The 72,089-nt window shown below is 39.9% G+C and overlaps 2 protein-coding genes, 1 long non-coding RNA gene and 1 pseudogene across 12 annotated transcripts in view; 2 read left to right on the plus strand and 2 right to left on the minus strand.

Annotated features, from left to right (window-relative positions):
• The window catches only part of LOC109062230, a 1,587-nt gene extending 1,289 nt beyond the window's left edge, over positions 1-298 (plus strand). For all 3 annotated transcript variants that reach the window (XR_006157050.1, XR_006157049.1, XR_006157048.1), the window contains one exon: positions 1-298. This exon is cut by the window's left edge and continues 104 nt beyond it. This is a non-coding gene — a long non-coding RNA (uncharacterized LOC109062230).
• A 1,027-nt stretch (positions 299-1,325) lies between these two features.
• LOC109101246 lies at positions 1,326-4,936 on the minus strand (annotated as a pseudogene).
• Positions 4,916-6,031, minus strand: LOC109086124. Its single transcript, XM_042743609.1, has one exon. The coding sequence runs from the start codon at positions 5,744-5,746 to the stop codon at positions 4,916-4,918; it is 831 nt and encodes a 276-aa protein (XP_042599543.1). The 5' UTR covers positions 5,747-6,031.
• A 752-nt stretch (positions 6,032-6,783) lies between these two features.
• On the plus strand, positions 6,784-20,039 carry LOC109055225 (galaxin-like). 8 transcript variants are annotated; one of them, XM_042743832.1, is made up of 12 exons: positions 6,784-6,850; positions 6,954-6,998; positions 12,184-12,211; positions 12,378-12,475; positions 12,599-12,733; positions 12,885-13,058; positions 13,245-13,290; positions 14,479-14,498; positions 14,728-14,813; positions 16,053-16,273; positions 18,523-18,881; positions 18,998-20,039. In XM_042743832.1, exons 1-12 carry the CDS (start codon positions 6,826-6,828, stop codon positions 19,273-19,275), a joined length of 1,515 nt encoding a protein of 504 aa, XP_042599766.1. In that variant the 5' UTR covers positions 6,784-6,825; the 3' UTR covers positions 19,276-20,039. The 8 variants fall into 8 exon arrangements, with proteins under 8 accessions (XP_042599766.1, XP_042599773.1, XP_042599767.1 ...); XM_042743833.1 differs by having other exon boundaries at positions 6,790-6,850; positions 12,381-12,475; XM_042743839.1 differs by lacking the exon at positions 12,885-13,058.
• Positions 20,040-72,089: the final 52,050 nt, after the last annotated feature.

A 72,089-nucleotide genomic window follows, 5' to 3' on the forward strand; every position in this document is an offset into this window, starting at 1 on the left:
CATTTTGGCGCCAGGGATCCCTTGCAGAGAAGATTTTTCAAAGACACCCTCAGAATTACAACAGATTTTAAGGCTTAAAATTATTGTGGGTGGGAGTATAATGAACATAATATGATTGTTTTATTTTATTATTATTATTTATTTTTAAATAGTTCCCATTTTTTAATAATACATTTGTTTAATAATACAGCACAATATAGGGCTAAGTTGCACCAGGTCAGGAAAAAACACATAAGTTGCATCCGTGTATAAGACACATTTTACTATTAATTTCAGAAATAATTTAAATACTGATAAATAAAGCAAACGTTAAGAAACTTAAAAACTATGAACACTGTAAAGATTTTATTTCCCCCCACTTCAAATCATTTAAATTGAATACTATTCAAAACAGAATAAAAATAAAAATATTTAGGCCTATGTATAAAATAAAAAAAATTCTAGTGCCATTATTTACAAGCAGTATATCTTTTGTTAATTAAAATGAACTTGCTATCTCAGTTTCTGTGAACCTCATTCTGAAATGTAGAAAAAACACAGTGGTACAGACAATACCACTGTGCACAGACAGGCTTGTCACACAGACATGAGAACTATACTTATAGAAACCTGTAAGTGCCCGCTTTTATGTGTTTACGTTTTGCTTAGAATAATTCAGCACATCTCAGAAGATTAAAAAAAAAAGACCAGTAGTCTGGAAAATATGGTATAAATTATTTTGTTGACCCCTTTGCTTTGGTCCTGAACCCCAGATTGGAAACCCTTTTTTTTATTATTATTGTGCATGCAGATAATATTTGGACACATGAACACTTGACTATTGCGTGAATAAAGAATACCATCTTTAAGAATTTTATGCTAATTGCAGTTTAAATAAAAATGAAAAAGCTTAAAAAGTTAAACTCCAATAGGTGAAAATGTGTGGACCCAACTAAACTAAATTGTTTGTTGTTAATTGTTATCCACTGTATAATGAGTGACATTTCTTTTATTTCATGGTTTTTGTGTGAACACACTGTTTCTTTAAGTTTATTTACAAGTACAAAAAGAAATTGCATTGAAATAAACATGATATTTAATTGAATGCAGCCTAAGAGTGTTTATTTTGTTCAGAAACAGTATAAATGACGCCTAAATGAGACTTTATAAGACGTTGAAAATACGTCCAGAAATGACCACATCTGAAGTCAATTTTAACCTTCTAGAGACGTCCTGTAGATGTCGATATTGGACGTCCAAAAGACGTCGAAAAAAGACGTCATAAAAACTTTAATTCTGGCGCTTCAGGGGACGTCATTTCAACGTCCGACAAAGACGTCCAAATGTAGTATCCTGTGTACTCATATAAGGAAGACGGACAGCGAGGTAGCGCTTAGCCAAAAAGCTTTACTTCATGCTGGCATGATCAAACACAGAGCATAACAGGCTGGCAGATTCTTCTTCAGCTAGCTCTACACATCCCGTTTTAACTACTGCACTGCTATTGCCACCTAGGGGAAAATTCTAATATAACAGCGAAATCCTTCCCCATATACTACATTCTCCCCCCCTTAAGCTTTTACAACATACAGTACACTTCTTGAAAAAAACTTTTTTTTTTTTTTTTTTTTTTTTTTTAACACTCATAGTCCTTTAAATAACGAGGCTTGGATACAGGTCTCGACGACCTTCGTACCACGGCAGTCGAGGATTGTGACTGCATTGGAGTACCTGGAGTTTGAATATCCAGCCCTGATGTTTTGGCCTGTTCTAAAACAGGCCTTGCCACACCCTCAGTGTCTGCTTCTGGAACCAAACAGCTTTCCTCCAGAATGGAACTCTCTGGTGCTGCAAAAGCTGCAGCTGCCGATTCAGACAACGGCTGGTTCCCTAGTTCCATAGGTTCCATAATCTCTGGTTCTGCCAAATCCTTGTCTTCCGAACTTGCCAATATCTGGTCAACGTGCCTGCGTACAATGTTACCGTCTCCTAGCATGACCTTGTAGGAGACAGGACCTGTGATCTTGGCAATGAACCCAGGAATCCACTTAGGTCCATGACTAAAATTCTTCGTGATCACGGCGTCTCCCTCCTGGAAACTCCTCCCTAAACCTTGCTTGTCATGCTGTTTCTTTTGAATGCACTGCTTCCGTTCCACCTTCCTTCTGCGGTCCGGATGAATTAGGTCTAAGGTCGATCTCAACTTCCTGCCTTGTAACATTTCAGCAGGCGACAGCCCAGTAGTGGACTGTGGTGTAATGCGGTAACTAAACAGCACTCTTGACACTTTAGTGATCAGGCTTCCGGCACCCGCCTTCTTCATCATTGACTTAAATGTCTGGACTGCGCGCTCAGCACAACCATTGGAGGAAGCATGATAAGGAGCAGAAGTAATGTGTTCAATTCCATTTTTCTGCATAAACTCTCTGAATTCGGCACTCACAAAACATGACCCGTTATCGGACACAATTGTTTCTGGAATTCCTTGATTGCTAAAACTCTTCCGGAGACACTCAATCGTAATGGCTGAAGTTGAGGTTGTTACAGGATAAACATCCATCCATTTGGAATGAGCGTCCATTAGGATCAAAAACAGGTGTCCCATGAATGGTCCCGCATAATCAATGTGTAACCTTTGCCATGGTTTGCTCGGCCACTCCCAAGGATGAAGTGGTGCTGGAGCTGGTGAATTACGGTGTTCTTGGCATACAACACATCTTTTAACTACAGCTTCGATGTCGGCATCTAACTTGGGCCACCAGAAATAGCTTCGCGCTAATGCCTTCATTCTAGTGATGCCGATGTGACCGTGATGGAGTTGCTGTATCAAGGCATCCCGGCCTGGTGGCGGCACCACTATGCGTGAACCCCACAGTACACACCCATCCTGCACACTCAGCTCTGTTTTCCTAACAGCATATGGTTGAAAAGCTGTGTCCCAGTCTTGAGGCGGCCAACCATGTTGGACAAGCTGCGCCACTCTGGACAACACAGGATCTCGGCCGGTCCATCTACTCATTGCAGCTGCCGAGACGAGGGTCACATTCTCCATCATCAGCACTCGTTCCTCCTGTCCTCTCTTGACAGCCTGTTGAGGAAGAGGGAGTCGACTCAACGCATCAGCATTGCTATGATGTTTCCCCGGCTTGTAAACCATCTCATACTCATACGCTCTCAAGGTTACTGCCCACCTCTGTATACGAGGGGAAGCCATTTGAGGCACAGCCTTCATCTCATTGAAGAGAGACAGTAATGGTTTATGATCAGTGCAAATGACAAACCTTCGTCCATATAAATATTTATGAAACCGCTGAATGCCAAATATCACCGCCAGACCTTCTTTGTCCAGTTGGGAGTAATTCGCTTCAGCTGGCGTTAGTGTCCTCGACATAAAACTGATCGGTCTCTCCTGGCCATTGGGCATGCGATGCGACAACACCACGCCCACTCCATAAGGAGAAGCATCGCAGGACAGGATCAGATCTTTTTGACTGTCATAATGCACTAACACATCCGATGACTGCATAAGTCGCTTAGACTCCTCAAAAGCATTCTCTTGCTCTGCCTCCCATTTCCAAGTGGTTCCCTTCCTTAACAGTTCATGTAAAGGTGCCAACAAAGTTGACAGGTGTGGCAGGAACCTGTTGTAATAGTTCAGCAGACCCAGGTACGCTCTCAGTTCTGTGACATTGGTCGGTGCTGGTGCTTCTTGTATAGCCCGGACCTTATGTGGCAAAGGATGAAGTCCAGAAGCATCCACTTTATAACCCAGGAACTCTGCTTCCTGCTCCAGGAACACACATTTTTTTACGCTTTAGGCGAAGACCAGCTTCCTGCAGCCGCGTTAATACCTGATTCAGTGTTGTAAGGTGACCTTGGTCACTCTGGCCTGTCAGCAAAATGTCGTCCAAATAGACAGCCACGTTCGGGATGCCGCCCACCAGACTCTCCATCAATCGTTGGAATATGGCTGGACTGGAGGAAACCCCAAAGGGCAACCGATTCACTTGGAACAAACCCTGGTGTGTATTAATGGTGACATATGGCTTGGATGTCTCATCCAGTAATACTTGCTGATACGCATGGCTCAGGTCCAGCTTACTGAACTTTTCACCGCTTGACATCTTCTCAAACAAGTCCTCCAATCTCGGTATTGGATACTGCTCGAGCTTCGATACCTGGTTTACAGTGAGTTTGTAGTCTCCACAAATGCGCACAGAATTATCAGCTTTTAACACCGGCACAATCGGGGCTGCCCACTCTGAGAATTTCACGGGCTCAATAATTCCCTGGTTCATGAGTCTCTCTAACTCCATTTCCACCTTCTTCCTCATCGCATAGGGCACAGGCCTGGGTTTATAAAACTTAGGAGTCACGCCTTCTTTAACATAAATTTTCGCTGGTGGGCCTCTCCAGGTACCTAGTTCCTCCTTGAAAACCTCTTCATGCTGCCTTAGCACATCCTGCAATGTCAATTCTGGCTGCTCCATCTTATTGATATGAACACAGTTCATTCCCAGCTCCTTTATCCAGGCCCGGCCTAACAGATTTGGTCCTGACCCTGCTACAACCACTACTGGTAGCTGTTTAACTTGGCCTTTGTACTTTACGATAACCTCTGCTGCTCCTAGTGTTGGTACTTTTTCGCCCGTGTAGGTTTTCAAAGTCATTGAGCAGTCCTGCAATTCTCGTGCACCCCCTGCAGTCCATAACTTGGCATACTCAGCCTTTGACAAAATCGTCACACTACAACCAGTATCCACTTCAAATTCCACAATGTTCTTATTTATGTTAAGCTCTGCAGTAATGGGGTCTACTTTCGTTAACTTTGGCTCTGTTAGATTATACATCGTAAATACATCTTCATCACTAGTGACATTCTCTGGAAATTCCCTTATATGATGTGCCCATTGCTTTTTATCATTTCTGAAATTTCCTACAGACTGCTTGTTTTTTCCTCCCCCTTAACACTCTGGTCTGCAAAAGGCGAGGACTTGCACACTCTCTTCAAATGTCCCCTTTTCCCACAAGCATGGCACTTTTCATTAATAAAACGACAGTCTCTTGCCAAATGTCCACCCCCACACCTGTAACAGGTCAACGGGGTTACCTTCCCTGGCCCTCTCTGGTTTAACTCCACATTATGCACTGACATTTGTGATGCAGTTGTGCTCACGGTGCCCTCCAATGTTTTCAGTTGCAAATCACGCACATCCCTACTTGCTGTCTCCATGGCCAACGCCACTTTCAAAGCTTTTTCAAATGTGAGCTCAGACTCCGCCAACAATCTCCTCTGCATGCGATCATCCGCTATGCCACACACGATCCTGTCACGTAGCATCTCCTTCAATTTATCGCCGTAGTTGCAATGTTGAGCGAGCTCTCGTAGCACTGCCACATACTCTGTCACCGTTTCATTCGCTGCTCTAGTCCTGGAATTAAACTTAAATCTTTGGACTATTTCACTGGGCTTCGGGTTATAATGTAACTGCAGCAGATCAGTCAAATCCTCATATGACTTTTCCCCAGGCTTGTTCGGGCTCAATAAGTTCCTCATTAAACTGTATGTCCGACTACCCACAGAACTTAACAATATTGCCCTCTTTTTTTCTTCATCCCCGATCCCATTGGCAACGAAAAAATGTCCCAACACTTCGACATATTCCTCCCATGTTTGGGTCTGACTGTCAAAAGCAGTAAGTGTTCCTACCATTGCCATAGCCATCTTGACGTCTTGATTAACGTTAGCTTCCTCGTCATCCGACATCCGCCTAGTTCCAGCGTACTTGCACTCTCCAACTTCCTATTGCTCTTTCTCTTCTGAGCTCACCCACATCCCATCCTCGTCGCCAAATGTAGTATCCTGTGTACTCATATAAGGAAGACGGACAGCGAGGTAGCGCTTAGCCAAAAAGCTTTACTTCATGCTGGCATGATCAAACACAGAGCATAAAAGGCTGGCAGATTCTTCTTCAGCTAGCTCTACACATCCCGTTTTAACTACTGCACTGCTATTGCCACCTAGGGGAAAATTCTAATATAACAGCGAAAACCTTCCCCATATACTACACCATAAATTCTTGATAAGATAGGTCTTAAAAACTTTCATTCTGGCGCTTCAGGGGACGTCATTTCAACGTCCGACAAAGACGTTGAAAAGACGTCGATTGGACGTACTTTTGCTCAGTGGGACCTGTCAACTTCGCACAGGGTATCGCACCCCCATTGCGACAGCCCTGATCATGACAATGCTCAACACCATTGGATCAGAGCCATGTCAATGGTTTGGCAATGTAAAGTTTTTTTTTTTTTTTTTTTTTTTTTTAACTTGCCAATAAAGGAGGAGAGACCACAGACCAGAGCTCTGTTCATGATATGCAAACACTCAGTTGTGTTGAAATATAGTTATCATGGTATTATTATCATTACCTTGATATTTATTTCATCACTAATATTTATTATGACTATAAGTGTTACAATATATTAGTCATGCATATTTGGTGTGCATGTTGGAGTGCTTGGCTGCATACCAGCAAAAAACTTACAGTATAACAGTAAAAACATTCCACAGATCATTACAATGTGTGATGATATGGATCTCAGTGACTGTGCAATTCATTAATAACCCATGCAATGATGCTGGTATAGCAAAACATCAGCTAGGAAAATATGAATTCTGTTATCATGTCCATACTTGTTACTTCCTTTATGTGATTTTGGGCATCACAATATGTGGTCCTTCCTTACTTACTATGATGCAGCCTGAGGGGTGGAGCAAAAGTTTATTTTGGGGTGAATAAATTCTCTTCCTTGGGATATTCAAGCTTTACTGGACAAGGATACACAATGGAGATCTACACATCAGTTGCATGTATGACAGCACATTTTTAAAGTTTTGGGTTACCTCTGTTGTAGATTTATGTATTTATTTTGTAAGTTATATTTTAGAACTTATATTGTATTTTTTATTGCAGATGTAGTTACAGTCTTGTGCAGTGTTGCAACATCCTCTGCAAAGGGTAAGGAAACACAAAAATTATACTTTTATTATACTTTTATATACATTTACCTTTACTAGTTTTATTTAGTGTCAGCTACTATTGTCATTTAAAAGAGTGGCCATTGAAACAAAAATATTAATTAGTCTAATAGATATCAGTGGTGTTATTCAACTTTTCAAAATATTTTTCCAAAATTGTTATTAACTAATTGTTGTAGAGGTACAAAAGAGTAGACAAACAAACTCTGTTTATGCGCGCGGTTTTAATATTTTATTTTATTTTGATTTATTATTTATTTTATCTATTTTTTTTCCTTTGGAGGCGGAGACCGAGCTTGCTCTTGAGCCATGAACGCTGTATAACAGTATCAGTTAGTGAGACGGAAGACGTAGCTGCAGATGGAGCGCGCTCAGAGTAGCCCAAACAGTTAAAAAGTGTTGCGTTATCTGAAACTTAAACAATTACAGAAAGGCACTGAACAAGGAACTAAAAGAGCACAGAACTTTTACACACCCACCCAAATTGGATACCACTTTGACTGGACGGCGAGGGACAGTATTTTGATGACCGTGGTAGTGTACCGTTTGATTCGTCTTAATTTGGGATTTAGAGAGTTGCTATTACATGCTACGCATTAATACTATTACGCACCAGTATGTCGCGCGCCGATGAAGAAAAAAAACTGTATGCTTCTTTATGTTACATTGTGTCTACACCGGGCGTGAGCGACGCGACAGTATCATTGATAGCGTGGAAGCGGCGCGGAACGACGACAGACGAATCCCCGACAGTAAACTGAAACCTTCTCTTTCGTGTAGGCTAATGCGCTACTTCTGACAAGAAGAACAAGTAGATTTGCAGTGGTCGTTTGGTGGTAGTTTATGGGTTCCATTTTGGTTTGTGTTTTTTTTTTTTATGTTATTTTTTTTGTTTTATTTTATTTTTTTTTTTCTGTTTTGTTGAATGTGATGCTGAGCAGAGTCTATGAGTTAGGCTAAATAGGGCCCATTGGAGGACTGCATATTGCTTTTATTTCTAACAAATGCAGTGCAGAAAAGTTTAATAACAAAACTGCCTTAACCCCAATAAAAACTACAAAAGAGGAGAAACGTGAGTGGAATTGGATTCATGACGTGTGGCGAGGTCTTTTTTCGTGCTTTGGCAATTTTTGCAGGGATAGTGGACGATGATAGTGGTTTTTTTGTGTATAGTTTTTTTGTATTTGAAATCAAGTACTATCAGTATGTTTTCAGTAAAGCCCCGAATGTTTTTATTACCACCATGCATCAATGAGTTTTCATGCCCAATAAAGTCATTTATATTAGAATTTAATTAAATAAATAAATAAATATCTCTCGACTCTCACGTCTACAGTGTCTGTCAATTTACGCGTTGTCATTCACACCCGACAAAAACCGCCCACTGAGTCTAGTGCTTCTGACTGACATGTAAACTGGCCAACCATCGATGAGCGTCTGTACGATCCAGCCAATGATATGAGATCTTTTGGAGCCAGGCGGTTTGTTGGCGTGTAGTATTTTACTAGATCAATTTATTTGAAAATTAAAATGGATATTTGAAAATTCTTCATAAGAATAGCCAACACTTGAACGCCAAGAAACAACAGCTTCAGGTATCTGTAACTTTTAATCATAGTATTATATTTCTTTTTCGGTTTTAAATTGTGTCTGATTTAACGTTACATTTTGAACATCTAACACTTAACGGTTGCGCAGCACAGTCTTTAGGACACACACACACAGAGCGGTTATAATGTTTGTTTAGCACGGTCGTGTCAGGGCAACAATTCAATAAACAAGATAATAAAAAAGACATATTTCGCAAAGGAAATGGTTCCAAACAAAGCATGTTGTTGTGCTCTGCAGCAACACACAGCGGTGTTTACTGAATAAATTTGCTTGAATAAATGATTCACTGACCCATTCATAAAAACAGTTGCTTACTTTTTTCTGAATGAATCATCTGTTTCGAACGAATCCATCGATTAAATGACTGACCGACTCACTCATTAAGGCAGTGGCTTACCGCCACCTAGTGGCAAAGTACCATTCAAATTTTTTTCATAATTTCATATTTTTTGTATTCCAAGATGCATTTCAGTGGCTTGAGTATTCCGTATCCAGAAATTCTGCATTCTGCTTTTCTTGTCGTCTCTTTGGCAAGCATCATATCCGAAACAGCAAAGACACATTAACAAGTGCAAGTTTCTCCAACTGGAAAAGAGCTTTAGAATCATTCATAGAGCATGAACAAAGTAGCCTTCATAAGGCTTCCATGACATGCTGGAAGAGCTACAAAACAGCTGATAAACACATGGAAGATATGAATGATGCACAGACTTCAGTAGAGGGTGAGGTTTATCTGCCAGACTGAATAACTTGAATCTGTTTACTGTAATGCATAAACACAGAGATAAAGTCCTTTGACCGGTATATCTTTGTAGAGTAAGAGTATGTCAGTGCACTGCTTAATGTTTGCTTCTTATCCCTGTTCTACCAGGACGAGTGTAGCCAGTCAGGCTTGATTGGAAAAGAAAAGAAAACTGAGAGACAGAGACAAAAAAAAAGCGAGATAGAGACACAACATCAGCATATGTGTCAGGATACAAGGGATAAACTTTAAATAAAATGTTTTAAATTTGTTTTTGTATATTTTAAACAAGGTAAATCTTTCTGATTTATTAAAATAAAAAGTCACATACATGGATTTTTCTGGGCTAAGCCCCGGATCTCCACTCACCCTAGAACCGCCCCTGGTGTTTAATATAGTGGACGATGTTAGTGGTACGTTAGTGGACGATGCTTTTTATTTCAGAAACATAAAGAGTGTAATAGCATCAGCAGTGGTGGTCAGTAACAGAGTAGCTTTACTTTACATAAGATCGTACTGTTTACTTCACTACATTTCATAAAACATATCGTTACTCCTTATAATAGGCTATATCACGTGCTCCGACACGCAGAAGCGGTGTCTGATTCAAGAACGAACTGATTCTTTTCAATGAACCTTTTAAATACTGTTAGCTTATGCTAACTGTCTAACTAACAAGCTTGCTGGTGATAAGTTGGGGTAATTTTTAGATATAAAGTCTAAATATTTTTATTCAACCACCTCCTAGATAGATTACATCTGGGGGAAAAAGAAAGGATGTGATGTTCAGAACATGGTAACTACAGTAATTATCAAAGTGGGAAGTGATGCCCTCTGGGGGCATTTGGCCAGGGGTGTTTTTTGTTGTTGTTGTTTTTTACACCACAGACAAGGTTTGAGAAGAAAAAAATCATTATGAAAATATAATTATATTTTCCTTAAAATGTTCTTCCTAACTAAAGGCCTTATTCTCATGTCATATATAACTGTGCTTCACAGTGAACATTACTACATCATTCTCATCAACTTAGTCCATATCAACAACAAAAATATATCTTGACTTCATATAGTGGTTATTTTGGGAAAATCCCAGGCATTTTGGGCAGTATAGGATTATAAAAAATATGTGACAATATAACAGGGCTCTAGAGTGCTACCAATTACCAGTGCTACCAGCCGTTCAAGGAACGTCTCCCTGTGGTTCAACAACAGACACTAGAGCCCTGCATTTCAGCCTGAGCCCGACGGACCCCGAGTTATTTACACCCTTAGAGCCGAGCTTCGGGATAATTTTCACGACATAGTTCAGACGCGGCCCGGGCCTCCCGCCTGTTTTAGACTTCTCCTTACTTTTATATTTTAGACATCCATCAATTAGTGATGAAAAAGAAAATTGCCGGGCTGGTGGAAACAACACAAGACCATGCTACCACGACTGTCAAGAGCGGCTGGATGGTGTTTAGTGTCCCGCAGCAGCAGCGCAGCTGAACAGTTCTGCGTTCAAATACACGCAATAGGCTCAAGTTTGCCACAAAGCACCAGCAAAAGTAATTATAATAAATGTGACAGGGGGAAATAGTAAGGAGATACTTGAATTATTTAAACTAGTGTTTTCTGAATCTGTGTCGCAAGGATTACGTTGCTGATCCTGACTCGCCATCTCCTCAGACGCGCCTTTAGAGAGAAGTGCATCTTTACAGATTATAATGAAAGAGTTTTTGTTTTCAATTTGTTTTCTTTCATGAAGTAATCATTTAAAGCTTTCTATAGAAATATTTATTGTGTCTGTGAGGTATGTGTTCACTGAGTTTCGGTTCATTTTTGTACTCCTGTTAAAGACGAGACGCAGAAAGCGCATCGTGTTTGTTTTCTTTATTTTATAAAAGCACAACTTTTTTTTGAGTGCACACAAATAAAAGACCCTTTGCAGTTACGAATGATGTATTACTCTTACCTTTGTGTGCAAAAATGATGGCGTATCAACTGAAAAAAATGCAAGTGATCATGCTGACATCTCCATGTCCTGAAGCGTCTCCGCACAAACTATTGGATATAGCGCACATTAAGCTGGGTCCAACGTTTAAACATTGTTATATGCTTGAACTTATATTTAAAAAACAAAAATTGCACCAAACGTTTTTCTAAATTAACTTAATATAAAAACAAAAATGAAATATAATCACTTTGCTATTACATACAAAACTGAACTATTTTAATAGCTGAAACAGTAGTATAAGCTGTTTAGCTGTTCATATCAGACACTAGAGCATCCCTTCATTCAGACACAGTGAAAGATCTGATAAGAATTAGTGTAGAGGTGCCAAGTCTGGAATATTTTTGAGAGAGAGTGTGGCCAGCTGGTTTAGCCAAGGCCAAAGATCAAGAAGGCAAAAACTACAGGAGTTGGCCATCCGAGAGGCATGTGACTGCAATGGAGGATAGTCCATAAGACATTGAGCCATGAGATGTTCAGTTTGAAGCCCTTAAAACACTTAATTTAGATTTTCTTTTTATTTCATTTATCTTGAGATGTTTTAAGTTTAAATTTCAGCTCAGTGAAGCACTTTAAGCACCAACACTTTTTCAGTAAGTTACCTTTCTTGTAGAATTGTGCTTCAAATGAAGAACTTTATGTTTTTGTCAGATATTGTGAAAAGTGGGTGTTACATACCAGAATGGAGCCAGATATCAAAGTGGAGGGCTCATGTTGACTTTAATCTTTATAGCATTTAGAGTCGTCTTACCCACAGGAGACTAGTTATCACTTTTAGAACCACTACCACTCAATTTTCATAATCTCTTTGTTCCTCAGAAAGTGTCCATCGTGCCAGAGAGAGCCAGTGAGTGACCTTACACAGAGCCTTAACTCTGAGCCTCTAAACACAGTTGCATAAGATATTTTTTTCATTCATTATTACATATGTTTTTTCATAGATTACTTAAATGTAAATTAACAGAATGTGTTGGTAAGTGTAAAATAGGAGTGATATGTATTGTTTATGTCAGCAGCAACGCAGGTTTCAATGGACAGATGGAAGGCAGCCATCATCTGCACTGGTGTGGAAATGTGTCTTACAAGGTCTCAGGAAGTTCCTGCTGTAATGGTAGGAGAGACTCCAGCAGCTGTCACTTTGTGGTTGCTGAGAGTAAAGGATGTAATTCATAATGAGTTTATGACATATACAAACTCTGAACACTGTTTTAGATTGTATATTAATATGTTGCAGGTAATATAACTCTGGGATTAAGCCAGCTGGTGGCTGACTGCTGTGGTTCTGTAGCTTACAATCCACTTAATGAGATTTGCTGTAATGGCAGTATTCTGACTCGAAGCAGCACTTACGCGAAATGCTGTGGCAAAGGTAGCCGATCCACTTTATACACCTTGATGACATTTTTCAGATTTGACACATTTTTGCATGCTTAAGAAATTTTGATGAGATTGGTTGATCTTCAGACAGTTAGCTCAAGGTTGACGTTTTATAATGAGTTTTCTCTTACACTCATTTACAGACATGTACTTGACAACGACTCATGTGTGTTGTGGTAAAAACAACATATTTCAATGGAAGGAAAATCATTCTTGTTGTGGCGAGAAAACATATGACGAGACAATCCACTGCTGCTGTAGTAACCCTACACCAGTAGTAAAGCATAAAAATGAAACTTGCTGTCTAAAAGCAAAAGGTGTGTGTGTGTGTGTGTGTATACAGCACTTACAGTGATTATTATATAAATAATTAAAGAAATATGGTGAAACAGTGATAAACAGTGGAGCAAAGACATCATGTACTGTAAACTTTAATGTTTTTAGTTTAAGTAATACATCTACCATTTCTTCTAGTAGATCATAATCTGAATCTTATTCCACAGATCATGATAAAAAAACAGAACACCAGCCAGGCTCTCCTCCAACTCGGTGAGTCACACAGACAGACAAAAATACTTCCCAGAGACAACATAATTATATACAGTATATACGTTATATACAGTGGCATCATTGCACAGACCTCCAGAGGGGCAGTGGACAAGCGACCTTACAAGGGCACAATCGCGTATATATATTTAGTCCCACATTTTTTCTGAATTTAATCAGGATTAATCCTACCTAATATTAATTTTTTACATTGCAATTACTTCACATTCAATCTTCAAATTAATGTAGAAACAACATAAAAACAGTATATTTTTAATATTTGTATAATGGAATCTTTTTTTATGACTGAAGGCAAGTATCACTGATACCAGTACTACTGATCAAGTCAAGTCAAGCTTTATTGTCATTCCTCTATATGTGTGGACATAGAGTGGAATGAAATGTTGTGTCTCGCAGGACCACGGTGCTACATAAATAAACATAAATATAAACATACAACACTAGACGTAAAAACAATTTTTAGACCTTCATAGCTAACTTTCTGAAATGGTAATCTAACTATACATATACTTTAAATAGTTTACTATACATACGCATAACCTAAGACAGACTATACAAGTACTTTACATAATAACTGTACATTTTATCGTGCAAAAGAGGTATTTAAGGTTAAGAAGCAAGTAGTGCAATATGATTTGAGGTGCATTCACAAGTAAACATTTGTGTTATCTTATTAAGTCCTTGTAACATGGAGTGTTTATAAGAAAGTGTCTGGTGCATATAGAGAGGAAAGAGTGTGTTTCTACAGGTGGTTTGTCCAGCCCACTCACCTGTGTGTATCACACTCAGAATTGCACAATGTTTTCCTTAAAACATGGAGTGTTTATAAGAAAGTGTCTGGTGCATATAGAGAGGAAAGGGTGTGTTTCTACAGGTGGTTTGGCCAGCTCACTCACCTGTGTGTTTCACACTCAAAATTGCACAATGTTTTCCTTAAAACATGGAGTGTTTATAAGAAAGTGTCTGGTGCATATAGAGAGGAAAGAGTGTGTTTTTCTACAAGTGGTTTGTCCAGCCTGCTCACCTGTGTGTAGGGTCAGCAGCATGAAGAGCAGCTATATATAGTATATATACTGTATATTCTTACAATGAAGGTCTATTATACACTACTAATATAATTTTGTGTGTGATTTTGTTTGTTTGGTTCTATGTGTGACTGGAAATCTCAAGCCCTCTGCCCATATTATCAGGTAAAGCATTTGCCATCCTCATTGTATACTAAAGTTTGTACATATCTGTCTTTTGATTGAACAGTCATCTAGTTAGTCCCTAGATATTCTTTGATAGTCTCTTTAGTTCATGCCTAACTTAACATTTTTTCAGGTGTCCATCATAAATAATTCATGTCTTCATTGGAAATTATGGTCATTTTATGGTTATTGTAGTAAAAATCTCACACTCTTACTCATTCTCCTCTAGACTTGATTTGTGGATCAGAAACCTACAATCCCCATAAACAAATGTGTTGCTCAGGGAATCTGTATAAGGCATCAGCACTTACTAAGGTATTGGATATTTCTCTGAACACTATTATTTTCAGTAAAATGTGCTTGTTAAAGTGGTGGTTGATTGTGTAATGTTGCTGTTTGAGCATAAACAATATCTGCAAAGTTACGACGCTGAAAGTTTAATGCAAGCGGAGATATTGTCTTTTAAAATTATGTCAGTTTAATGCCTACAAAAACGTCTCGTAGGGACTCCAACAAGCTACTTCCAGGGTTTGTGATGTCACCAACCCAGAAATTTACAAAAACCCCACCCCTGGGAACATGCAACAAAGTGGGTGAGGCCATGTGCTGCTTTAGAGAAGAGGAAGAGTTGTTGCCATGCAATCTAAACTAGGGGTGCTCTTAAAAAAATCTATTCATATATGAATCGCGATTCTGTCTTCTAACGATTGTAATGGATTCACAAGTTTCAAAATCAATGTTCTAAAGCATCGGTGCTTAATCCTGTTTCTCGCGTCCCCCTGCTCTGCATCTCTCTCTCTCTCTCTCTCTCTCTCTCTCTCTCTCTCTCTCTCTCATTCAGATCATTAGCTCATCAGCTCCTTCAAAGAACTGTGTTCCAGTTATACACTTTATGTGTATAGACAGACAGATATTTTTCATATAGCTACGAGAAGCATTAAACATGTACGCGCACGCGGTTGCAATGGTAGGGAGCAATACTTGCTGGCAAACACTTTCTGTTAAAAAATATACAATTACTTTACAAAAATGCTACAACGCAGTCATGTATTCTTCCTTTTTTTCAACTTTAATCAGGATAAAACCATATATTAGAAGCTAAAAGCAGTAGCACAGGTTCTACACAATCCTCTTCACTAATATTGTTGCGGTCTATATTCTATCGGGCTCAAATTTATAAGCAATATTTTATAAGCAACACAAACTAAGCAGTTTAGCGAATCACAACACACTGGGCCAGCTAACCAATCTGAGCCCATTGCGTATTTCTGAGGGAGGGGCTTCATAAAACCAGGAAATCATTAGTTTGTTTATAGGAGAAGGGACAGAGAGGTGTAGAATAAAGGTAAATTATGTGAAAAAATAATGTGTTTTTTAAAAAACAAAGCCTTAACACATGTTAGACTGCACCCCATAAATACAATCAAGCCTAGTAAAAAACAGTCAACCACCCCTTTAAGTATTTGGAGAAATGAGAGTATACTGTTTTCAAATACTCATACATACATTATACATACATTATTGTACAGTACTATGTATACCTGTGTCCTTCAGTGCTGTGGCGGAGATGCTTACACTCTGTCAGATGACAATGTGCTGTGCTGTAATGGAATCCTTCATCTCAATGTGCCTGAGCAGTCCGAGTGTGTTGGAGGTGTTATATATACTCCAGCAAACACTACTTGCCAAATGTCGACCCGTCCTCGTCTTGGAGAGCACTGCTGTGGAGGACAAACCTTCAATCCTCGCACGCATATTTGCTGTAATGGTCACAGGTAGGCCCACAGATTACAAAGATTTAAAAGTGCACTTAGTACTTTTTTGCTCATGTTTTAAATAATTTTATTATATTTTGATTCATTTTGCAATCATCCAAACCTTGACCCTTGATCTTAAAGGGGTCATTGGATGCCCATTTTCCACAAGTTGATATGATTTTTTAGGGTCTTAATGAAAAGTCAACTTGGAACCCACGTTTTCCCATGGTCATCAAACCGCGACCCACAATTATGTAGGCCTATATATTGTCGTCATTTGTAAGTCGCTTTGGATAAATGCGTCTGCTTAATGACTAAATGTGTGTATCTTTTGAAAAACAAAAACAAAGCAAATTTATTTCATAAAAATTAAGTCAAGACTGTTAAGAATATGACTAATACTGAATAAACAACCTATAAGGTAAGGCTATTAGCAGTCCCAACTAGTTTTTGTTAATAAAGTTAAGTTGGTATGAGCCACCACCGTCATTCAAACATATACAAAATGAGACAAAGTGAAAATAAAATGGTATTTTGGGGTTATGGAAAGAACAGTTACTATGGTGAATATACAATACTAACATGAACTGTTAATGAAATGTGGAAACTGCTACTGAATAGAATGAATATCATACCTTCATGCAAATCCTTCCCAGCTAACACACGCAGTACCAGTTATGAGATTTATCAGTACTGTACTTTTATTTCACACGTTGTATGCTCGTAGTTTCTGCACTTTAGTGAAGTGATTTACAGCAAGGCGCCACGTTCGCACGTGATATAGAAGAGTGCGCGCTACGAACACAGTATAACATCTGACAGGACAGGATAGTTTGCTTTTCTGAGGTGAAAGCTGTTTTTATTTAATAACAAGTTACGAAAATAATAATAGAATACAGAAGTGTCAACAGCTTCATGCATGTCTTTTAAAATAAAAGTCTCGTATCAGAAAAACATTTAGAATTACATTTTTTGTTGTTGATGTCATTTGTTTGGCCGTACACTCCGCGACCCACTCAGAACACTCTCACGACCCAAACACTAGTCTATAACATACTTTGGTTTTGATTTTTCTTTGTTGTTGTAAAGCTAGAGCATTTTTTTCATGTCAGCTTTTACCTAACAGCTTTTTTCAGAGCATGCTGTTTTCTTGCATGCTGCTTTAAATGCAAGTGAGCTCTGCTCACCCCGCCCCTCTCTTCTGAGCCGCTCTCTGAGAGACGGTAAACTTTAGTCGCATTCATTATGAAATTTGCTTATTAACACGTTATTAGGAAAGGCGATTTGCAAAGATTCATTAAAAAACCTTATACTCACTTCTTCTGTAGGTGAGGCTGGATCACGAATGATTTGCGCAAACATAAATGCATTTAGGTAGATCGGGGGTGCATTCTCTTAAAAAAAAAACATAATCCACTGCATCTTCAGCGGCTCAGATTTCAGGAGTAAATGACGACTGCTATGTTCATTATTACATCGAACAACAAAACACCTCAATTGCTTAGGAGACATTCTTGTCCACATCTGCTCTGGCGTCGAAACAATGGTGGACTAAAGACAGCTTACTCAGGGCAGATCTAAGGTTAGACACCAATCCAGTCTGTGGTGAAATGCTACTGTCAATCAACAATGTTGGGAGCGGCCTTGGTCTGTGTGAACGGCTTGATTTCAAAAGGGGTAATGATTTCAGTAGATTAAAAAAAAAACACTGGGTGGATTTTTATCATTATAGGGTGGTTGTGTACACACACTGCCAACACACATTTCAGTTCAAACTACTTGTAAAAACACATCCACCAAACAGGGGCGATCTGCCTTATGTAGAATAACATATTTCTCACAAGTATGGATAATTTTTTGTGGGAATAACTTTTTATAGTGACTTTCTCTGCATGTTCCTGCTCAAATAGGTTTCAGGTCAGGAAACAAATAGCAGTACTTTTGTGAATCTCTGATAATCCGCAAAACCATTAAAAAATTTTACATTATTGTTTGGCCTGTAACCTGATTTAATTCTGCCAACGCTGTCTTGACAAACGAGGCTTTGTCTGAAACTGGATATTCAAGTCTAACTGATACATGCAGAGACAGCATAAGAATGTATTTACTGCCACTACATTTCTCAAAGAAAACATATTCATATAGCACAGCTCTAGAACAGTCTCTCAGTCATCCAGGCCACCCAATAAACCCTCAATAATTTTAAAAACACTTGAATAACTTTTCTTTCAATGTTTTTTTTTGTTGTTGTTGTTTGTTCTGTTTAGCCACAACAAGATGAATGGCCATTTCTGCTGTGGTTCAGAAGTCTATGACCACCACAACCAGTTCTTGAAATGCTGCTCAGGTCATCTCTACAACCTAACCCATTTAAGTGGAAAAGCAGAGTGCTGTGGAAACCTATTGCTGCAAAATAATAAAAAAATTTGCTGTTCCTCCTCAACCAATTCCATAATGTATGAGACCAAACCAAACCACCATTGCTGTGGGCATTACTACTACAACACGTCCTTGTGGAGCTGCTGTGCTGAACGTCTCAAACCAACACCAAAGCCTAACAGCCTTCGTGCAGAATACAGACTTAAACCACTAAGGGACCTGATCCCTGAAATGTGCAATAAAACAGGTGATGTTTTTGAATATTTATTTCTTTGTTTTTAAAAAAAGAAAAAAGAAAACATGAAATGCTAAACATTTTTTGGAAGTAGACTAAATGATCTCTTTTTATGTGTGTGTTTCTAGTGTTCTTTGGCAAAGTGGAGAGTGTGGCACTTGAAAATGATATGCGTCATGTGTTGTTGAAAGTTGTGTGGCAAGTCAACATGAAATCAGAAAAGGTCATCAAAGACCCTTGGCTTCATGTGTCCCTGGATCACTGCAGCTTTCCTGCCACAGACAATGGCAAAACCTACCTTTGGGAGAAAAACCACAATGGGAAGCCCGTGCTTCTCTCTCAACCTGTTGACCTAACAGCTGACATTTACATGTTATATTATGTATGTTACCAAAAGAAGGGATAGAAATATGGATTGAGGTCTATTTCCCATCATTTCAAAGCATGCAGATTGTCATAAGATTTCTGATCATTTTTATCCATCATTAATGATAAATTACAATAGAGACAAGTCTCTGTTACTATACACAGCATTACGGGATCACATGTTGTGCATCTGTGCTTTTTACCTTATTGGATATTTTTATTTCATCTCAATAATGGATTGATCCTGTTGGGAGTGATGCATTACTCTCATTTATTCAATGAGGTAATTTTAAGCTTTGTTAATGTGAAAAATGGAAATAGAATAAAAAAGAAAACATTCTTTTTTTAAAATTGAGTTCGCTTAAAGAGTTCTTTTTTATCTAAAATGCTAGGCAGTGTTTATTTTATATATTTTAAGTTGCACTGCATGACATGCATGAAAAGAAGCATGCTTTTGTAATTGTACTGTATTTTATCAGTCTCGGGTCTATTCCAATTCTGTTCAGTTTTTAACAATTTGACGGGTTCAGGGGCCTTCATGTACTAAGTTCAGTGGTGCTATATATATATATAGACAATCAAAAATCACTGTGTTATCTATCTAATACATGTAGTGACTTGGTAGTTTTCAACTTCTCCAAACTCCTATATACGGTTCAATTTCTATGTCTCAGCTATATGCAACTGTGAATACACCTTTCAGGTTAAATGTTGTGTGAAAATTTACTCATTCAAGCTGTATTATGGTATTGCAGAATTATTATTATTATTTTTTTTTTAAATAAAAAAAGTTAAGAAGCACAAGACTGCAGTATACATATTTGTTTTTAAAAAGAGGTGCCTTAAAAATATAATTTTATAGTCCTAAGGTTATAGTACTCAATAGGCCCTAAATACCAACCTGATGAACAGTCTGTTCTTAGCTGGTTTATGAAATATGTTATACTTTTACTTAGTATGGCCAATATTAATAACATTTACAGTTCATTGGAAATGTATACACTAAATATTTATTTAAATCTAACAAATATATTGTCAGAAAAATGTGTGACATTGTACAATGTTTAGTACTGTATATTTGTAGCAGAAAATATTTAAATAACGTTAAAAAATTAGTGTTGTAGTCGAGACTACCTAATCGGAGACCAAGACCAATGTTTGTTGAGACTCAGACAAGACCAAGGCAGGGTGAGACCAAGTAAAGACCAAGACCAGACCAGCACTGCTCAAATTCATCTAAAAGATCCACATTTACTGCTTAAAAAAAAAAAAAAAAAAATGTTATGAAGTGATGTCAGGAGAATAATGATCATCCAGTTGATTTAGTAAAAAAATAATTAATTTTTGTAATGGAATATATGGTGCTTTTTTATTTGTAATTATATCATTAAAGTTTTTGCAACAATATCTTGAATTTTGTGGGTATCTGTATTAATTTTTGGTGACATTTTTGACACAATTACACATTCATTTTTGACCTGGCATAACAATACTAGGGTGCCTCAACAAACTTTCAAGGAGGCTTCAGGATAACTTAAAATGATTGAAAAAAATTGAAAAAAAAAAATCAAGATATTGCTTAGGATTTGGTATTAATTTTATGATGAGTATACATCTTTCTAGTCATGCTAAGCTCTAAAACATTTTGGGTTATTGGAGGGGTCCTTCAAATAATTTTGTGGACAATAAGAGAGGCTTGATGTAAAATATTTTAAAATCCACTGGTATAATACAATTATTTATTACTGTTATTTACTGTACAACACTATAAATGCTTGCATTTATGATTATGCATATTATGCTTTAAAAAATGTTTTTTTTTTCCTGCTTTTCTTGGACCTCATTTTCTTTGCTGCTTTCAGTGACTTATATTTACCTCTTTACCTTGCTAAATTGACTATACCTGTTTAAACAAAATATCTGTGAAAGATTCACTGTTGATAACATTTCTTTGTATGTATCAGAGGTGAGGTCACTGAGGCTGACGTCTGAGGCTGAGACTAGTCAGCTTCCGGTTCTGGGGTCCTGTGAATCAAACACTAACACAGCTAAATAGAAGAACAGCACTTTGTCAGGAAAGATATAAACATTTTACAGTTATTCACCTTCTGGAAACCCTATATATTTATTTAGACGCCACAATAGAGTTCATACCCAGATAGCAAAATTGCTGTGGCCCAGATCTGGCATGCACTTGACACTTTCATTTGGCCCACATATGGTAGGAATGATGGCACTTGGGCGGTCCGCTCCTGTTTACCAGATCTGGGCCACAAGGAAGCCATAGCAATGCTGCATGTAAGCCATGAACAAAACCAATGAAGCAGAACTGGCCCACATCTGGACAACAGTTAGTTTTAATTCTGGCTCAGATCCAACACCTTGCTCTGGCCCACATAGCACGTGGAATGATGGCACTTGGGTGGCCCGCTCCTGTTTACCAGATCTGGGCCACAAGGAAGCCATAGCAATGCTGCATGTAAGCCATGAACAAAACCAATGAAGCAGAACTGGCCCACATCTGGGCCACAGTTAGTTTTAATTCTGGCCCAGATCCAGCACCTTGCTCTGGCCCACATACCACGTGGAATGATGGCACTTGGGTGGCCCGCTCCTGTTTACCAGATCTGGGCCACAAGGAAGCCATAGCAATGCCGCATGTCAGCCGAGAACAAAACAAATAAAGTAGGACTGGCCCAAATCTGGGCCACAGTTATTTTGAATTCTGGCCCAGATCCAGTAACTTGCTCTGGCCCACATACCATCAGGAATGATGGCACTTGGGCGGCCCGCTCCTGTTTACCAGATCTGGGCCTTAGGGAAGTCATAGCAATGCTGCATGTCAGCCGAGAACAAAACAAATAAAGTAAGACTGGCCCAAATCTGGGCAACCATTTATTTTAATTCTGGCTCAGATCCAACACCTTGCTCTGGTCCACATCCCACGTGGAATGATGGCACTTGGGTGGCCCGCTCCTGTTTACCAGATCTGGGCCACAAGGAAGCCATAGCAATGCCGCATGTCAGCCGAGAACAAAACAAATAAAGTAGGACTGGCCCAAATCTGGGCCACAGTTATTTTGAATTCTGGCCCATCTGGGCCACATTGCTCTGGCCCACATACCACCAGGAATGATGGCACTTGGGCGGCCCGCTCCTGTTTACCAGATCTGGGCCACAGGGAAGTCATAGCAATGCTGCATGTCAGCCGAGAACAAAACAAATAAAGACTGGCCCAAATCTGGGCAACAGTTCATTTTAATTCTGGCCCAGATCCAACACCTTGCTCTGGCCCACATACCATGTGGAATGATGGCAACTGGGTGGCCAGCTCCTGTTTGCCACATTTGGGTCTCAAAGAAGCCATAGCAATGCCACATGTAACAAACCACATAAACCACACATGACCCTAATGTGGGCCACACATGATTTTTTTTTTTTTAATGCAAAACCTCTTTCCCACATTCCTCATGTGGCCCACTGCAGCATGGAACGATGGCACTTTGACAATGCACTCCTGTTTACCAGTTCTGGTCCACTAAGAATGAAACAAATTAACTGTAACTGTGTATGTGTATGGCGTGTGTGTGCATGCTGTGCCATTAAAACTTTGGAAACTCAGTGACAGAATATCAATGACACTAAGTGAGTTCTGCATCAACATTTTTCAACATACAGTCAAGAGAAATGTAAAAATGGCCTACCTAAATATTAAGTTACAACAGATGATCCAAACACATTTCTGAAAAAATTGCATTTATTAATATTGCCAATGAAAAACCCATTGCATGATTACATTTCCAAAACTGGGAAGCAATCTAAACATGGAAAAAAAAACAGTACAATAAACAAACACAAAATATGTGTATAGAAAATATTGTAGAAACGAAATAAAAACAAAACATGTTTCCCGTAGCTATGAATAGGTTAGCTCATCCAAAAAACAAACTTCTCTGACATTGTAGAAGTGAACACTGCAGAACCTTGGCAACAGGAACAATCCAAACTTATAGGATTTATTGACCTCCTTGACTGGGCCCATCAGCATCATGGCAATCTTGCAGGCCTTTAAAGGACACACAAATGAAAAAAACTGTTGACTCAGTAAGAATTTAGAAGCCAAATTAAACAAAATTCCCTAAACAAAATAAAATTACAGGGAAAAATAAAAACACAAAACAAAAAAGATAGGCATTGTACTTATTTTTTGTTATTGTTACAGGTAAAATATGTATCTTTTTACACGATCTAGCAAGGGTGGCACGATCTGAAAATAAACACGAACATGCATTTAAGAAAGATCTTGACTAAGGGGAACCTAGAGCCTATGTCTTTTGGTCTGACTCCCCCTTGTGCCTAATAAAACAGCGCAATAATTGCAGTTGTCTGAAAACAATTAAATTAAATTCAGTTCACATTTATTTGTATAGTGGTTTTCACAATACATATAATTTCAAAGCAAATTTACAGGGAGTGCATGTCAACATTACAATTTAGATTGGATAGCGCAATCAGTTATTTAACAATCACCACATAAAAGACAGAGTGAGAGATGTGGTCATGAATTACTGTAACGACGAGGCTGAGGCAGTATGAGAATCCATTTGCAGGAGTTTATTAAGGGAAGATCTTACAATCAGAGTCGTGAAACCAGGCAAAGTGTCAGTACCGTAATGGCAGTCCGATCTTTCAACATGCACATGGGTAATCCAATAGGCAGAGATGAGTAGGCAGACAAACAGGTCAAACACAAACATCAGTCCAATCATGCAGTAAATCCAATGGGGCAATCCAAGAGACGTGAACGAGGAAAAAGGCAGAATCGTAAACAAACAGGCAGTCAGAATAATCACAAGGAAAATGCTCGGTAAGGCAGGTAAACTGGCAATACTTCGCAGTGAAGTAACATGCTGACTCATGTTAAATAGTCCCAAACAGGAAATGACTGTAGAAGCAGAGGGAGTGGTAAACAGTCAATACTCAGGTGAGAGCTCCCTCTGCTGGCGTGGCGTTACAGAATCCCCCTCCCTATGAGTGCCTCCTGGCACTCGGCGCGGACGTCCCCGTGGTCGTGGTCGATCGGGTCTGGCTCGATGGAAGTCCTCCGTGAGAGACGGATCCAGAATGTCGCTGGCGGCTACCCATGACCTCTCCTCAGGTCCATAGCCCTCCTAGTCCACCAAATATTGGAGCTGACCCCCTCTCCTTCTAGAGTCCAGTAATTCCTTGACCTTGTAGGCCGGTGCTCCATCAATGTCCAGTGGCAGTGGTGGCTCTTGAGATTGGGGTCAGCATCCGGGTGGACCGGTTTAAGCAGCGACACATGGAAGGAGGGAGAGATATGGTAGTTAGCAGGAAGCTCTAATTGGTAAGTGACCTCATTTATTCTTCGTAGAATTTTGAATGGACCAACATACCTTGGGCTGAGCTTCCTGCTTGGTAGCCGCAACTTCAGGTCCCGTGTAGAGAGCCAGACCCGTTGTCCTGGTTGGTAGGGAGGGTGTGGCTGACGTTGCTTGTTAGCCTGGAGTTCCTGTACTCTTACAGCTCGTTGAAGCCGGACATGAGCACTGTCCCACACCCTCTCATAACGACGAATCCAGTCATCCACAGCGGGGACTGATGATGGTTCGCCAGACCACGGGAACATAGGGGGTTGATATCCAAGGACGCACTGGAAAGGGGTCAGACCTGTTGATGAATGAGTCAATGAGTTTTGTGCATACTCTGCCCATGGGAAGAATTCTGACCATCGATGTTGTTCTCTGCTGCAATAGGATCGTAAGTATCTGCCTAGTTCTTGATTTAACCTCTCCACCTGACCATTAGCTTGTGGATGATAACCTGATGTGAGACTGACATTAATATCCAGTTGTTTGCAGAATGCTCTCCAGACCTGGGATGTGAACTGGGTGCCTCTGTCACTGACAATATCCTCCGGGATTCCATAATTCCTGAAAACGTGGTGGAACATAGCTTGTGCAGTTTCCATGGCTGTGGGGAGTCCTTTCAAGGGGACCAACCGGCATGACTTGGAGGACCGGTCTATGATAACTAGGATTGCTGTGAAACCATTGGAAAACGGTAAGTCTGTAACAAAGTCTATTGAGAGGTGAGACCAGGGGCGTTGTGGGATGGGCAGAGGTTGCAGGAGTCCGGATGGTAATTCCTTGGGGGTCTTGGATTGAGCACAGACTTGACAGGCTTTGACATAGTTAGTGATGTCCTTGGACATTGAAGGCCACCAGAACGAGTTGCGTAACAGGTGTAGCATGCAGGAGATACCTGGGTGGCCAGAGGTGACTGAGGTGTGGACCCACTGAATTACCCTGGTTCGCAGACTTTGTGGAACGTAATGGGTGTTAGGGTGGCAGTTGGTAGGAGCCGGTTCTTGGATCTGTTCCCGTTGGATCTCCTCCATAATATCCCAGGTAATTGGGGCAATGATTACTGACGGAGGAAAAATGCTTTCTGGGGTATGGTTGTCGATAAGAAGATCATACTGCCTGGAAAGAGCATCTGCCTTACTGTTTTTACTCCCTGGGCGATAAGTTACGGTGAATTGGAAGTGTGTGAAAAAGAGGGACCAGCTCGCCAGAAACAGCTCCTAAAAATAGAGAACATTGACAAAGCATGGATGGATTATACAACTTTTAAAATCTTAGGACCCAATTAGGAACAACTTTAATGCCTGCTAGGAAGATCAAACTGTATCTCCTCTTGCTGATGCCACCCAGGCCTGTCAACATGTGCAGCATTATATTTATGGTCCAGCCACAACTACCCCCTCGAACTGTTATGTCTTTCATTAGAATCCCACAAAAGTTCATTCTTAGATCTGTCAATGTGTTGCAGTGTTTGACTAAGGTCTCCTATGACACTGCATGTATTTCAGTTGAAAACAAGAAAGCTTTAGAGAATGCAAAAAGTACACTTCACTGTTTAATTAACTTTTTTTAATAATTACATAATTAGAGTTTGTTAAACCTAGAGTTTGTCATCACTTCTCCCTTAGTTGGCATTTAGGACAGTCTCATTGTTGGATTACTGGCTTTCTTAACCTGTTTTCTACTGTAGGACTGCAACTCCATCACTGATGCAGTTCCATATTCAGCTGTCAAGGTGATACAATGGCAGTGCCATAGCAGAAAACAGTTCTGCAATTTTGGAAACCAGCTGGCTGAAGACAGACTTGAAAGCAAATTTTACCAATCAATACCTCGCCTCCCCAACAGTAAATGACTAAAATCAAAAGCAACATCTAACTAGCATCCAGCAGGGAGAGGACAGAATCACTGCTGTCCAACTCAGGTGGCTATAGAAAAATACTGGCCAAAAAATGAGTTACCCATACTTTTAAGTGGTCATGAAATTAAAAAGTCATTGATGTTTACACATGTAAAAGTTTACTCTGCAGTAAATAAATTCTGCAAGTTTAATACTTCAATGCTCCCCAGTTTAAAATAGAAATTTTAGTTTTCCACCTTTCTGAAATGCCAGGATTTGAAATTTGTAGACAAATGTTTTCACGATTTTTGAAGACATGTCCATTAACATATGTATGTAAAGAAAGGATGTGCGCTCATGCCTGTCCATCAATTACAAGAGCAATATTCGGCTGCAAGATGTTGAGAAAGACCAACCAATGTTGGTCTGTCCCTGGACGTGGACAAACTGCACCTCCAAAAACTGGGCATACTCTTCTAAAAAATGAAGTGTTATAAATGCATGTCTGAAGTTTATTTTAATACAAATTGCCTGAGCAATTAAGCAAAAAGTTTTCATTTGTTCATGTCATTTCACACCAAGCTGTTTTCTTAACTATGCTCAACATGCTGGCGGTTTTCCTAAATATTCTGTGTAGAGATCTACAGTAGTGCCAAGTATTTTGTCCTTGGAGGCAATGAAAAAACGAGCATCACTTTGAGTTGATCCATCATCATTTCTTGATTTGTAAGAAGTCTATGCAGAAGAGCTAAAAATAAAGACACATAAATTCCAAGATGACTCTTTACATCTGATGAAATGGGGAAAAAAAGGACTTTTAGTTAACATATATGAATAAAGACTATTTAGTTGTTTCAGTTTGTTATTTGCCTAATACATGACAATATCATTTTTAGTTTTAAACAAGTTTTTGACATATTTCTAAAATATTTGTGTCTCTTTTTTTTGACAGGTGGTCTAATAAATTTGTTAAGCTTTGTATTTGTGAGAGAGGTATATAAAGTAGAGACCTGCACTCCAGTGGGACCAAACACAAGAGTGCGATTTACAGGCGCAAGCGTAGGCAGAGTTTCTATTTAAAACATTTTTTGCAGCAATGTGCTTAGCTGATTACAAACATATGTGTTGATTTCTTAAACGTAATAGCCAATCAGATTAAGATAGAATCCACTCACTGCTCAAAACAAAAAAGTTTTTGTTCAGTGCTTTGTTCTGCATGCTGGCAAAACCTCCGATTATAACAAACAAAGTGTAGACATTATGAAAGATTTATTGTGCAGCCAGCTTCATTGATAATAAAGGAGCTTTGTGAGATTGCAATGAACTGAGATGTCAGGGTTTTTTAGGAATTATTAAGAGAGCGCACTTTGCGCAAATTATGCTATCCCACACCAAGCACGCAGTAGCCTATGCTTGCTTTTATGTTAAATTAACAGTGGTTTGTGAATGTTGAGGCTTTAATAACAAATTATTTATTGTGAGCATTTATGTGGGGATGTTTAGGTTGTGGATAGGTGACATGTAACCTGAAATTATTTCATGTAGTACGGAAAAAAAATGTATTTATACTTTTATCCGGGCTTTTGCGATCGGGTGCGGGACAAAAAATGAATGTGGCAGGAGGGAGCGGGAGGAGGTCAAATATATTTTTGCAGAAGTGGGACAGAAAAATCCGTCCGTGCAGGTCTCTAATATACAGTTGCATTTCTAAGAACAGTAAGGAATGGTGTCAGTTGTATTTCCACTTGAGCCTGGTACGGCATGGCACAATTACAAACCGTTCTCAGCCCGGAATTCTCAGCATGTCTGGCTAACTGATGTCACCACTTGGTCACCTGTGTGTTGCCTGGCTTTCAGTTTCTCTGTAGCTGGCTAAGTGTGTGAGCTATTTGAGTGACGAAACTCAAATTAATAATAAAATTAAAAGAAATATCTAATTATCTTCCATAAGGTTGCTATTTACATCTCGTATCTTCTCTTTATTTACCAAGGCAATGACTGATGTATTTGCATTACAATCCAAAGAGCGACTGTTATCAGCCCCACAGTGGAAATGAAACCATATCCGTACTGGCTGCGCCAAATCAGCATTAATGAGAATGGTTAAGCAAAGAGAATGGTTTGGTTAAGACAGTGGAAAAGGGGTGTGTGAATATATACATACATAAATACCTATATGTCATTTACAGACAAACAATGCAAACATTGTATAAATCACTTACGAGCAAAACCACTTAAAGTAGTTCCTGACTGTCTTTGACTTTCATCTTGTTGTTGTGGCTTCAGAACTTGTCATAGACTGATCGGGTTCAGGACTTACTGCAGACCGTCTGGAGTCAGGGCTTGTTTCAGACCGCCTGGACTCAAGACTTGTCACGGACCATCTGGGCTCAGGACTTGCATGGACCATCTGGGTTCCGGGCTTGTCATCTGCTTGTGAGGTTCAGGCTTTTGAACCCGTCTCTTTATTGCAGACTGTACATCAAAATTCGGTCCTTTTATCTTTGGGGCTGGAGGCAATGTTCTTGTTTGTTTGACCATATCTCCATCATCACTTTCACTCTCAAAGCAAATGTTTGGTCTTGTAGTGGTGTAAGTGGTGGGGTGGAGGGGAGAAAAAAAAAACAATCACAATTAATTTTAGTCAGTTTCACAGATCAGTCTCTGTCTAGTCTGGTACTGTTTTAAATACTGCTGTTCCTGTTTCTCCCTTGTGTCCCAGGCATTCCAAGGTCTCGCATTTCCTCCACCGCTATCTCCTACCTGCCCACCTGTATCCCTTAAGCACTGTCAAAGTTTTGTGTCATTTACACTTTACTTTAAGGTTGTGTAGTTATATTGGTACTGAGTAATATTAATGAACTACAAGTACTCGCTAGAGTTACAATTAGGGTATGGTTTAGGGTTAGTTAATCCCTTTTTCTTAACTTGCTGCGAGTAATATTCCACTTTTCTCTCTCCATTACACAGTAATTACATTAACATTTACTCTTTGAAAATTAGTCATGCAGTACAATGTCAATAACCAGGTGATCTGGAGAAAAAGAAAAAAAAAAATACATTAATACTTTAAAATATTGAACTACAGCATGAAATGTATCAACAGCTTACGTTAATGGTGACAGTTAACTTGACACTCTGTATTTTTGCCCACCAGAAATTTTCTGTAACAAATCACATTGACTGTTATTAAGGTGATTGCATTTTTTGGGTGAACTAATCCTCTAAAGGGGATGTCTAGGCATTTTTGTACTCACGTAGTCTCCATGTGCTCGTTTGGTTGATTGTTGTCACCTGTGTGTTGATTGTCTCGCTCCAGCTGATCCTCATCTCCACTCAGCTACATATACTCACTCATCTCTCTGTCTGTTGTCAGATCCTCATTCATGTCTCCACTTCCTAGTTGGATTACCGTCTTCCGTGTTCGTGTGCTGGATTGTGTTCGTGTTGTCGTCTTCGTGTCAGTGTTCCGGTCTGTTCCTGGTTTCATCCATTGACCGTCTTCACCTTCACCATCGACTTCACCATCCAGCTCTTCTCACGCCACCGTAGACCTTCGTTTCCATTGCCTACATTCTGGACTCTGATATCAATAAACTTCTTCTGATTGCCTGCAATTGCTTCCTCCTCTTTTACAAGCCGTCACAGTAGTCAATATAATTCTTCTTGTTTCATGAAATTGTTTGATATTATTTTTGAAGAGTAACTTTATAAGACATGAGTTAAATACTTTCACTGTGCAGAACTGACTGCGGGTTGGGAGACATAGGGAGTGGGGGCTAATCTCAGCGGTTTGCAGCGTTGAGCATTACACACGTTTGTGCTGAGCTTATGACCACAATGTCCAATCAGAGGCATTTAGATTAGTCACCGCTGAATTGTTCAGTGAGCGTGCTCCGAATTCTGAATCTTCATTTGCTAAAGTAGTGCATTCAGCTTCAGTGATTATTTAGGCTTATAACAGTTTTTGCGAAAGTGCATACATCACTTTAGACTGAATTCATGAACCGCTTCAGTGTTCTTTGCTCACTTTCTTTATAATTTATTCCCAGTTTGAATAACCTTTGTTTTTAATGCTGCTGAAATGACCAGTGTGAAGCCTTGATTTTCTAATTCATAAAAAACTATAAATAAATTCATAAATTCTTCTTAGCTTGTTTCGTCTTTTCCCCACAAAAAAAATTCCTAATAATCAACATTAATAATTACAATATCAAGAACAATAATCAACAATCATTTGTCATGATATTGCAGCTTCACCCTCTGAGTTTTAATTTTTAATTTTTAGGCTATTTACATTATACAATGCTTGTGTAAATACATGAAAAAAGTTTTGTGAAAAAATTGTTTTTTCCATATCATCCGGCTAAGAGAGAGGCTAATCGGAGAGGCTAAGGAGGAGAAGTTAGGGATAAAACAGCGGTAGTATCCCGCCAACCCCAAAAAGGCCCGTACCTGTGTCTTGGTGGTGGGCAGCCTGCTTGGTTAAGGAGACCTGCCAGTAGCCCTTGGTGAGGTCGAGGGTTGAGATGAACCGGGCCCTTCCCAGGCGGTCTAACAGCTCGTCAACCCGCGGCATCGGGTAGCTGTCAAACTCTGAGACTTCGTTCAAGCGGCAGAAGTCGTTGCAGAAGCAGAAGGTGCCGTCGGGCTTTGGAACCATGATTATGGGGCTGGACCACGGGCTGCATGATGGCTCAATGGTCCCTAACCTCAGCATCTCCTGTACCTCTTCTTCGATGGCGTGTCGGCGAGACTCCGGAACCTGATAGGGCCGCTGCCGGACAATCACCCCGGGCGTGGTGCGGATATCGTGCTTGAGTACGTTGATCCACCCAGGCTGGGGAGAGAACACATCGGTGAACTGACTGACCAGGTGTTGCAGCTCCGACTTTTGGCCGAGAGGTGGGGGTCCATGTCGACAGCCATGGGAGGTAGTTGAGTGAGGGCAGAGAGTTGGGGCCCGGTCCCGACCCAGCGCTTCAGGAGATTCAAGTGGTATATTTGATCTTCCCTCCGTCTTCCGGGCTGCCGGACTCGGTAGGTGACAGGGCCGATCCTTTCGGTGATGGTGTAGGGACCTTGCCAGCTGGCCAAGAATTGGCCAAGAACTAGGACCATGACGTGATCTCCTGGCTGGAACTCCCGTTGCTGGGCCGCCCTATTATAGTGCCGTTGCTGGGCTTGTTGGGCCTTGGCAAGGTGTTCCCGGACGATGGGCATGACCCTGTCGATCCGCTCCCCATCGTGGACTGGTGGACGGCAGGCTGTTGCTCCCAAGCTTCTCTGGCGACGTCAAGCAGGCCGCGGGGCTGCCGGCCGAAGAGGAGCTCGAATGGGGTGACGCCGGTGGAAGCCTGGGGTACCTCTCGGATTCCGAATAGGACATAGGGCAGCATCTTATCCCAGTCTCGCTTGTCCTCGGCAGCCACACGGTGCAGCATCTGCTTGAGCGTTTGGTTAAATCGCTCGACCAGGCCATCAGTTTGTGGGTGATACACGGTGGTGTGGAGCTGTTTGATCTGCAGGAGCTTACAGAGGTCAGCCATCACCCGGGACATAAAGGGGGTGCCCTGGTCAGTCAGTATCTGGGATGGTATGCCGACCCGACTACTCAATAGGAACAGTTCCTGGGCGATGGCTTTTGCGGTGGCCTTACGGAGGGGAATGGCCTCCGGGTAGCGGGTGGCGTAGTCCAGGATGACCAAGATGTGCTTGTGTCCCCGGGCGGACTTCGGCAGTGGCCCCACTAGGTGCGGGTGGCATAGTCCAAGATGACCCTCGATGATGGGCAGCGGAATCAGCGGGCTGGGGGGAGGGGTGCTTGGCGATGTCCGCTGGCAGGTGGGACAGGCTTGACAGAAGCGTTTAACTTCGGCCTCCAGGCCCGGCCAGTGGAAGCACGTAGTCCAGGATGACCAAGATGTGCTTGTGTCCCCGGGCGGACTTCGGCAGTGGCCCCACTAGAACTCTATCACCGCTTCTGTCTTCGACCGCGGGACCACCAGTAGGGTTTTTTCCTCCCCCCTTCGCTGCGCGACACAGTAAAGCAGGCCGTTTCTCACCACGAAGTGAGGTGTGGGATGAGGTGCTGGCTGGAGCTCCTTCCCATCGGCGACCCTCATCTGGGCCCAGCAGTGTTTCAGGCGGTCATCCTCGTGCTGCTCCCTGGCAAAGGCCCCAGCCCCAGTCACCTGCTGGAAGAGGTCAAAGTAGAGGTTAGGGTTATGATGGGCTGACTCACCCTCCCTGGGGCTGTCTGAGGCCAGCAGCACGGGGCGCCGTCGGGGCTTCTTCGTGGCCTGACGCTAAGGGCTGTTCCCGTCGGGGCTGGGTAGGGGTGGCTAGGAGGGGGTAGGATGCCGTCGGGTCTGTCTCGAGGAGGACCGGAACGGACAGATCCCTGACGATCCCGACTTCTACCGGCCAGGCGCCGGGTGGCGCGAAGATGGTGACGCACGTGAGGGGCAGCCTGGCTTTGGGTTCGGGCTGTGGCGGAAGGACAGTCAGCCTGACGAGGGTGATCGCGCTGCCAGAGTCCAGGAGGGCGAGGAATGGTCGGCTGTTTATCGTCACTTTCGCCCATGGGGCCTGCTTCGGGGTTTCTGCGTGTATGGCACAGCCTGCCAGCCAAGCCCGTCCAGGGGAGTGGGGAGCTTCGGTGGGCATGGGCTCGTCCTGTGGGATGGGAACATCCGGCCTGCTTCCTGATCGCTGGGAGCCCTCCGGCGTGCGTCGCTCCTGGACCACCCTTCGGGGAAAGGGCGGCGCTCGCTCCCCAACCTCCCGGTGTTGGGTGGCCTCCGCCAGCTCAATGGCCTCCACCAGCTCGTCGACGTTGGTGGGGTTCCACATGCCTGCTGCCTGACGGAGAGGGCGGGGAATGGCCCGTAACAGGCGGTCGGCCACCATGCGCTCCGCTACCTGGTGTGCGGTGGGACCCCCGGCCAGTAGCTAGTGTTGGGCGAGGTGTGAGAGGTCGGTGACTTGAGCCCGGGCCGGCCGCCGTGGGTTGTAGGACCAGTCATGGAAGAGTTGGGTGGCGCTAATGGGCGATAACCCGACCCGCCCTAAGATCTCCTTCTTCAGCTCTTCATATGAACCGCTCCGCTCGGGGGTAAGCATAAAGTACGCCCGTTGTGCTTCTCCCGTCAACAACGGCGCCACGATCCGCGCCCACTCGTCCCTGGGCCCCGCCTCCCGGGTTGCAATCGTCTCGAACATTTGGAGGAATGTCTCAACGTCATCATGCGCCATCATCTTGGGGATGAGCTGTGCAGCCTGGGCACGGGAGTCAGGTAGCGGAGTTCGCGAGGCAGCGGCCATGCGGAGTGCGGTGAGCTCGTGTTCCGTTTCCCCTTGTCAGGAAGCCATGTGCTCCATGATCTGCTGCTGGCGGATGCTCACCTCGGTGAGGTGCTTGAGCAGGTCTTCCATCTTCGGGGGAGGAGCGCCACCTGGGGAAACAGGAAGGGAACGTGAGCCAAACAAACCCCCCCAAAAAAACGTCCTAAGAAATCCAAGTGGGGTGATAAGGAATGTGGGGGTATCCTGGTCGGTAGCTTCTTCACTGCAATGCCCGCATTCTCCACCAGTGTGACGGGGTGAAGAAGCACATGACATGAGGATAGAGGTGAGTTCCCCGAAGGGTGGATTTTATTGACCAGAAAGTGGGGAAATAGCCAACGTGAGGGGTTTTCCAGTGCTCGGTGCTCAGCCTTCTCTCTCTCTCTGTCCTTCTCTTTGTGCGTAGTGCTGTGTGGGTCCGTGAAGTCCGTGCGAAGTGAGGGCTGGCGGTCACACACTGCTGTCTGGGGAAATAACAGAGGTAAGTTAGCCAAGTCTTTGGAGACATCTCTCACCTCGGTGTTCGCCGGTGCGGCTTATAAAGCCGAAGCTTGATGGGGCGCAGGTGTGACCGCTCAGCCGATAACAAGCAGGTGCAGGTGTGCCTGCTCTGTTTCCAGGGCGACGCTGATGAGCGCTCGGGACACGTGTCACTATATATATATATATATATATATATATATATATATATATATATATATATATATATATATATATATATAATTCATAACTTATGAAACGTCCTTGGTAGAAGGACATCGGGACTCAATTTCTTTAAAAAAAAAATTATAATTACAAAATATTATCATGTCACTAAATTAATTTCAGACATTTTTGACATTTAGTGGTCATGGTGAAACATCCAATCATTTGGTATCTCTGAAAGTCCCTGAATGTGCTCTGTACAGGACATCCAGACTTAACACCTCTTATTGGACATTGCAGTAATAAGCTCAACAGAAACAGGTGTTAGCAGATTTCTGTATTGCGCAAGTGTGAAGATCTGTTTCGTGGATTTGTCTCTTTATATCAGGCAACCCCGGTTGAGTTCCTCTGCAGCCAGATTAAACCTTGTAGTTGTAGCCTATATATTGTGCTCTTTTCATTTTTAGAAACCTCGCACCTTTCTACTTAATTTTGTTGTTCTTGTATTCAAATTAAGCGTGGTCCACAGCTGCACACGTGCCACAATATCGATACAGAGCTAGCTGTATTGATACTTGTATCGTCAAATCTCTGACGTTACATCGTCATATGGATGTATCGAACACAGCACTACTAATAACCAACATTAATAAACATTATATCAAGAGCAATATTCATGATTCACCCTCTGAGTTTTTTTTAAAGGCTATTTTGTGTAAATACATGAGCAGCATTAATCTGTGTAGGCTGAAATAAACAAATTAGCCAAATTTGCAGGTTCCACCATAATAATTTTTCTTCAAATAGAAAGTATGCAAATTTGCTAAATTATGTCATTACCTCTATACATCACATAACATGTGGACTCCAACTGAATATGTAATCGCTAACAAAAAGACACATTTATCAGTTATCTTACCTTGACTTCCTCCCTCCAACTAACGTTTAGTTTTTGGGCACCTTTTTCCACGCTTTCTGGCTATGTTTAAATGTGGGGGCAGTGGGAATAAATTAATTAATTGATGATTCATGATTCAGCCTTATTATTATTATTTATAAGCTATTTACATTATTACATATTATATTATTAATATAACGAAGCAATCCTAACAAAAAGACACATTTAACACTTATATCTTACCTTGAATTTTTGCAGGTTCTGTCCTCCTTCCAGCTAACGTTTTGTTTTGGGCGCCTTTTCCACACTTTCCGGCTAAGTTTAAATTTAAAGGGCCGGGAACAGAAAAATCGTTCCAGTTTGAATGTTTTATTTATTTATTTATAATGTATTTATTTTTTGGCCAAAGACAGAATAAACTACAAATACAGTCTTGCTAAAGATTTTATTTGAACAAAATATAGATCTTATCTCTAAGAAGTTTGCTAAAAAAGTGGGACAATTATGATTATTATTACTATTATTAGAGTTTTATTTGACATGGCAATTACATTGGACGAACCATATGCATCTGCTTGAGCGTTTTAGCACACATGCTAATTTTCAACACTGTCCACAGGAGGCTTTTTAGAACAACAACAACAACAAAAACAGTAATAATAATTAATAAAAAACATTTTTATGAATGCAGGAAAAAAGGGGGTTGAAATGTTAATATCAAAATAATATTTTCTCATGGCAGTTTCTACTGATTTGTCAGTAATATGTACTGATACATACTCATCAATTAATTAATAAGTATTATCATGTTTTAATCTTTAAGAAAGAAACTGTTATTCATAAAGATGACTGTTCTAAATTACAATATTATTACAACATTTAGCCAAAATATTATACAAATTAAAATATTTATTTATTTGTTTGCTTGTTAGAATATTACACTTTAGGGGTCACTTGACACGCTTGACACATCACAACCTTTTTTTTTATTTTTTTTTTTATGTCTAGGCCCCCTATTTGAAGGCCCGCCTCACAACTTCTACCTGATAAAATATTACAGAGCTTGGCAAAAAAAAAAAAAAATTACATTTGCTATAAAAATAACCAAATAATAAATATCTTTATTTTTGGTTGTTTTAGCTTGTTTTGTCTTATTTTATTTTTTTATGGGGGGTCTAATATTTCCAGGAGCTTTTTCGGAAAGACTCAGAACAGCACATATCTATCTTTTATAAATACTGTAAAACTAAAGACTTTTCGGAGATATGAAGGATGCAATCCCTTACCAAAAAGTAGTATACTTCAAGTTTATTTTATTAAGTATACTTAAGTTCAAGTATATTTAGACTTTTTGTAAGTATAAGTCAAGTATACTTAATTGTCATTATAAGTATATATCTTAGAAGTACATAAAGCCCATTTCTGAGAAGTACATAAAAAGTAAACTAAAAGTATACTTTCCTATTTTTAGTTTAAAATAAGTATACTAATAGCACACTTGAATAAACTTCTTTTTCGTAAGGGATACTACTCTATAGGTATTCAAGTTTTATATGAGATTGTCAGAAACTGTGTGTTACCTACCCTTTAAATAATTATAAGTCATTTTGAGGCCCTGTTGGAAGATGGTTGAGGCCCCCTGGAACCTCCACTCTAGAAGTTAAATGACACTGCTAGCGGATAAACATGGTTTCACCAAGTAGGCTACAACATTTTATCTGATCTCATCCTTTTGATCCTGAAACAACATTTTCACCAAGTAGGCTATGGGTGAGGAAGCAAATGCAAGAGTTAAATGTAATGTTTATTGATAACAGGAATGTATAACTGAGTCCAAGGGAAACAATAGGTGATAACAGCGATGGCAGACGATGATCCAGGAAGTGGCGGTGAGTAGATGCAGCAGGAGAGCGTGACACAGGCCTGAGATGAGCCGTCCGTGGTGGTAGTAGGTGCATCCGGTGGTGAAGAGTGGACGGGGTTCCGGGGAAGACAACAGCGAACAAAACAGCACAGAGGAACAAGGACGAGAACCAGGCAACTAGACAGGAAACTGCATAAAACGCTCTGACAAACACAAGACGAAAGACAGGGCAATAAATAGGGATCAGGTGATGAGTAACAGCTGGTGCAAATGAACAATCAACGGCGACGCCCACATGAAACAATCAGTGCAGACGAGCGACACACAAAACTCCACCCACATAGTGAAAACCTGAGACCACGGTTTACCTGCAGTGACAGTATGATACAGTGTAGGAACGCCTCCTGGCGTTCCCAACCGACCCTACCTGTCGATTGTAATCATCAGTCAGGGAGTGATCCAGTATGTCCCTAGCAGGTACCCAACTCCTCTCCTCCGGACCGTAACCTTCCCAGTCCACCAAATACTGGAATCCTCGTCCCCTCCGTCTCGAGTCCAGAATACGATTAACCGAATAAGTGGGTTCCCCATCTACGAGACGCGGCGGGGGGGGGGAACCCGGGTGGGCGGGTTAATTCGTGAATAAAACACAGGTTTAATTTTGGACAAATGGAAGGCGGGATGAATCCTCCTGTACGCCAGAGGTAGTTTTAGGCGGACTATCACCGGACTAATGATCTTGGTGACAGGAAACGGGCCAATAAATTTGGGAGCTAACTTATTAGAAACGGAACGGAGAGGAATGTTAGTAGTAGAAAGCCACACTTTTTGACCCACGACGTATACGGGAGGCTTAGACCGGTGGCGATCGGCTTTGGCCTTGGTACGCTTCCTCACTTGGAGCAGAGTCTCACGGGCTCTGGTCCACGTGCGGTGGCACCTCTGGACAAAAGCGTGAGCGGAGGGGACTGCGACTTCAGATTCCAGACTGGGAAAAATAGGTGGCTGGTAACCTAAACTACATTCAAACGGAGAGAGGCCCGTGGATGACACTGGTAACGAGTTGTGAGCGTACTCAACCATAGAGAGTTGTTGGCTCCAGGAAGAAGGATTCTTGGAGACTAAACATCGCAATGTTCGCTCTAAATCTTGGTTGGCTCGCTCAGACTGACCATTGCTCTGAGGGTGGTAACCCGAAGACAAACCGTCGCTCCTAACAATTTACAAAACTCCTTCCAAAATTTGGATACAAATTGGGATCCCCTGTCAGAAACCACGTCTACCGGGAGGCCATGTAACCGAAAGACGTGATCAATAACAGTGACCGCTGTCTCCTTGGCTGAAGGTAATTTGGGCAAGGGAATGAAATGTGCCGCCTTCGAGAAACGGGTCCACTACGGTTAAAACAACCGTCATGCCATTAGAGGGCGGGAGGGCGGTAACAAAATCTAGAGCGATATGGGACCAGGGTCTCGAAGGGACAGACAGCGGCTGAAGAAGCCCATCCGGAGGTCGGTTAGACGAATTACCACTGGCGCAAACTGAGCAAGCCCAAAACAAAATCGTGAACGTCGCGAGCCATAAGTGGCCACCAGAATCGTTGCTTAACTAAACCCTTGGTTCGGCTTATCCCTGGATGACAAGCTACATTAGAGCAGTGACCCCACTGAATAACGTTGGACCGTAACTCCTCCGGCACAAATAAGCGATTCGGTGGGCATCCGGGCGGAGGCGTTACCCCTTCTAAGGCCGTCCTGACCTTCGATTCGACCTCCCATACGAGTGCTGAGACGACTATATTCTCAGGTAAAATACACTCGGGAGTCACCGGGCGTTCGGAAGGATCAAAAAAGACGTGACAAAGAATCGGGCTTAACGTTTTTGGAACCCGGGCGGTACGCTAGAGAAAAATCAAAACGACCGAAAAAAAGTGCCCACCGAGCCTGCCTGGAATTGAGTCTTTTGGCAGTTCTGATGTATTCTAGGTTCTTATGATCGGTCCAAACGATGAAAGGTACCCCCGACCCCTCCAACCAGTGACGCCACTCCTCTAATGCTAATTTGACGGCCAACAATTCTCTGTTACCAATGTCATAATTGCGTTCTGCAGGAGATAACCGATGCGAAAAAAAAACGTGCATGGATGCATCTTGTCGTCTGAGGCAGCACGTTGGGAAAGAACTGCACCTACTCCCACCTCTGATGCGTCGACCTCCACCACGAACTGCCATGTGGGATCAGGGGCTACTAAGATGGGAGCCGAAACGAAGCGGCTCTTGAGGTTTGTAAATACAGTTTCGGCTGTATTAGACCACCTGAACGGAGTACTGGGGGAGGTCAAGGCGGTCAGAGGTGCGACTAGTTGGCTGAAATTACGAATAAAACGTCGATAAAAATTGGCGAACCCCAGAAACCGCTGTAGGGCCTTACGGGAATCTGGACTTGGCCAATCTATCACAGCCCTAACCTTGTCAGGATCCATACGTATTCCCTCAGACGAGACGATGTACCCTAGGAAAGGAACAGACTGTGCATGGAATACGCATTTCTCCGCCTTGACAAAAAGACCATTCTCTAGCAATCTCTGGAGCACTTGTCTGACGTGTTGCACGTGTTCCTGGAGAGATGAAGAAAAAAATCAGTATGTCATCCAGGTAAACATATATAAACTGATCTACCATATCTTTTAACACGTCATTGACGAGTGCTTGGAAAACCCCGGGCAAATTGGAGAGCCCGAACGGCATCACCAAGTATTCAAAGTGCCCTCTAGGGGTGTTAAAGGCGGTTTTCCACTCATCCCCCCCTCCTGATGCGGACCAAATGATAAGCGTTACGTAAATCCAATTTTGTGAAGACAGATGCTCCCTGTAACCTCTCGAAAGCCGAAGACATCAACGGCAAAGGATAAGTATTCTTTACCGTGATGTTGTTCAGCTCTCGGTAATCAATACAAGGTCGCAGAGAACCATCCTTCTTCCCCACAAAAAAGAATCCCGCCCCCGCTGGAGAAGAGGAAGGACGGATGAACCTCGAAGCTAGAGAATCAGAAATATATTTCTCCATGGCCTCCCTCTCAGGAACTGACAGAGAGTAAAGCTTGCCCTTAGGCGGAGATTTACCTGGTACTAAGTCTATGGCACAGTCATAGGGACGATGCGGAGGAAGAGAAGCAGCGCGGGACTTACTGAACACTTCCTTCAGGTCCAGGTACTCCGCGGGCACGTTTGACAAAACCGTAGCCTCCTCCTGAAACACAGACACAGACACAGCAGAGCAAGCAGAAACAAGACAAGACTCATGACAACATTTACTCCACGAAGTGATGGTGTTGGAACCCCAATCCACTCGTGGGTTGTGTTTGACTAGCCAGGGGTGACCAAGGACGATGGGTGCCACAGGGGAGTCCATGAGGAGGAAGGGGATGTTCTCCGTGTGGTTGCCGGAGGTAAGAAGGGTAATGGGACCAGTCGTGTGGGTGATGCAGGGTAGTACTTGGCCATTGAGTGCGTTGACGGTGATCTGATGGGAAAGGGGAGTGATGGGGGAGTTTCAGGTGTTGTGCGAGGTTAGTGTCCATGAAGTTACCCTCTGCCCCCGAGTCCAGAAGGGTGTGACAGGTGTGCGTGTTGTTGGCCCATCTCAGTTTCACCGGAAGGAGAGTAGATGTTGTTGAGGACTTCCCGGCGGAGATCCCACCCGATAGTAGCCTCAAATTTACTACCGGGCTGGCTCTTTTACTGGGCAAGAGAGTAGAAAGTGTCCAGAGCCGCCACAATACAGGCACAGTCCTCGGGACCTCCTCCGCCTCTCTCTCTCCTCCCGGGTCAGTCGAGCTCTACCCACCTGCATGGGCTCATGATCGAAGACGGGACCCGACCGTGTTCTCTCTACTCGAGCTGCCACTCTCTAGGGTGCTTGGGAGACGTGTGGGACAGGCGTGTGCCCCCAGACGCTCGATGCGGGCATCCACGCGGAGCGCCAGGTCGATGAGTCCATTGAGGCTGGTGGGCAACTCGAGGAGGTAGATCTCCTTGTGAACACGGTCGGCCAACCCATGCAGGAACATATCCCACTGCGCCTCCTCGTTCCACTTGCACGCAGCCGCCAAGGTGCGAAACCTGATGGAGTAATCCGCCACGGAGAGATTCCCTTGCTTGAGATCCGTCAGCTCGCGGGCCGCCTCCTTGCCGGCCGCGGCACGGTCGAATACCCTCTTCATCTCCTCGGAGAGGGAGTGGAACGAGGCGCAGCATGGATCTCGGTTCTCCCACACCGCCGTTCCCCACAGGGCAGCCCTCCCAGAGAGCAGAGTCACCACAAACGCCACCTTGGACTCCTCGGTCTCAAAGGTGCGAGGCTGCAGGGAGAAATGCATGGAACACTTGGTTATGAATGTTCTGCAGTAATTAGGCTCACCGGAGTAGTTCTCGGGAACTGGTAGGCGTGGTTCGGGTCGATAGCTGGGTTCGGTGCTAGCCCGGGGAACCGACGGTGCGGGGGTGGCGCAGCGGGAATGGTCAGCTGTTGGATCTGCTGGGTGAGCTCGGACACCTGTGTCACCAGCGCTTGGACAGCGCGTCCGGTGTTGACGATGCTCTCCTGCTGCTGATCCATGCGGTTTGACACTGTGGTGAATGAATTCGGAGAGTGAAGTGGAACTTGCTGCTTCCATAGTGGGTCAGAGCGTTCTGTAACGGTAACAAATGGGTGAGGAAGCAAATGCAAGAGTTAAATGTAATGTTTATTGATAACAGGAATGTATAACTGAGTCCAAGGGAAACAATAGGTGATAACAGCGATGGCAGACGATGATCCAGGAAGTGGCGGTGAGTAGATGCAGCAGGAGAGCATGACACAGGCCTGAGATGAGCCAGTCCGTGGTGGTAGTAGGTGCATCCGGTGGTGAAGAGTGGACGGGGTTCCGGGGAAGACAACAGCGAACAACACAGCACAGAGGAACAAGGACAAGAACCAGGCAACCAAACAGGAAACTGCATAAAACGCTCTGACAAACACAAGACGAAAGACAGGGCAATAAATAGGGATCAGGTGATGAGTAACAGCTGGTGCAAATGAACAATCAACGGCGACGCCCACATGAAACAATCAGTGCAGACGAGCGACACACAAAACTCCACCCACATAGTGAAAACCTGAGACCACGGTTTACCAACCGTGACACATTCAAATCAAGCAATTTGATTTGAAGTTTGCAGTATATGTCAAGTTTAGGCTTATAACCAGGGTAAGGTGCTTCTATGTAAGTTTTTTTAGGCTTTCTTTTGCCTCTGCTCTAGAAGTTAAATGGCACTGCTAGCAGATAAAGATGGTTTCACAAAGTTTTTTTGTGTAGGGTTGTGGGTCCAAGATTAACAAAATATGTTGATACAGGAATATGTCCTACTTTGCAAAATCATTGCGACCCAAGTTTTGCACAAATAGCACTCAAAATGATCTCATACAAATATTTAAAGGCACATCCCAAAACTATAAAAACTCATTAGAACCTAGACACTTGAACTTTTCTAGACACTATCTACACAACATATGTCAGCTGATTATAAGACCTGTCAATGCAATATATCACATTCTTCACATACACAGCCTGTACCTAGTGTCTGCTGCATACTACCATTTTTTAATATTGTTAAAAATATGAGCCATGTGCATGCTGTGCCCTATATTTGCCAAAACTGGCCCAGAAATGTTTTATGATAACTGGGCCACATTTTCTGCATTACATGTTGGCGACTTTTGGCTCACACCCAGATGAGCCAATGGTTTATATCCCATATATTTGCCAAAAAAGGGCCCAGATACATTTTACGATAAATGGGCCACATTTGCAGCATTACATGTGAGCCACTTTTGGCTCACACCCAGATGAGCCAATAGTTAATATGCATTATATTTGCCAAAACTGGCCCAGATACGTTTAATGATAAATGGGCCAAATTTGCAGCATTACATGTGGGCCACTTTTGGCTCACACCCAGATGAGCCAATGATTGATATGCCATATATTTGCCAAAACTGGCCCACATATGTTTTAATATAACTGGGCCACATTTGCAGCATTACATGGCCACTTTTGGCTCACAACCAGATAAGCCATATTTTTGCCAAAACTGGCACACATACATTTTAAGATAACAGGGCCATATTTATTAGCCTTTGTCGGTTGTGCCACATTTTTGCCAAAGGTGGCCCACCATTGTTTTGTGATATTTGGGCCATATTCATTATTTACCACATGGGCCACTTTAGGGTCACATTCAAATTACACATTGCCATAAGCACCACATCTTTGCCTAAGAAGGCCCACATGTGATTTTAGATATTTGGGCCATATTTGCTTTTTTAAATATGGGCCAGGTTTCAGGTTTTCAGGTTTACATCCATTTTATCTGGGCCATAAAAAGGCCTGCAGTGCCGCAACATTGCCTGAAGTGGCCCACATCCGTTTGCTATCTGGGTAGTTCCTAACTTAAAATGTCTCATCTGCCAAATCTCATCTCATGACCCAAATACAGTTCAGATGAAAGCTTATTAAAAAATCTTGGTTTATATGAGCAGAAATTTGTTTTGGAACTATCACTGCAATGTTTGCAATTCCAGGTCCAGTAGGGTGGGGGGAATCTGAGGAAAAGTATTGTAAAGACCGGGACACACCAAGCCGACTTCAAAGAACTAGCAGCAACAAACTAGCGGCGACAGTGTCAGCAGCATCGGACCAAACCCAGACATAAATATAGTGTTGGCCTAGATCTGGGCCGAAACTGCTTGCTGTCTGGGAAAGGCTGCGCTCAAACACACCACACAGACTACAGCCGATGGCAAACTAACACGGAATGGAATGACCTGTCTATATCAGCAACTATCAATAGTATATATTTGTCATTCAAAAGGAGAAACTGAAACAAACATATAAAAGATAAACGCAGATATACGAAACATAAACAAAGCACTGCTTGCTTACCATTTTGAATATCAGTAATTTTGATAACTTTAATAATTTTAAGCGCTCATGTTGTTATGAAAACATTCGCGTATAAGAAAGATCACATAACATTTAAACAGCGTTTAACAGTGTTTTCATCACTTTCGCTTTAATTCTTGGGCACTGACTCGTTTGTTAAACTGAACATCCAGTCAGAGCTCTCATTCAACATGCTGAATCGGGCAAACTACATGAGCCTGACAAGAGCCGACGAGTGGAACACATCCAACAAACTAACCCGTCTCCTTCATTAGGCTGAGTCGGGCAATTTGCTTGAGCCTGACAAGTAAACATTATGGAAATTATGTGGTTGATAATTGTTTGTCTAAATGGCAAGAAAGTACTCTTGTTTTTGTTGTTGAAATGGCAGCAATCTCAGAGAAAGGCATTAAAGCCTCATTTAATGCATACAGTAGAGGTCAAAAGTTTACACCCCCCTTTCAGAATCTGCAAAATGTTATTTTACCAAAATAAGAGGGATCATACAAAATGCATGTTATTGTTTATTTAGTACTGACCCGAATAAAATATTTCACATAAAAGATGTTTACATATATTCCACAAGAGAAAATAATAATTGAATTTATAAAAATGACCCTGTTAAATAAGTTTAAGTTTACCTGAATGATCCACAGCTGTTTTGTTGTTGTTGTTGTTGTTGTTGTTTGTGACAGTTGTTCATGAGTCCCTTGTTTGTCCAGAACAGTTAAACTGCTTGCTTTTCTTCAGAAAAATCATTCAGGTCCCACAAATTCTTTGGTTTTCCAGCATTTTTGTGTATTTGAACCCTTTCCAACGACTGTGAATGATTTTGAGATCTGTCTTTTCACACTGAGGACAACTGAGTGAGTCTTCAACTATTACAGAAGTTTCAAATGCTCACTGATGCTGCAGACAGAAGGAAAAACCATGCATTTCATACTTTTTGAATTTGAAGATCAGGGTAAATTTAACTTATTTTGTCTTCTGTAGCCTCTGAAGGGCAGTGCTAAATGGAAAAAAATATGATATTTTGGCAAAATAAGAAAAATGTACACATCTCCATTATGTTCAAAAGTTTTGTTCCACCCTAGTGAAAAATAAATATACTTAAATGTATTTGAAATACAATTATTTCATGCTATATATACTACAAATACAATTTCACATTTATGTACTTAATAAAATGGCCTGCAGTTAAAACTAAACTGGTATACTTCAAATCTGCTAAATTGGAACAACTAATTTTGTACTATTTTTGTACTTTGTATTGTATTTGAAAGCAGGAAAGATTTAATGTTTCATTGCAGTTTTTCTTGATTGCTAACACACAGTTCATGAAACAATTCACCATTTTCTCACAACTACACACCAACTTGTGCAAACTTCAAACTTCCAGGTCAAAATCAAATACTTTAGTCAAAAACATGTATGTCAGACTCAAACGCTGGCCTCAGATGACACACAACCCTGCCAAATACACACACTACTTCACTGCCTAGAGAACAGTAGTGAGATCGATTCAAAACACTGTTACAAAAACCTCCTTTTGGGAAATAGGAATCCTTTTGCTAGTCGATGACTGTTACAGTATATAACATGCATAGAGGGGTGCAGACAGGGGCGCCTTAAGATATCCAGAGGCCCCTGGGCTACAGCATTATGGTAGATAATGAATAATATTTGAAATTATACTGTGTATGATTCTATAATTACAGTTTTTGCCTATTGCTTACACACGTTTTGCTAAATTTGGCTCATTGTGTCAAAACTCTACACACGAGCAAATAAGACAACACTGGGAAATAAACCATTCACATCTGTCAAATTGAAACTCTGCTATCAAAACCTTACAATCCTTTGTCAAAATGTCACTCTGATGACAAAATGATCCCCACTTGCATCATATGAATACACTTTCAGATCAGCAGCAACACACTAGTCTACTTTATATAAAAAAACTGTAATCTTTTGTTTTCAATGTTTTTATTCAGTTCCACAGAGGGCATGTTTTCACAACAACCAAAAAATGAAATACTGATTTCAAAATCATAACATTACAGTAGTATATTTTACAGTACAGTAAATTCAGTTAAATAAAAAATAAAACAAACAATACACTACTATAAACACAGAAAAACACAATTGTGCACAAGTGGGCTTATGGCTCCTGCCGTCTGTTGGGGTCTGGCCACAGGATGTCATCAATCACAAGCAATGTCTTCTCTCGCTAAGCATCAGGGAAAATATCCCCTTGTGTGTCAAATCCATCCCTGGATAGACCTCACCTCAATGTCTCCACAGGCCTGGTCCATTGCCTACAGAAGAGGCGTATGGGCATGTGGTTGGCGGTCATATACGCGCCATCTCCAAGTGGAAAAAAATTAATGTCGAAGTTCTTTGACCGTGACACTGTTCCTCTCAAATGGGACCCTGTACAATTGCTTCATGGTCATGTCATGCTTTACCAAGATGCGTCTGATAGTTGTAATGCTTACTCGATTTATGTTGTTGAATACTTGCCTATCTGCAAGTATTTGTTGCTGTAGCTGGTGGAGACGGATTGCATTGTTTAGTCTGACTAGGTTCACTATGGCAAGTTCCTGCTGTTGGGTGAACAGGCGTTGACGTCCACCCCCAGTAGGTCTTCTAGCCATTCTGTAGAAAAATGCAACCACAAATTGTTCTCGTTTGCTTCTTTTTTACAGTACTGTGTATACTGAACTTAACTGTATTTACCATACACAGTACTGAAACATCTCAACACGTTATCACGGTATGTTTATTATGGATGAAACTGTGAAACGGCTTAGATTAGTATGGACTCTCTGCCCAGCTTTCCTCATAGTCAGGCCATGGTTTATGACATGGTCCACCGAAGTTGCTCTTATGTCATCTGAAATAATGGTCCTTGCGTGGCTTCTTCGACCACGTCCTCCTCTCTTGCTCGCTCGCTCTGTCTTCCTCTTCCTCTGCCTCTAGCTCTCCCTGCCTCCATGTTTGCAAAGTTCTCAAAATGGCTTGACTGAGACCTTTTTGTAGCTGGCTGATTGGTGTTCAGTTTTGTAAGTAAGTGTTTTCAGATGTGTGTCAACGTCTTTTCAATTAACCAATGTGTGTTGTGTTTTGAATAGATGTGTTTTCCCAATGTTACCCTGAGATTTCATTTTTGAACCAAGTGTCTTATGTATGAAATAGTGTGTAGTGTCTAGGAGCAAATGTGTTGCAGAAAGGAGCATGTGTTACAGATGTGCAAAGCAGCGCTTTTGTTTAAGGTATGGTTACACTTTGTTTAAGGTATAGTAACAACAACTTAAAGTTATGTTACTTTGGTTTAACCATGTGTCCTTAGTGTTCAAGCAACAGGCAAAAACTGTATCTAAAAATATAGTTTCCCAGCAGCCAGTAGGCCCCTCCCAAGTGTAGGCCCCTGGGCTTCAGCCCCTTAAAGCCTGTGTGTTAATGCTCCCCTGGGTGCACAGTAAAATTCAGCAATAAACATTTACTGTCATTACACTACTATAAAGAGATCTTACAGTAAATGAAAACCACTACAAGAGAAAAGTTCAAAGAACAAACAACTGAATATACTGTAAACACAAATTGGAATATACTGTCAGTTACATAATATACTGTCATGACAATAAATACATAATTAAATTCATTCATTCAGAATCCTCTGGCAATTTGAGGGTGTGTAGAGTTTTGCAGAAAACACTGAGCAAATTGGAACATGTGTGCTAACAGGTGAAATGTGTTAAAAGTTTCGAGAAACGTGTCTTTATTTCGAGAACTGTATGAATGGTTTGGAAAATTGGGCCGAATGAATCAGTTATAGTGTGTTAACAATCCAGAAAAACTGTAAGCCAAAAGGTTGCTGTTTTAACTTAAAAGATCCAGCAGCTTTCACATTGTAGTAGTCTTTGAACAGTGTTACTGTACTTTTTTCACAGGGGACAGGTTTTGTCTTTTTCTTCTGTTAAAACTTTGTTGTTACTTTTCATTTGATGTAGGTGATGTAACTAAAGGATTGGGCCAACTTGAGACTGACTGCTGTAATTCTCGTGCCTACAATCCTGTAAATCAGATTTGCTGAAATGGGAGCATTCAGAATAGAAGCAGTACTCACACAAAATGCTGTGGAGAAGGTAGACAATCCACTTGATGTGTCTTAAAAATGAGTCTTGTCAATGAATCTTTTCATGTTGCCTGTTGTGATTGGTGTTTATAGTTATGATTAATTAATTGCTAATTAACTAAATTTAGTAAAAAAAAAAAAGAAGTGCCTACTGTACTTTCATGTACCTACTGACAACTCATACTTTGTTGTGGTGACAACAAAATGTTTGAACTGAAGGAAAATCTTTCTTGTTGTGTAAGTAAATAATTTAACAGGATGATACAGTACTATTGCACCTGTATGTGAAAGCTAATATATTTTAAAAGTATTATACAATTACAAAGACAAATGTATCAAACAGCTTTAATATTTCTTGTTTTGATTGTTTCCGTATATGTGTGTTCCAGTTAGACATGAAACTATGCAGCAGGTATATTGTCATATGTAAATGTACATCAAACTAGTTATTTCAAAATAAATATTTATGAGCATGATTTGTTGTTGTTGTTGTTGTTTTTCTAAGCATAATGTGTATAAAACCTGTGTATAGAAATATGCTGCTGTACACAGCTATGTGCTTCATAGATAAAGATTAATATCCTAGACTATACACATGTGTGAACCCTAACATTATGTCAAAATTGAGTGAACAACGCTATGATTGGCAAAGTGAGAATTTGTATTAATCTAATAAGGAGAAGACAAATTAGGAAATCATGGAATCATGATTTTAAATGGGGAAAAAACTTATGACAGAAACAATCCATTTTTCACAATTGCTAAAACACTAAACCCCATTCTCTGAACCCAATGCTCAGTGGCCTAAACCCATTTGTCGAATCAAATTTAAGGCAAAACCTTAAACAAGTTCAGGTAGTTAAGACACTGTTTGTAAATCTCATCCACTCTTTTTGCAAAACTCTAAACACATTCTTACTCACTAAAATGACAACACTAAAGTGTTGCAAAATGGTAAATACATGTGGCAAAAGTTAAACACAACTACATCACAGCTGTCATCATTTACACACAACAACTCAAAATTGTTCACACTTGTTTCTAATGATGTGATCAAATCAGTTGTCTAGAATATAAGCCAGTACAGGTGATCCAGGTACGTTGAGTGTTGATACCACAATGGATGGAAACAATGTGACAGGCAGAGGAGGAAGAGTTTGTGTAAGATGTGGTGGATGAGGAGGAAGAGTACAAGGACAATGAAGAGCAAGACCAAGAATAATAATTTCAGATTAAATTTGGGCAACTGTGATAGAACATGTTCTTGTTCATGGAATGACAATGAGGGAAGCAGTACAACCCAATTTGTCCAGATTCTCTGTGGTCACCATAATCAGGGACATTCAGAGAAGGGAACATGTAAATGTATTGTTTTTCTAATTTGTGCGACTGAAAGTTTACTGTATACATTTGATATAGTACATCAGTTTGTCAATAGAAAGGGGAGTGGGGAAAAAAGAAAAAAAAGATTTACAATACATTTTACATATGAATGTGATGTCCATTACTATTGTTTCTGTATGTATACATTTGTAAGAGCATTTTCACTTTTGTAGAATTGCAAGACTACCAAATGAGGGTGGAAGGACTCCTTTGTACTCCCAACAGCAAGAGGCTCTCATTGTTGATATGGTCTGTCAAAATATGGTCTGTCATCCGACTGCGTGAAATACAGCAAAGACTTGTAGAAGACAATGTAAACTTTGAAAGTATCAACAGTGTCAGCCTTTCTACCATTTCCTGTGTCTTCCATCGCAACAGGGTAAGCATGAAGCAAGTGTACAGAGTACCCTTTGAGCGCAATTCAGAAAGGGTAAAAGATCTACGATATCAGTATGTGCAAGTAAGTGTACACTTTCAGCACTGATGCTTAAAGTACAAGTATGTAGCCTTCAGTTATTGTCCTATACTGTTACTGTAACTGCACTATATTGTAGTGTATATAAATCAGGAGTGCATATACATATGTACATACACTTTTGCAGAAGTATGTCTTTCTGTAACTTACAAAACTATTTATTTATCACTTATATATACTTATATATAATTTGATAGATTATGGATTTTATGAGTTGCATCTTCCAGGATACGTTGCCCTATTAGGGTATTAAAACAGCCAAAGTCATCAATAATTCTATTATTTATTTAATGCAAACAAATATGTAATTTTTTTATGATCAACATTTTTATTCAGATTTATTCACTTTCAGAAACAAATCACAGTTCACGGTTCAGAAAGAACTATGCACAAAAAGATGCCATGAAGCAGTCCACTTGTACACAGAAAAAGAGGAAGAAAAATAAAAGTGATGGTGATAAAAAGTCAGAAAAGCATAGTAGGGATGTCAACTTTTCAGCCTTTCTAGCAACATCTCAGCCACATTTGTCCAACTCCGAATAGTGTTGTCCTTTGCGCCGTTGAGCCTGGCAGTGGTACCTTCCAGCAAGACAATGTCTCTGAAGTATGATAGCCAAATGAAAGTTATGGAAGTGGATGGTTCTATCCATAATTTCAAAATAGTCTTTTTGGCAGCCGTACTTGCAGCTGATAAGGTCCTTTTTTCGATGAACATTCAACTGGAGACTGGAATCGTCTAACAATAGAAAAAGTAGGGGATCTCGAGGTACATCTAAATGCATAAAATCTGAAAGAACGGAACATACAGTTTTCCAAAAAGGAACCACCACCGGGCATTCCCAAAACATGTGCAAGTAAGTGCCTACTGTAGATTTATTACATAAATGACAGTAAGGATCAGATCTAACCTTCATTTTGTATAATACACTGGGAGTGAAATAGGCTCTATTAATACATTTATAATGTATCATCTGATGTGCAAGATTTTTAGAAGAATTAAAACATCTGGTCCATACCACATCCCAATCAGGTTGAGCAAGACCATCCCTTTCCCAGGAGTGGATAGCTGGAATATAAGTATACTGCAGTAAGAGGATAGAATTATAAATCTTAGAAACTAAACCACTCGAAGGAGTATCAATGTTCAACCACTCCCACAAAGGATGAGAGAGCACATTGGTGGCCCAAGGTGCCATAGGTCTTTAAAGCTGACCTCAGTCTTAGATATAGAAAAAATGAGAATCCAGGTAAAGAAAACTCAGCACTTAAGTCCTGAAACGACTTGAGGCCATTATCACAATAAATGTCATTCAATGTATGAACACCAGTTGTCTTATTATATAAGAAAGGTCCACCCATTATTTTCTCAACCTTTTTCCATGCATCAAGTAAATATTCAATAATTGGTCCATAAGTTTTCTTTAAGGATTTTGAAATACCTGAAAAGGGGAGATCCTACAAATATGTAATTTTAAAAATATGCTGCATGTATGACATGTCTAATTGTCCTATTATTGAGGCACAGATATTTCTTGTATTTTTACATTTCTGAACTGTCTTGTTTTCATTCTCGGGGGTGGGCAATATTCCACGCCTTGAGATCCATTGTCCTTCACGATTTAGCTCCATCTAATTTACAATTAAATTTATGTAGCATCATATAATTTTTTTATGTAATCCTGAAGACTTTTGTTAGATTTTTCAGATGTGTTTGATCAGGGTTGGAGCTAAATGCTGCAGAATGATGGCCCTCCAGGAGTAGGGTTGGACACTCCTGTTCTACCATAAAATAAGTTGTAAGAAACCCTGCAAGAAAAAATCTAGTTAAAAATGCAAAGACGTACTCAACTAAATGTAATATTATCAGCTGTACATATAAATATTAACATTTGCACAATTTCTAAACTCAAAATAAATAGAAAGCGGATAGGGCTGCATGATAAATCGCATGCAATATTTAATGCGCATTTTGTCAGTAAAGTTGGTTCTGTAATCAGCGGTAAATCTCCATCACCTGCGCACTTTCACATGGAGCAGCATTAACTACACAGGGCTGTTGTTCATTGACAAGCTGCGCAAAACATGCACAAAATATGATTGTGTTTTTGCACAGCTTGTCAGTGAACAATGGCTCTGTGTGGTTAAAGGGGTCATATGATGCTTTTTTAAAGATCATTATTTGGTGTATTTGGTGTAACAGAGTATGTTGACATGCTTTAATGTTCAAAAAACACATTATTTTTCAAATACTGTATATTTTTGTAGGTCCTTCATGCCCCGCCTCTCTCAAATGCGTCGTTTTCTACAAAGTCCCTCCTTCTGACAAGCTCAGTCTGCTCCGATTGGCCAACTGACCCAGTGCATTGTGATTGGCCGAACATCGCAAGCACTCATCGGAAATGTATAGCCCCTTTCCATAATCGCGAGCTTCAACTTTCAAAATGAATGTAAAGACAGTTAATAATGTCCTTAATTTTATCATCAGTTCAAGCCCAAAAGGGGAAGAGTCGTGTGACAGACACAGTGATGAAGCTCATATGTATTTGCAGTACACAAGCCAGGAACGGTTAAGACAGCTGACTCCACTGTGTGACCCTGTCTCTCTCTCTCTATCTCACGCACGTGTGCACACACACAATGTGCAAAACACATTTGAACAGTCAACAGCAAATACTTAAACTAATAACAAAACATACAGTATCTGATTCAGAAGCGCTAGATTGTCATAGCAAAGTCAAAATTGCCTCCTCTCCTAGGTTCACGGTGTGTTGTTGTTCTGTTGTAAGTAATCTTAAAGATTTCTAAATGCATCTACTTTCGGAAGGCCAAATAAAGTGCTGTTGTTTTCGCCTAGAAACACAGCATCTCCCTGACATGGCTGCTTCAACACTTACTGCGGTTACTGAAACCACGCCTTCTTTCTTTGCATAAACATTTGGGCAGCATTACGCAAATACAGGTCCTTCTCAAAAAATTAGCATATTGTGAAAAAGTTCATTATTTTCCATAATGTATTGATAAAAATTAAACTTTCATATATTTTAGATTCATTGCACACCAACTGAAATATTTCAGGTCTTTTATTGTTTTAATACTAATGATTTTGGCATACAGCTCATGAAAACCCAAAATTCCTATCTCAAAAAATTAGCACATCATGAAAAGGTTCTCTAAACGAACTATTAACCTAATCATCTGAATCAACTAATTAACTCTAAACACCTGCAAAAGATTCCTGAGGCTTTTAAAAACTCCCAGCCTGGTTCATTACTCAAAACCGCAATCATGGGTAAGACTGTTGACCTGACTGCTGTCCAGAAGGCCATCACTGACACCCTCAAGCGGGAGGGTAAGACACAGAAAGAAAATTTCTGAACGAATAGGCTGTTCCCAGAGTGCTGTATCAAGGCACCTCAGTGGGAAGTCTGTGGGAAGGAAAAAGTGTGGCAAAAAACGCTGAACAACGAGAAGAGGTGACCGGACCCTGAGGAAGATTGTGGAGAAGGACCGATTCCAGACCTTGGGGGACCTGCGGAAGCAGTGGATTGAGTCTCTGGAGTAGAAACATCCAGAGCCACCGTGCACAGGCGTGTGCTTTTGAACCAGAAAACAGCGGCAGAAGCACCTGACCTGGGCTACAGAGAAGCAGCACTGGACTGTTGCTCAGTGGTCTAAAGTACTTTTTTCGGATGAAAGCAAATTTTGCATGTCATTCAGAAATCAAGGTGCCAGAGTCTGGAGGAAGACTGAGGAGAAGGAAATGCCAAAATGCCTGAAGTCCAGTGTCAAGTACCCACAGTCAGTGATGGTCTGGGGTGCCATGTCAGCTGCTGGTGTTGGTCCACTGTGTTTTATCAAGGGGCAGGGTCAATGCAGCTAGCTATCAGGAGATTTTGGAGCACTTCATGCTTCCATCTGCTGAAAAGCTTTATGGAGATGAAGATTTCGTTTTTCAGCACGACCTGGCACCTGCTCACAGTGCCAAAACCACTGGTAAATGGTTTACTGACCATGGTATTACTGTGCTCAATTGGGCCTGCCAACTCTCCTGACCTGAACCCTATAGAGAATCTGTGGGATATTGTGAAGAGAAAGTTGAGAGACGCAAGACCCAACACTCTGGATTAGCTTAAGGCCGCTATCGAAGCATCCTGGGCCTCCATAACACCTCAGCAGTGCCACAGGCTGATTGCCTCCATGCCACACCGCATTGAAGCAGTCATTTCTGCAAAAGGATTCCCGACCAAGTATTGAGTGCATAACTGAACATAATTATTTTGAAGGTTGACTTTTTTTTGTAAAAACACTTTTCTTTTATTGGTCGGATGAAATATGCTAATTTTTTGAGATAGGAATTTTTGGGGTTTTTCATGAGCTGTATGCCAAAATCATCAGTATTAAAACAATAAAAGACCTGAAATATTTCAGTTGGTGTGCAATGAATCTAAAATATATGAAAGTTTAATTTTTATTATTACATTATGGAAAATAATGAACTTTTTCACAATATGCTAATTTTTTGAGAAGGACCTGTATTTCAACATTGTGACATAGAGATGTTGGGGGTGTGTTAGAACTAGCCATTTTAGGGGGGTGTGGCAGAGTCTTAACTTTAAATTTGAGACTTTAGTCTTTGCGACATTACAGATATTCTTTATGCACCAAGAGCTTGTAACATTCCAAAGAGAAAGGAAAAATTGAAATCGCATCATATGACCCCTTTAATGCTGCTCCATGTGAAAGTGCGCAGGTGATGGAGAATTTCCGCTGATTACAGAACCGGCTTTACTGACAGGATGTGCATTAAATACTGCATGCAATTTATCATGCAGCCATAAAAGGGTACTATGCATAGACATATAAATACCTAAACGCCTCATTGGCCGCTCGACCGCACGTCAACATCACCGGCATATTAAAGTAGGCAACTCTCCATAACTCTCATATCGGGGCAGAGGAAAACATATACCTTGGGTTTATAACAATTCCACTTTATTCGTCGGCAGCTTGGGATTTATCTACAGATTTAAATCACATACTAGCATCAGGCCTTTAAATTTATTTTACAACGAGCTGTTTAAGGCTGAGTAATGTTTAACTGTTATGTTATAAGGACAAAAACTACATTTAAATGCCTAGATTCGAAAAACAGGGAACTCATTAAGTGAGGTTTTACGTTGCCAATAAATCATGACAAAATCATGTTTATTATTTGCCCTTGAAATGCACTTTGTAATAATTCCGATTTCTTATTTTTTGATGAATAGAAAACTTTTTTTTTTTGTGATGGGATCAATCTCATAATTCTGGTCCTGGATAACATACTGTACTTTTACATTTTTTTTTTTGTGTACACAGACGGCCACACTCCCACCCCAAAAATGTGAACTGTTAATTACATATATTGAAAAAATAGGAATTAACCTGTTTTCAAAAATTTGGTTAACTGTCCTGCATGGGTTTTGTGTGTAATTTTATTGTAGAACAAAAATGTTTTAAAGCATCGTTAAGAAAGTTTTTTTACAACACTGAAATTTGTCTCATTATTTAAAAAAAATTAGGAAAATCTGAGGGAAAGTCGGTGTAAAGAATTAGTTCCCCTTTTTTTATTGTCCCAGGTTTTTGTCATTCACAACTAAACCATCTATTTCCCAGGAAAAACAGCCACTGAAACTGAAAATAATTTATTATAATATATTGTGGCCCCTGTCAAAAAATGAATTAAGATCCGATTATCACATCCAAAACTACAGGTTGTTTTTTTTTGTTTACATAATAATATGTGGTGTATTTTTTTTTTAAAATATTTACCTTGGGGGGGTGGGGTTTTTTGGTTGTGGGGGGTAATATGTTTAAAATTTTTTTTTTATGTTATATAATAAATTACACACACATGGCATGTAATATATTTAGAATAATCATGTAAATGGCCCACCCCTCACACCCTAATTACATATATCCTTTTATACAATATAAAAAATAATAAGAATATAAATATTAATGATAATACATGTAAATATTTTTTCTAACTAAAAGGGTATGTGTTTCTGTATTTTAATAGAAAAATAAATTCACTGTTACACATACATATCTTATGTAACAAAACCGTTTATTTTGATGTTATTAATAAAATTGATTAATCCAGTTTTTGCAGCCCTAATATTATATATATATATTAGTAATGTTGTGGTGGGGTGTGTGGTGGTCCCTGTTGTGTTGTGTGTGTACCCTTACATATAATACGTAGGAGTCATTATTAAACCAATTTGGGAATTCCCATTCCCACAAATATTTTTTTGTTGTTTGTGGTCTTAGTTTTGGTGTCTTAGGATGTTCAGTTTTAATAATAATTCTACGATATTACCCTATTTATACAAAGAACTAACATGTTTGCACGATATTTTTTTTAATTTTTTCTTTTTAAAAAAATAACACACATGCAGTTATAATTTAAGGAAAAAGTTGTATATAGTAAAGATATTATATACATTAAAATATAGGTAAAAAAAAACCCTGTTAAATGGAATACAGTAAATATTTTGTAACTATATAATTTAGGTGGGTATTATAAACATACTAATATACCGTAACATACATTTTATCGTAAACAAAAAACTTTTATATGGAGGTGATTAATCGTTGATTAATCTTTGACAGCCCTAATATATATATATATATAGGGTGTGGTGGTGTGTGTGTCGTTTGTGGTGTTTACCCTACCGATTATCCTAAGGAGGTATTAATTAAACATTTGGAATGCACTTCCACAATTTTTTGTGTGTGCTCATTAATTGGGTTTAATTTGCTGTATAATTATTATAATATTCTAGTATAAAACTACATTCACGATTATTTATGTTTACTTTATAATTGTTACTTTTAATTATGGAAAAATTTTTTTCTCTTCTGTATTATTCAACCTGGATTTGACAATTCTTCTGCTATTATCAGAGATGGTTATTAATTATTTATTAGGGTATTATATATACCTCCACTACCCGATTCCAAAAAAGGGGGACACTGTACAAAGTCTAACTAAAAAAACAGTATTGGCACTGAGTTGGGGAAGTTTCAGATTTAAATATTATTCAAAATACAAATAGTTGAATATGAAAATGGTAAACTTTTTAAGAAAAAATGTATCGATTTTATTGGGAAAAATACGTTGATGTAAATTTCATGGACCCATCTAACAACAAGCTCATAAAAGTTGGAAACAAGGCCATGTTGTTTTGTTTCCACTGTGGGGGCACCCCCTTCTTCATGTTAATCATCAGTCTTGCAAACCGTCGGGGAAGGCAGGAGACCAAGTTTTGGCCAAGGTTGGAAATAGGGGATTTTGTTTTGGTCTCATTCTTTGTCCTAATACAGACCTTCTAGGTGCTCAACTGTCTTAGCTCTTTTCTTTGTTGCATCTTTCCTCTTATGACGGCGTCAAAGTTTGTTTTCTATTGGGTGAAAGATCTCTGGACCCCTGTCAGGCTGGCCATTTTCAGTACCCGGATCCTTCTTCTTACGCAGCCATGATGTTTGTAATTGACGCAGTCAGTATGTGGTTCCTTGGCATGTCAAATAAAGGGATAGTAAACGAAAGGATTTTTTTTTTTGTTCCCCCCCAAAATTTTTTTTCTGGAGGGGTAAAAAAAAAAAATCACTGGATAAATCCACGTTAACGTAATCACCACATTATAACTGGTTGTATTCGTGTTCCCGTTTGGGCTCAGTGGTAGAGCATTTGCTTAGCAGTGCCAAAAAAGGTTTGTGGGTACGATTCCCCAGGGAACCACATGTTAGGTAACAAATGTTAGCCTGGAATGCACTGTAAGTCGCTTTGGATAAAAGCGTCTGCTAAATGTAAATGTAGACATTTTGGAAAATGCAAGGTCTTCCCTGAAAGAGATGATGTCTGGATGTTTGGGCATATGTTGTTCTAGAACTTGGATATACCTTTCAGCATTGATGGTGCCTTTCCAGATGTGTAAGCTGCCCCCATGCCATCAGAGATGCAGGCTTCTGAACTGAGCGCTGATAACAACTTGGGTTTTCCTTTTACTCTTAGTGTCGGATGACATGGTGTCCCAGTTTCCAAAAAGAACTTCAAAATTTTGATTCGTCTGACCACAGAACAGTTTTTCCACTTTGCCACAGTCCATTTTAAATGAGCCTTGGCCCAGAGAAAATGCCTGCACTTCTGGATCATGTTTTAGATATGGCTTCTTTTTTGACCTATTAGAGTTTTAGCCGGCACGATGAATGGCAACGGTGGATTGTGGTTCGCCGACAATGTTTTCTGGAAGTATTCCGGAGCCCATGTTGTGATTTCCATGACAGTATCATTTTTTCCTGTATGTGATGCAGTGCCGTCTAACTGTGCGTTCACACCGCCAGCGTCGAGAGCATCAAAAATCGCTCTGGCCGCTTTGCTCACAACGCTGCAGAAAGATTTGTGAGCGCTCTGACGCTCTGACGTAGATCGATATGCTTATCGTGTATTTTAAAGCGGCCCCCCCCCCCCCCCGCGAAGCAAACAAGCTTGTTTGATCTTGTGCAGACCTAACCACGAGAGTAACTTATAACAGGTTAACCTCACTAATATTGTTTGTGGACGAAGTATTCCTTTTACCTAATAATGTATAAAGCACTGGTCTAAAAAATACTCTGATGGCAAGTAAAAGTCCTGCATTGAAAATGTTTACTTTAAGTAAATATAATCAAGTAGTAAACATTACTTAATGTAAGTATAATCAAGGATTTAAAAAAAAAGTAAACTGGGACTACTTGTAGCCTAGTATTAGTTTATTATATCATTAGATTTATTATTCTTATATCGTTACTGGCACAATCAAGCAACTCCACAGAAACATGAAACAATCTCAGACAACTTTTGGTCACGTATCATTTTTTTTTTTTTTTTATGTCCATGTACGCAAACAGAGACACACATAGATTACTGCAAACCCATCACAGCAATATCAACCTTTTGTTTTGGAGAACTAATGTGGTCGGAACTGCGTTCTCTGGAATCCTCTCAAGCGGTGGACTGTCTACGTTCTGATTGGTTGCTGCCCAACCGCGTCATAGCTCATTACCATAAAGTTGCCCTGATTTCAACTCTCCTCGACGCTCTCAACGGCCAAGTTCGCTCCGCGCGCTCCTCGCCGCGCTCCGACGCCGGCTCACATTGAAAATGAATGACTTCGGCCACTTTGACGCTCATCGACGCTGGCGGTGTGAACGCACAGTGTTAGGGCCCGAAGATCATGGGCATCCAGTAGTTATGGTTTTTCGGCTTGACCCTTACGCACAGAGATTGTCCAGATTCTCTGGAATCTTCGGATGATATTATGCACTGTAGATGTGATGATAACTTCAAAACTCTTTGCAATTTTTTCTCTGAGAGAAACTCCTTTCTGATATTGCTACACTATTTTTGGCCGCTAGGCATTGGGGGAATTGGTGATCCTCTGCCCATCTTGATTTTCTGAGAGACACTGCCACTCTGAGAGGCTCTTTTTTATACCCAATCATGTTGCAAATTGAACTAATCAAATTGCAAATGGGTCCTCCAGCTGCTCACTTATCTGTACATTTAACTTTTCCGGCCTCTTATTGCTTCCTGTCCCAACTTTAGCTCTCATGAAATCCAAAATGAGCCAATATTTGGCATGATATTTCAAAAATGTCTCACTTTCAACATTTGATATGCTTATCTATATTCTATTGTGAATAAAAAGATAAGTTTATGAGATTTGTAAATTATTCCATTACTTTTTACACTTTGTACAGCGTCCCCAACTTTTTTGGAATTGGGTTTGTAACTATGTAACTTTGTGCTATTATATAAATCCTTTATTAATCCACTTAGGGTATTGTAACTGTTGTACTCACTTTTTATATTACTCACTTTACTTTTACATATTTTTTTTTTATATTACCAATACACTTTTACTATATTTTTACTTTGTGCTGTATCAGTGCCTATAGTTTCCCCTATTTAAAACCAACCCCTGTAAACTAAGTTTTACTGGATCCATAAAGCAATAAGTTGCATTTTGTTATTGTTTGGTGTGGAGTTTATCTGTATAGAGTGCTATCAAAATTAAAAAAAAGGCAAACTAGCCAGTGTGTACTTTTTGATTGTGTATTCGCTGGTTGTATTCATTTTTTCCGATGGTGAAATTATTAGGGTGTTAAAGATGTAATATTTCGATTTTTTTTCCCAGTATGTTTCAAAGGAATGAGCTGTGTTCTGACCTGAAGCACAAGAAAGAAAAGCTCAAATGTTGGGGTTTGAAACACAGAGAAAGCAAATAAAACAAACTTAATTCATTTAATGTTATCAGGTCAAATTTACATTACATATATATATCGCAGTTATACTACATTAACATTAGAATTGTAAACCGAAAAAATCTACAAAATCAACAAGTGAGACAACGTGAGCGTTCACAATTTCTTACAAAAATTAGTAATTTTCCCAAACCTAAACTAAATAACTGAGGCAAAGTTAGTTAGTTTGTAACTGCATGGTAGATCACAAACCTCTGAAATCGGTTGGATAAATGTAAATGTTATCGTGTTTTTTATCCAGAAAAAAACACAGCTCCCCCCATTTACTTCCATATTTTTAAAGGCAGTCTTGCCCTCACAAAAATGGCGGATGCGTTGACGTATTCGCAGCAATGGCTCAAAGCGGCCAATGAGGCGTCTAGGTATTTATATGTCTATGGTAATGAGTACAGGGGGCCCCAGATGCCAGGAGGACTCATACCTAAGGGTCCCTGGCGGGAATGGTGATTTATTTTTAGTGGGGTGATCTCACTTTGATTGGTGCTTTTTATTATCCAAAAAAATGTGATTCCCTCTGAAAAGTCAATTTTTAATTTTATGCTAAATGTGATATTCAAAGAGTAATTAGGTCATGTTTTCTCCCCCTTTTTTCAAATCGCGACCAATGCCAGTCTACCTTTTTTGCAGAATGTTATATATCCTCTCAACCAATCACAGCGCACCATTCCACACACTCTAGACAGTAATGGCGGTGCTTTTGAATACACCGGCATCTAGGTTTCCTCATCTTACTTTTTGTACTTTGTGATCAACAAAACAAGGGCTTGCACGACAAATCGCATATGTTTGTCATGCGCATCTGTCAGTAAAAGAAAGACGCCGTTCTTGTGATTAATAGTACCGGTAGAATCTCCATCACGTGCTTTCAGATGGAAATTATTCAGATGCATTTAATACACAGAGTTATACCATCACTGACAAGCTACGCTATATCACGTTCATTAGATGAATCGCATTTGATTATGTGAAACACGATATTGCGTATCTTTGTCAGTGTTAGTGTTTTTATAGTCAACTTACTAATGTTGTGTATTTTCATCAGTTTCAATATGAAAAATAACTTCATATTGATTCATATTGATATTAATTGCATTTTAGGGAAAAAAGTATCATGGATTTATTGCATTTTGGAAGAAAAAAAAAATCAATAAAATCTTCTAATAAATCTTTGAAAATCAAAAACACCTGGATTTGAATGTTTTAATGTTATTATAACCTAAAGATGCGATGTGGAAAGTTTGAAACTAGTAGTAGTTTTTCATCACTTTTTGGTAACGAAAACACTTTTACTCAACCCTCTCGCCCCGCGTGGTTGAGGCTATTTCTCTTGATAACCCCGAAAAGAAACTTAAATGGACACTTTCAGTTTTGATCGTACAGGATATAAGAGCAAATACATCATTCGATCTGTCAAAGGGTCGTTTATTGTTTTGTATCCAATTCCATATAACAACAAAATTTTTGCATTTATAAAATAAAGAAACAAAAAAATAAGCGTGGCGCTGTCTGCAGCCTTGGTCTGCGTGATCTTCCACGCGTCATAAAAATGAACTGTAACTCACGTGAATACTCCACACAGAGACATGAGAGAGATATCTATAGAAAGCTTGACATGTCTGCTTTAAAACTAAGCAAGTGCCTTACCAAAAACATATATGAAAACAACGCGATGTCCGTCTTTCACGTCTCCCTTCATTTTATCTAATGCGACCACGCCCACGCGCCGAGCGCTCTATTAATAGCTTGTTATTATAAGCATCCACGTGAAGCTTGCGCGGGTAACCGCCCTCATCAGAGCAAACAAAGCAGCCAGACTGTACTTCACGTTTTTTAAATGTTACTGTTCACTCCGCGCTGAGAGGAATAATAACATCATTCACCTCAACAAGAAGACCGCTGAGAGGTATAAAGATTTGGATTACTTCAGAAAGAAGAACGAAGCGGCTGGACCCAGCAGAGATAAAACATGAGTAAGTCTTTTTTTATTACTATCGAATTGTGATTAGTTTTCATATAACTTGTACACATTTTACTAGTTAACTTTTTTCTAAACTATAATTCCTGACTTAAATGTAGTAATCGGTGGTGAAACATTATGAAGTTTCATTTTACATCATCATTTTTTGAGGTCTCGCTTAATTTTATCTTATGATGTTTCGCGATGGCAGGTCTCAAATGTTTCACGATGCCAGGATGTTTTGTTTTTATGTTGCTTAGCTTAATGTCAGTAAGAATGATTACGACAAAACTTTTTTACCTGTTGACAGGCTATTCGCTGTTCACGAATATAGCCATATATGTTTATTTATAACTCTATTGTATATGCCTTCATACAAAGCATGCTTGTGTTTTCAAGAATGCAAACTAAGCTTCTGTTCATGAATATCTGCTCTGGTGTAAATTTTTGAAATGAATGATTATACCCCATCATTGGTGTTTGCAAGTGTCTGAGGTAAAAAAAAAAAAAAAGTGGTATCAAGTAAGCTGTTAAAATATCACTGACAATAAATGTGCTATGTGTGGTAATTGTGTTCTTTTTTCCTATAAATTACTAATAGTATCAGTGACCATCACAATAATGTTAATAATGAGTGTTATTTGCGTAGACAGCATGCTTACTTTTATTTCAGTATTAATAATAAGCAAGGCACACACTCCCATCTCTTCAAAAGTTCTCGTCAAAAAGTATGTCCTTCAAGAGCACATAAAAAACAATATACAGTTTGGAAATGCCAGGTAGGTGACGTTCATTTATATATTTCAACATGACACATGAGCCTGCATTTATTTGATCCAAAATACAGAAAGTTGCATTTGCTAAAGCGGTAATATTGTGAAATAATTTTACTATTAAAATAAATGCTTTCTATTTGAAATATATTTTAAAATGTAATTTATTCCTGTGATCAAAGATTAATTTTCAGCCTCTTACTTCAGTCTTACTCCAAGTGTAAACAATATACTATATCATTTAAAAGCTGGGAGTCAGTATATATAAACTTATTCCGCCACAAGTGATGATAAAATACAATAATCATGTTAGGATACTATGCTGGTTCTTCAATTATATAAAACAATCATCTCTTTTTCAAAAGTAATAATAATAATAAAAAATAATACATAAATTTTTTTTGAGTAGCAAATCAGGAATGGTTAGAATGATCTCTTGAAGGATCGTGTGACTGGGAGTAATGATGCTGGAAAAAATCAGCTTATGGAAAGTCAGCGTTTGATGTTCCTAATAAAACTGTTAACTGCAACTCGCAAGTGAATATCAAGTTATTTTGTGAGATAATATAAATATATTCTAAATAAATGACAAACCTAAACATATAACAGTTATTTTGTCTTCAAATTCTTTTCTTGTAAATCTTCCCTCTCAGTCATTACTTCAATCTAAAATGGATTTATTGCATTTTTTTAGAAACCAAACTCTTCATATATACCATCTCTGAAACGCACATCATCGTCGAACCAGAACTCCCCCCGGGGGCACCAAATATCCTTGTGACACCATACATTTTCAATATTGAGAATAATCCTTTTTTATACCCTAATCTGGCAACGTATCTCAGGGGATACGCATATTTCAAAATGCTATAAAAAACAACACAAACAACAATTGACTTTAAAGGGGTCATATGACGTTGCTCAAAAGAACATTATTTTGGTAGTTTGGTGTAGATGAAATTGTGTTTCCTTGCAGTTTAAGGTTGAAAAAACATTATTTTCTGAAATTATTCCTTCTGAAATGCGTCCGATTATTACAAAGTTCTTGGTCCGAAATGCGAGTGTTAAAATGATGGCCAGTTATCCAGTGTGTTGTGATTGGCCGAATATACCTAATGCGTGTGACGGGAGAAATGTTGCGCCCCTTACCCATACTCTGTGATGCCATGTCCTGGTGCGCTTTGTGACAAAAACCAATAAAAACCATTACAAACGAGGCATTTGTAGATCCCAGTTGGCGACATAATTACTGATTATAATGACTTATACTGTCTTTTAGCGCATCTGCGTTGTGTGTTCATGCCTGCGTAAACATAAAACCATGTTGCATTTGTGATTCAGAGAAATTACAAACACAACAAGCGCTACTCTACACGGCTGCTCCAAAACTCGAGTTTGAATCATCAGTTGCAAATTCTTTAAATATTAAAACGTACTTACAGGCTGTGAGTCAGCATTATTTGTCAGAACACTGGCATTGTAGGCTACTCTCCCAGGAAACAGTCCTCTTCCTCTGTAAAATGCGTTGCATACATCTGAATATTTAGATTAAACTTTTCTGGAACAGTGCTGCTAATACAACTTTACCTCTGTTTTTTAGTTGTGTCCTCTTTTGGAGGGCCAAACAAAGTATTTTCGCTTTCACAATGAAGCACACAGTGTCTTCACGACATGGTGGTGGCAGCAACAATTCTACATTAAGAATAAATGTTATGCCTTCTTTCTTTTCGTGACATTTTGGGTGGTGTTATGTAAATCCTTCCCACACTGTGACGTAGACATGTGGTGGTGTGTTTTAAACGAGGTGTTTTAGGAGGGTGTGGATAAGTCTTAACTTTTATAAAGAATATCTCTATGGGTTTGAAACTTTAGTCTTTGCAACTTTAGGGATCTTATCTATTCACAGTTTGTAACACTCCAAAGAGAAAAGAAAAAACTTGAAATCGCATCATATGATGCCTTTTAATTTTCTCAAGACAATGTTCACAATTAATATTAACATTTTGTTGTTTTTTTTTTTTTGCTGAAAAGAGTAAGATTAATATAAAAACAAAGTCATGTGACCCCCATACTCTAAACAATCTTCAGCTATGGAAATGATAACAGTATTGGATGAAAAAAATTTCCTCATGCCCCCACACAAGAGACTAAAGAATAGATTGTTGCACATGGATGTCGCTGCTGTGTCAATGCAGCTGAAGGCCAGGAAATGATTTTTCAATCAAAATGCCTGTGTTTTGCGCTGTTTATGGATGTTCAAAACTTTCAAACCGAGAAAAAAACGAAGAGCCTTTATCGTGTTCCAAAACTTGCTGGGAATTGGCTGAAAAACTTAGGAAAATGTGGACTGAAAAACTATGTCTGCATTTGGGAGTAGTGGAGTCAGCTAATGCACATGTGTGCAGTGACCACTTTGTCAAAGGTAAGTTATTATAACTTAAATATGCTATGTTTTATGTTTATATAAAGTTAGCTTTTCCATACTTCGTGAAGTTAAAATGATTTTTTTTTTTCTTTTCTTTGTTTGAGTTTTTTACTCTTGTAACTTAACACAAAATATGTAACATTAACAAAGCTAACTACAAAGTTTTTGCAAGGGGCAGTGACTTATTACTTCTGTGTTGTTCTCTTAGGCAGCCCTAGTGCTTTAAATGATGTTGAGTCTGTACACTGGGCTCCTAGAGTTAACCTTGGTTAACAGAAATGTAGGCCCATGTCAGAAGCATCGCGTAAAACGAAAACGGAGAGGATGAAGTCCAGAAGACGATCAAAAAAAAAGACATGCAGAAGCTGCAGAGGATTGCTGGATCTCCATGAGACAGCTGAGAACACAGAGCAAGAGGATAACACAGAGATGTTATGTGGATCAACAAGGTAAAGTAATACCAGTAGTTGCCAGTATTTGTATAAGGCCGATGATATTCTTACAACAAATAATTCATGTAAACTTTGAATTAGGCTTTCTCAAGATAATTAATTAAATGAGGACTCAACTGGGTGTATAAGGGTGTATTCACAACTGGAAAGTCCGCTAGTTCACTTGCTTTTGTCCGGACAAAATACAAATTTGATTTTTTTTTGTTTGGTGTGGTTTGCTTTCACATGCCTTTTTTTGCAAGTGAAACCCATAAAATTGTAAAAAAAAACCACACGGTGTGCCAAGATCATCCATTCATTGGACATGTCATTTGGACCAGAATCTCTAAGGAATGTTTCCAACACCTTGTTGAATCTATGCCACAAAGGGAAAAGCAGGGAAAAACCGGAAGGGCAAAAAACAGGCCTAATCAATGGAGATCTTTCGTAGTGTAATTTTTATTCTTTTTACTGATTTGGTGTTATCAGATACTAACTAAATATGAATAATTTTGTGATTTTTGTGTGTGATATTGTAATATGTTGTTGTATTTTGTAATTTTGATTTGATGTAAGTTCTATATATATGAAATACTTAAGCATATCACAATGTTAGTTTAAAACATTAACCTAGATAAAAATGTGCGCTATTAACACATATCCAGTCGTTTGTGCGGGTAGTGGAAGCCGAAGCGTGCTTCAGGACATTATTGGAAACAAATTAAATATGCCATCATTTTTGCTCATAAAGGTAAGAATAATACATCGCTTGGAACTGTAAAGGGTCTATTTTTTTATTTGTGTGCACTCACAATATCAAGAAAACGTACTTTTATAAAATAAAGAAAACAAATAGGACGCACTTTCCGTCTCGGCCTTTGAACAGGAGCGCTTTACAAAAATGCACCAAAACATATTTTCCAATGAATTTTTCATTACAGACATTGTAACGAGTGGAAAATAAGTGTGGCCCCTTTAAGAGCTGCGCGCTCCCTGTTAAAACGCATGCACTCTGTATGATAATGTATACAACCGCGACTCGAATTCCCCATGTATGCGGGTAATTTCTGTTTGGAAATCATTTTGTTTTAATCATGTTTGTTTTGTTTTGGTAACGCTGTGGACGGTGGAACATGGGACGGACAATTTGCCCCGAGTTCGATTGGAGAAAATAAAACGCGAGTCATTGTTAAATGTCAATCGCCTCCGTGAGTCTGTCTGGCCTAATAACTTTGTGAGCTATCCATATTTTTTTTCCCCTCCTGACACACAACGCGTTACAGACATGATGAATATATCTATAGAAAGATTTGAATGACCACAAAACAAAATAATTCAAATCCAAAACAAAAACTCTTATTATTATGTAATCTGTAAAGATGCATTTCTTTCTAAAGGCACGCATAATGATGAGAGGGCGAGTCAGGATCATCAACTTCATTGCAACAAAGACTCATAAAAAACTAGTTTATTAATAAATAATTCAAATATCTCCTTACTATTTTCCCCCATAGTCATGGTAATTTTTGCGGCCAGCTTTAGCCTATTTAGTGTGCTGGCATCACGTTGCTGTGTGCCATGGTCATGTAAAAAAACTAATCATTTGAATGTGTTTTTAAACATCTTGTGGTTTAAAACAAAGTGATTTAAACCATTGAAATACAAATACCAGACTATATCCGCGAGCTGTCTGTTTCTGAGTCGTGATTTCTGCAATTTGGTCGGATCGAGGTCGGGTCATATTCACACCTTAAACAGACCGTACCAGAGTTAGTTTTGGAAGGGGACCAAGACCACCTCTTCAGCTGGGTCTCAGAGCGATTGTTTGGTCCACACCCGAGTGTGATTGCTGTATTCACACCTGCCAAAAAGGTCCACATCAAGAGGGGAAACAAACTTGAGTTCGATTCAATCAAACCAAACAAGACAGGTGTGAATACACACTAAAATATGTGTTGTGTATGAAAATATGAATCTGCAAATAAATTGGAACAGATAACTTAAACCTTGGTAAGAATGCTGACTACTAAGTAGTAGAAATAGACAGCAATTCATGTCATTATTGATATGGAGAGTAATTTGAATAACTAATCCCTCTTCCTACTGCTATATATTGTATGCTGATGCAGAATGCCAGACAGACCTAACCATGACATTGAGCATGTTTACATGCACAGCAGTAAGCTGATAACTCACAAATATCAGCTTATTAAAATAACCAGTTTTCCCTGTTTACATGCACATCAATAACCTGACAATGCAAGTAAGCTGCATTTACATGACTTCATTAATAAATCAGGTTATTTCCCTGTAGTGACGTCAAAATATAATCATTTGCGTATCTGACTCTGATTATTCCATACATTTGACAGTTGTGATGTTTAAATTACTTAATTACTCAGCAGACTGCGGCACATTCGCAATAGAAAAGTGGCGCTTTCCAACTTCAGTAACATGTTATGGTATTAGAGCTGTGAAATTACAAACAAAAAAATACATTCTGAGACATGAACTGAAATGAACTGTGAATTTTATTACATTTATTTGTTCTTCTTCTTTTTTTAACTTAAAATTTTGGGGAAGCTGTGCCTCCCCTGCCTTCCCCGACAAGCCACCACTGAATGAAATAACGTTTATGATTCTCGGCAATTGAGATCTGGGAGTAACAGCTCATTTTTCCATTTGAGCAAGCGGTTCGCTAGCAGCTTACCTCGTGCAGGCCAGCAAACCAATGAGAAAGCGCTACAATCCTGACAAGTCATAGCAATATGTTATGCCAAACGGTTCACATTTCGCCATTAACCAGATGCCTGGTGTGCAGAAAATGCTGTGTTTTACGTATTTGTTCCTGTTTAATTGCAATGGCTAATCCATCATGGCGGAGAAAATGTATCATAGATGGAGGTTTTAATAGCAGGTTAGAATTCTATTCCCCGATTGTTAATCTGTGTTTAAAATTGAGCAAGTAAAGGGACTATACAACGAATCTCCCCTCTGGTCTGACAGCCATGCTGGGGGAGGAAATGGCCAGTTAGCACAGCTTGACTGAGAGTTCGCTCACACAATATTCTTATAAAAAATAATGTAGCTTTATATCTTGCAAACATCCTCAGAATAAAATGTATAAAGAGCTAAAAAGTTGAAAATTAAAGTTAACTTACCACACTCTTATGGGCTTTCATCTTCACAATAAATCTGTCATGGTGCCATGCCATCGCATGGGGAGATGTTTGTTAACACCTAAAAATTAATAACACCTAAAATGCAACTCATTACACTCTCTGTGCTGTCTGTTTTGGGGGGATGGACATTAATAAATCAGACATTATTTTTTTATCTCAATTTGTTGATACTTTACTACATGTTAGGTGTGGAAAAATTTATTATTCATGCAACAATGCTTATTACTGTAATAACTTTCATTAAAAAGTATTGGCTTATGGATGATAATAAGAACTTTGTCTGATGCTCTTATGAATGTTTTTATCATGATTTTTGTAAAAGGTTAACTACCAAACTGAATGAAATAGCACAGCATTCTTCATGACCAGAGTTTGCATATTTCATTCTGTAACCTATACACAAATCCGGCGAAACACGGAAGTAAAGCAGCGCCGCCATTACTGCGTGCCTTGCTGCTAAGGAAGTAGCAGAAGTAGCGTGTTGGTCCCGTAGGCAGCTGTAGCAGATGTTAGCTGTATTAAAAGTTATTTTTTAGTTTTTTTAGTACGTATGCTGTCCAGTGATGCCGGGAAGAGCGTGTTGTGTGGGTGGCTGTTTTAACAACAGCACAAAACTACAGGCCTGGGATAAAACCGTTTGTGAAATTCACGAACCTTTGTTGCACATTGACTGCCCATGTTTACGGCCATACGGATTACACAGAGTTCCTGGTCGAGTGGAGGACCAAGATGTATTTATTGTTTGAATTTCGTAATAAAATTGACAGAATCTGAGAGCTGAGATTTTTTTTCTATCATAAGTAACCTGCTCTGTCCAGTCTGTCGGTGTCTGTGTCCTCTTTGCTTCACGATATTTCTGTGCGTGAGAAAATGGATGTGTGGCGTGAGAGCGTGTGAAAAGCGTCAATTGCGTGTGTCTCACAATTTATTGCATCTGTATTAGTTGTTTGAAGAGTAAAAAAAATCTGTGGGTCTTAACGCAATTACAATCGGCAAGTCGGTCGGACTAAAAGGGGAAAAAATAATTAATTGGGTCGGTCCTAAATTGACAGGGTTGGTCGGGTTATGGCAAACAAAAATATTTTTAAGGATGGCCTAATAGTTATTTGAAACTTGTGAAGCTTGTGAACATATTAACAACACAGCTAGTAATGACAGTGTTCGGTTTTTTATTGTTGTCATCATTAATACACTTCTTAATTACATTACATTACATATTTTCACATTATTACATTATGTTGTCAATAAATCGCCTTTATCAGTAAGTTTTGGCCACTGCCTGACATCATCTACCCAATGTTCCCTTTCACCAGACATTTTCTTTAATGAGCAGGATCCGCTTTCATTGAAATGTCATTAGAGGGGCAGCGGCAAGTGTCACACCATCACATTTCGCAGGCATGCAGTAATGGCGGCAGGCAAGATGGCGGCGCCCATAGAGTTTGCGGCAGATTTGTGTATAAGTTTTATGCTCTCCAAAAAGACACTTATAATAGCTGGATCTGGCAACACGACGTGCGCCCACGTCCTATAGCAACTCTCTCTCAAGACCCATTCGGTGATCAAATAGCTGTCTTTAAAACACTTAAAGTCGTCTCGTTTGTTTTATCAATTAAGCCATGCTAACTAGCATTTCCCTCCCGCAGTGGTGCTGGCTGACCGAGGCAGGCGGGAAGAGTCGTCGCTATAAATAAGACCATTTTAAATGTTTTGAGATGATATGTGTTCTCTGATTATTGTTGTATAGTCTTATTAATTAAGTACAATATAATTATCTTACCTTGATAGATTAAAGAGTTTATCTATTGACACGCAATCACCCGACCGTGTTGAAGTGGCGAGTAGCAACCGTTTTTTTTTTTTTTTTTTTTATGAGAAGGCACGGGAAGACACGCATGACAAACATCGCATGACGCAATGACCGCATAACACAAGCGCTTTTAGATTATAAGAAGAAAAAAAAAACTTTGAGATACTTATAAATAAAATAAAATGAGATTATTCATAAAATAAACAGTCATTATGATATAATCCTTAATGATATAAAACATGAAATACATACAATTAAATCAATTTATTTAATTGTTAGGGGTTATGTAGGCTACCCATAACTGCATAAAAATAAATAAACTGCAAAAAAAACTAAATTTATGTAACTATAAATATATCCTAATATAGCCCAAATGTGGGCCCATCTGGGACCCACAAATAAACAATAAATGGGCAACCTAACTGGGGCCCACATTCAGCCCATCAAAGTGCCCACTCTGAGCCCATACCCAGTTGACACCCACATAGCCCAGATAAATCCCATGTGGGGCCCACATGGACATGTTGGCTGTAGTGTTATAAAGGTATATAAAATTTTAAAGCCTTTTGAGTATTTACGATGCTGATGACCACGAAACACGTCACCACAGTCTTTTGAAAAGGGTCCATGATACCAAAGTCCTTTTGGGTATTCTATAGTCTTTGATGATACACATCTGAATACTGGCTGTAACCCCAGTAACCACACGTTCACAACAAAACACAGCTGTGTGTCGGGTTTATTGCAAGTAGCTGTAGTCAGCACTGGTCTCCATTCTTTGAAATGGCTTTTAAATACTGTTTTTAACACTATTTGTATCCCTGTCATTACGTCTGGGCAGCTTTTCTCTCTAAAGTTCAAACAAAATGGTAAGTGCTTTTTAAAACAAAACCCTAATTATGGTCAGAAAGAATGAATGAACTGTTAGTGTTGCAATTTACATTGCGTTTAAGGGTCCAGAACCTTT

The sequence above is a fragment of the Cyprinus carpio genome, chromosome B18 (genome assembly GCF_018340385.1).
Source record: "Cyprinus carpio isolate SPL01 chromosome B18, ASM1834038v1, whole genome shotgun sequence".
In the NCBI taxonomy this organism is placed as follows: Eukaryota; Metazoa; Chordata; class Actinopteri; order Cypriniformes; family Cyprinidae; genus Cyprinus; species Cyprinus carpio.

What these genes read in the sequence shown, in the direction of transcription:
- LOC109086124 (XM_042743609.1), bottom strand. Translation starts at nt 5,746, where the DNA reads ATGTCGGATGACGAGGAAGCTAACGTTAATCAAGACGTCAAGATGGCT.
- LOC109055225 (XM_042743832.1), top strand. Translation starts at nt 6,826, where the DNA reads ATGGAGATCTACACATCAGTTGCAT. An exon ending in GATCTACACATCAGTTGCAT is followed by an intron (nt 6,851 to 6,953) that starts GTATGACAGCAC and finishes TTTTTATTGCAG; the next exon opens with ATGTAGTTACAGTCTTGTGC. An exon ending in TTGCTGTCTAAAAGCAAAAG is followed by an intron (nt 13,059 to 13,244) that starts GTGTGTGTGTGT and finishes CTTATTCCACAG; the next exon opens with ATCATGATAAAAAAACAGAA.